Below are 58660 nucleotides of genomic sequence, written 5' to 3'. Positions count from 1 at the left end.
TCCCTGGCCTGTCCTGGCCCTGATCAGCCACCTGTTTCCAGCATCAGGGGCAGGGCATGGGGAGCTGGGGAGAGATGGTGGGCAAGGTTCGGGAAGTGAGGGCCTGCTCAGAATGTCAGCCTAGACTGGACCCAGCCTCACCTGGAGGAGTGGTTCTAAGAGCAGGTCTCTCCAGCCAGGCATTGCTGACACATTGTCACTTTGTTACTTTTGGCTAAATACAATGTAATTCTTTCTGATTGTGGAAGTAGCGTGTTCTTGTCCAACATGGTAGAGCAGGGGGTGCCTGGGTGCTGAGGTTGCCGCCCGGTCCCACCAGCTCCTGTGAGGCTTTAGACGCTCCGTGCTTCAGTGTGTCTCCCTAGCTGTGTGCAGCTGTGGATAGGGCCGCAGGGGGAGGGGGCTGCCCTTCTACTCTTCTGCACTCCGACTTCCAAGATCCCAGGGTTCAGAGTTGGGGAATTCAATGTGGTTTTTTGTTTTGGTGGTTTTAGGTGGGGGGCTGCTAAGGACTGAATGTTTGTGTCTCCTCAAATATATACGTTGAAGGCCTAACCCCCAACATAGAGGGGTTAGGAGGTGGGGGATCACTCTGGGAACGGGATCAGAGAGAAAGAAACAGGCTCCCTGCTGAGCAAGGAGCCCGATTCAGGACTTGATCCCAGGACCCCGGGATCCTGACCTGATCTGAAGGCAGCTGGTTAACCGACTGAGCCACCCAGGTGTCCTGGGATAAAGTGTTCTTATAGGAAGAGATGGAGTGAGGTGGTGTCTCTGGGCCACCTGAGGACAGAGCAAGAAGGTGGCTGTCTGCACACCTGGGGGACTGAGGACCCAATTTGCTAGCCACTTGCTCTCCGCCTTCCAGCTCCCAGAACCATGAGGGATGGATGTCCACTGGTGAAGCCCTCATTCCTGGTGTCCCGTTGCAAGACTCCGAGTGGGCCAGAAGCCTGCCCCCTCTGTCCCACCCCGACCCTCAGTTGGCAGACCATCTACTCCCTGCAGGTTTCTGAGCAGACTCTGATGGGTCCCAGGGCACAGAGTGACACAGGTGTCTCGGGGGTCAGCAAGTGCAGGGGTGTGTCTTGGGCGTCACAGGTACAGCCTGATGCCCAGCGCCCAGGGACTGTCTCAGCATCTGTGAGCTCCAGGGGCTGCAGGGCCCAGCGAGGGCACAGACCCCTGGCCTAGGCTACCAGGCATCCTCTGGTCTGATTCCTCGGCCGGGCCTCCAGTCTGCCATGGGTGTGCGTGGACCTCCCTTGCTAGGGAGCATGCCCAGCTGTGAGTGCCTGGACTTGGGGCGGCTTCTAGGATTTCCCCCTCACCCAGCTGCCATGTGGTTGTTGGGACCACTGTTCCACACCCCCTCCTGCCAAGTCCTAGTGCATTCCCTCTTCCCAGGTTGGTCTCAGTGCAGGGGCTCCCGAGGGAGCATAGGCATCCCCAGTCCATCTCTGGGTCCCAGGCCTGGGAGAGACACTTCCTGGGATGCAACCTCCTCTCTTGGAACTGTCACTGTTCTGTCCCAGAAGGCTGGGACACTCTGTCCTCCTTCTCCTCTAAGAGCCTGGCTTCGGAACTGTCATAGCACCTGTAGTAGATCACCTTCCCGTGTTCCCCAAGAGGCCCCTGGTCCCCGCACAAGGATCAGGTGCTAGCGACCTGTCCCATCCCCTGGAGAGCGTCACCCCATTGTGACAGGCTCTGAACTGGGGCTGGCACTGATTGTGTATCATGATCCCTAGACTTGACCTTAACTCAGGCGGGGTGCAATGAGGACAGGGCTCACTTCTAGGGGAGCATGGAGAGGAGTAGGGGGTGATGATGAAATGAGTCTAGAAAGGCTGGATGCAGCTGGGTTCTGTTGCTGGCCTAGGGGACAGGCAGAGCCAGTCAATACAGCTGCAGGGCAGGACAGACGGGAGCAAAGTCTCCAACCTGGGCACTGTGGACCTTCGGGGCAGGAGGATGTGCAGGATGGGGGAGGGAGGTGCCCTGCCCGGGGGGAGGCTGAGCAGCTTCCCTGGCCTCGGCCCTCCTAGTGCCAGCAGCACCCTGTCAGTGTGGCCATTCAGAAGCCCGCACACACTGCCCGTGTCCCCGGCTGAGAGCCCTTGGGTGAAGCCAGGGATGGATGGTCACCCCCGGCATTCCTGGGGTACCGGTATTGTTCCCCTTGTGGTGTGTTCACGCTGCAAAGATGTACCATGCGGTCCACGGTCGTCAGAGCCCTGCTCTGCAGCTAAAGTTCCTGAAGAAAAGGTTCCTGGGAAATTAGGATGGAGGACATGCCATAGGGTTTCAGGGTCTTTGTCAAGAGCAAGCTCTGAGGGTGTCAACGTGGGGTAGAGTCTGAAAGAGCTCCGAGGCTGCTTTGCATGCGTAGATGTACACCAAGGTCAGCCCCGGCACTCAGGCTGGACTGGGACCGCTGGCAGGGTTCCTGTCCTGACCCTACACTGCTAGGAGATCCCCGAGCTCAGAAACCCCAGGGCCCAGCACACAGTAGGTCTCAGCGATGCCTGCAAGTGGCCGCAGCTGGCACTGGGACATGGATAGGCGATGGAAGGTGCATGAGCAGTCTCCCAGGCTCTTGGCCAAACTGTTCCCAGGCTTTTGTGAGCCAAAGATAAGCCTGTTGGAGTGAAGAGTGAGCCTGGAGGAACAGCCCTGGGGCGGCTGGCAGCTGGGGGACAGGGGTGCCCTGGGAACCTGTGCGTGGAGAGGGGCCTTGCTTCTGTGCGGCAGGGTGGGAAAGCAGACCCACGGGCCCCACGGGGCGCAGCCTCAGGGCGGCGAGCCTCGGGCAGAGGGAGGCTGGCCACTGAAGGGGTAATCAGTGGAGGAAACTCGTCCATGTCAGTGGACAGGGAGTCTCAGTATTGCTCCCCGGCTGGCTCTGCGGGTTCAGAGCAAGCCCATCCCCACACCAGCAGGCCCCTTGGTGGATGTCGAAGGAGACCACAGACCGGAAAGCTGCATAAACCATTTCCACAGACTGACTTTAGGAGTGTTTTCAGTTTTTTCTTTGTGCTTTTTGGATTTTTCTGCTATGAACTGTGCTACTTTTACCATGAGGAAAGGGCAGTCAGCTTATTATTTTATTGAAGGAAGAAATGCAGAGAGAAGGACCAGCAGACTGGGGCCGGGGCAGATGCGTTTAGCAGCAGAGCCTTCTGGAGGGGGCTGGCCGGGGCCCAGCAGAGCCACTGGGCCCCCCTGTCACACATCTCCGGCTGGCGTCTGGCGGCCCCGGGCCGTGGGCTCTGATGGGAGATGGGCCCGCCATGAAATCTGACTCGGGCTGGCCTGGGGTGTGGGCCCCTCTGCCTCTTACAGCTGTAGTGGGGGGATGCCTGGGAAGCAGCCCATATTCTACAGTCTGGATGGGCTGAGAGGGGATGATTTCTCCAGCTGTGGTCCTTTCTTTGAAAAGCCTTTTAAAATAGATGACGGGACAGGTCCTCACGGTCAAGTCCGTCCTCAGAGCCTGCCCTGGAAAGGGCCTGAGGAAGCCCAAGGGCAGTTACAGACTTGCCCCTCACACTCTGCTCAGCGTCAAGGGGTTAATTCTGGGTCTTCTTCCTTCAGGAAGCCCACCACCCTCCCCCTGCCGCAATTTCCTTGCCCACGGTGCTTGCTCTCTCCCCTGCCATCCTAATGTGCTTCACCTGCCCTGTGCTGGGTCCCCAAGCAGGACAACCCCAGCCAGGCCCTGCAGAGGAGCCGGGAAGGGAGGACACACACCCAGAACTGCATGAAGAAGGCACGAAGAAGCTGGTGTCATCTATGCAGCTGTCCCTGTCTGGCTGGGGGCTGCTCCTGGGCATGGCTTCTCCAGCACGGGGCTGGAACCCACCCAGGCTGTCCCTTTGGCCCAAGATCAGCAGAGGCAGACAGAGGCAGCCCTCGGCGGGAGTAATGGGATGGTCTGCAGATGAGCTGGTCAAAGTGCGGGGATGGGCACCACTGTACCTACTCCTGCATCCCCACGGCCACCAGGACCTCTGAGGCTGCACCCTCAAGACCCGCCCAGAGCCAGTATCTGATGAGCTAGAGCACGTGCCCAGGACCCAGGGGTGCCTCTTCCCTGAGCCCCTCTTGCCTTGAGCCTCAAGCAAGTACTTGAGGAGGTTTGATGAAGGAAACAGAGAGCAAAGAGGGCCCGTGCCAGCTCTGACTCAGTCCTGGAGAGGGAACAAAGCATTCATTCCACGAATATTTTTCGTCAGCCCTGTATCTGCTTGGCCCAGAACCTGAGCCTGTCAGAGAGGCTGGTAGTGGCTCAGAGACTCGGACTCAAAAGCAGGACCCTCGGTCCCTATGAAACAGGCGAATGCTGGGGTCAGACTGGTTTTGCGAGCAGTGTGCACGAAGCTCACAGCTTAGCTTTGGAATCTGTGTGGACGCCTTTGCTCTGTGTGGCCTGGGCACACTCCTTGCTCTCTCTGAGCATGTCTGCTTGTCTGCATAAAGTGAGAAACGACTCGTTTCTAAAGTCGTGAGATGACACCCTGTACGACAGGTGCTCTGATGCCTTCCTCGTGGGGTGTGGCCAACACAGCGTAGTTGCTGTAACGGGCAGCTGAATGGGGCTCTCCCCACCCACGATGAGCATCTTAGAGCAAAAGGGCCGCACTCCCACCTCTTCTAAAGAGCCCTCTCTGAAGGAGTGCCTGGGGGTGCTGGACACACCAACAGTAGTCGTCCCTTGCTTTTGGCAAATGGGAGGAGAGTGGAGGGTAGTTGCCCAGGAGAGGGCTGGCTGGGCCTGTGGTCTCCCGCACCTGTGGGGAGGGGTGTGCGCAGCCACCAGGCCAAGTGAGAAGCTGGACAGACCCGCTCGGCGGAGCGCACAGCTCAGCCTGGCCTTGGCACAGGGAACCAGGTTGGGAGCACTGGCCGTTGGAGAATGTGGGGTGAAGACCCCAGGTTCCAGAGCAGATGCCATGTGGGCTCCAGGAGCCTTCCTGCCAGGCAGGGGTCCCCAGGAAGAGCATCTGCATCTGTATCCCCCTGCCCTGCCTGCAGTAGACCTATAGTCATCTCCTCTGCCCCTTGATAGCAGGATGGCATCTCATTGTTGCTGTCACTCAACTTCCCCCAGTGCCCAGCAAATCCAGGCTGGGACCACTTGCCTCAGAAGAGCTTTGTAGACACAGTCTCCAGCTTGCCTGTTATACTTCCTTCCAAAACATCGGGGACAGAGATCCTCATTTCATGGGTATGTAGAAACAGGCTCAGAGGAGGTCCCTTGCCCAAGGCCACACAGCACATTCCTACCCTGGTTCCACTAAGCGAGCAGAACTGACAACGTAAGAGCTGACCATTCACAGTGGGTGCACGCCCGGCACACATCTCCCTCTGGGAACCATCACCTTTGGCCTGTGCACTGGAGTGAGCTCTTGAACATCTCCAAGCTAAGTTTTTTTTTTTTTTTTCTGGAAACATCTGATGAGGTGCTAGCACAGGGCTGGATCGGTATTCTATGTAACAACACAGAACAAATATATGGAAAACATTGACCGTCCTGGGATGCTTTGTGGGGAAGAAACCTCACCACACTTGATTCAAGAAACACCTTCATGGCCAGGGTGTCTGCCGGGCCCAGTGCCACTGGTAGAGACTCTAGAAAACAAGGCAAAGGACTTGCTGCTCCCTGGGGATCCTGGGAGGGGAAAGGAGTAGCATGCATAGAGCAGGTGGAGTGGGGTCAGAGGGGAAGGCGGCCTCCAGTGAGGGCTGAGGTTCCAGGAGGAACCCGCCCTCCTGTGGGACTATAAGGCTGTGATGTACTTTCCCTCCCCTGCTTCCAAACAAATCTTCAGCAATTTAACATTTTCCTTTTATACCATTAGCTTCTTGAGAAACACTGATGAAGGTAATGATGATGATGGTGAGCATGGTGGTGGTGATAGTGATGGTGATAATGATGCTGATGCTGATGGTGATGGTGGTGTGATGATGGTGATGATGATGGTGATGGTGATGATGACGATGGTGGTGATGATAGTGATGATGATATTGATGTTGATGGTGGTGATGATGATGGTGATGGCTGCTAATATATTGGGGACACTTACTAAGCGCCAGATAGAAGTTTAATTTTATTTGACCTAAATTATCCCATTAATCCTAATGAGTCTTCTCTGAAGTGTACCTTTCTTAATCCCAGTGTGAGTCCCACACCCAGGGTGCTCCAAGTGAAAGATCTGCTCTTTTAGGTACAGGAGTCTAAGGGCAGCAAGATAGGGGGCATCTGGATATTCTGAGCCTCACAATCGCCCTTGTGAGGAGGGATTGCTGTTCTGCTTCCCAGGTCCAAAAACTGATTCCCAGAGAGGCTAAGTGATTTGCCTAAGGTTACAGAGTTGGGGATGGCAGAGACAAGGTAAGTTCAAACTCAAAGCTTTCACTAAGCACCTAGGTTAGTGCTAGGAAAGCAAAGATGAATCACATGGACCCTGTCCTCAAGGAGCTAAGTTTCCTGGGAAAGACAGGCCAGTAAATGGACAATAGGGAAGGAGCAAGGAGGCTGCCCCCAGCCAGGTAGTCTAGAGGGCTTTCCAGAAGAGGCAGCATTTGGAGACAGGGAAGCATGCTCAGATGGCAGAGCCATGGAGGCAGGAGGAAAGGTTGTACATGCTCTCCCCACATTCTCAGCCAAGGATCCATCCTGAGCCCTAAACCTGTCACTGGCCATGCAGAATACTATCTTCAGCGGCTACCTTTCCGAAGCATATTTTTAGATCCAATTCTGCTCTAAATGCAAACACATTGTCAAGACAGTGGCCAATTTGGGTCCCATCCATGAACAGGCCCTCTCTGAGATACCAAAATAGAAAATGGCTCTATTTGTGGATGACATGGACTGTTGGCAGAGGTGTTAACTCCCAGTGGACAGAGGCCAGATTACAGCCCAGCCCTTGGATGACCTGACACATCAATGCTTCCTACCCAAATACAGTATAAAAATGCATGCAGAAGCATGTTAACCTCGTAAGAAGGCAGCTTTCTACTCAGGCAGACGGTGGTGCCAGCAAACTTCAGGGAGAGAGTACAAATCCTACTTGCTTGAAGTGAGTGTGCTTGAGAGAGTTAGTTGTTACTTTTCTAAGTTAGGAAGCCACTGGATGGGAGGAGGGAGGACCTTCTGGGCCATCTTAGCAATACAGAGACTGTATTAGCCCCAGCTTGCTTACTGCATGGCCACTATTGGCAGGAGCTACACTAGGTATTTCACCCGTGTCTGATCTCAATGAACATTATCAACCCACAATGAATGCACTGGTTTCCCATTTCAAAGATGAGAAAATTGAGGTTCAGGGAGGGGAAGTTATTTGCTTTTCCATCTAGTAAATGGGAGGCTTTGGATTTGAATTTAGGTCTGTTGAACCACAAAGATCTCAGATTTAATTTCTCCATGACATTGTTTCTCTGTTTTGCAGAACTTCCTTCTCCTAGTCATCTCCAAAAGTTAGCTCAAATGTCGCCTCCTCCAGGAGGCATGCCTTGTTTGCCACACCAGGCTGGGTGCTGGCTCTGGGGGGTTGTACTGAGACACCATTCCTGCCAGACTGGGAGTCCCTTGAGGGCATGGACTCTGTGATCATCAGTGTTATCTCTTGAGCCCAGCCCAGACCACTCACTCAAGAGAGATTGGAGAATGCAGTCATTGATTACAGCTTGTCTTTTCTGCAGGGTGGGAAGCTGAGGCCCAGAGGGCAGGACACTTAGTCAGAGGGAGCCGGATTTAATGTACGGGCTACCACATTTTACACATTTGATGTGGAGCGTTGGTCTCCCGCGTGTGTTTGGGGTGATGGTGGTGCTTCTACTGGGGGTTGGTGTGCTCATCCATCTGAGAATAAGGCATCTCATGCCTGACACACAGCCAGCACGTGGTCAAGCTCCATGGATGACTGTGTTCACAGATGTGAAAAAGCAGACCCCAATTTCACACCAGCCAGGGGAAGCCGACTGTCTTATTTTATCTACGTAGAGTACCTATGTGCAGGGGTGGGGCAGAGGGGAGAGATTCTTTTTTTACTTTCAAAAATTGGGGTAAAATATATATAACACAAGATCCAACATTTTAACCATTGAAAGTATTTTATTGTGGTAAAACACACATAACACAAGACGGCCCATCTGAACCGTATTTTTAAGTGCTTGGGTCCATGGCGTTGAGTGCACTCACTGTGTTGTACGACCAACCCACCCTCATTCCCAGAGCGCCTTCCATCTTCCCTAGCTGGAACTCTGGCCCCAAGAAATTCCCCATTCTTCTCCCAACCAGACCCTGAAAGTCCCCTCCCTCACCTACTTTCTACTTCTGGGGATTTGACACTGCTGGGGGCTTCCTCTAAGTGGAATGACCCAGGATTTGTCCTCCAGAGACTGATTCATCTCACTGAGCATCGTGTCCTCCAGGGTCATCCGTGGGGTAGCTGGTGTTAGAGCGTCTTTCCTTTTTAAGACTGAAAAGCATCCCCTGCATGGGTAGACCATATTGGCTTGCCATTCATCCATCGATGGATATTTGGGTGGTTTCCAGGATCTGGGTCTGGGGTTCTGTCCTCCGACATGGAAAACAATCCATGAAAAGGTCATGATACGTGACTCAGCAAACTTCCTGAGCACCTGGCCTGTGAGCTCATGCACCCTCAGAGCGGCACGCACTGAGCATGGAGAGTCCCGGCGTCAGCAACTGTATGCACACAGACTCACGCACCTGCACACACGTGTATGCCGTGGGGACAGGTGTCTATGGGAGGGGACGCACAGACCTGGACAGAGGGTGGATGAGCTGCTGGGGACACCAAGCACGAGAAGAGTTCAAGCCCCACTGGAAAGGAAACAATGGCAAGAAAACAGTACTTGCTAGAGCTCTTCACGGGAAGACAGCTGTGTGTGGAAGCGGCTGCCATCGAGGTGTTTGGGGAGCCCGAGGGCGAGGAGACGTCTGAATACTTTTCCATAGACGGCCAGCCCGCAAGCCTTCCACACTCCGCCCACTGTCTACAACCACTGTCAGTGCTTGTCCTCCCCCCAAGCACCAAAGACAGAGATAGGATCTCAAGCCTCTAGAGGGAAAAGAGCCCTTACCCATGGAGCAGTGGACACTGTACTGACCTCCGTGTCCATCACAGCCACAGCAGAACCCGCTGGCCAACTGATGACTCATGTGCTGCTAGGAAATCAGGGCAGCGGCTGCCTCTGGTGGATGGGAGGCTAGATGGGAGGCTACGTGTATTCAAAGGAGAGTACAGGAAACACATGTATCAGGATGCTACAGTATATCAGCGCTAGGCAAAAGGTCACAGTTTAATTATATTTTCTATTCTTTGCTGTGCACTTGAGATATCTCATAATTAAACCCTTTTTTATATTAAAAATATCAACAGGGACACCTGGGTGGCTCAGTCGGTTATGAATCTGCCTTCGGCTCTGATCATGGTCCTGGAGTCCTGGGACCGAGTTCCGCATCTGGATTCTTGCTCAGTGGGGAGCCTATTTCTCCCTCTGCCTTCTGCTCCCCCTGCTTGTGTGCTCTCTCTCTGACAAGTCAATAAATAAAAATCTTTAAAAAAATAAAAATATCGACAAAGCAAAAAGAATTTAAAATGTGTTTTAAGGGGTGCCAAATTTCTAACCTCCTGCAGCATCTCAGGTGTCTGCCTGCCCCGGGGACATGTCCATATGCCGCAGATGCTCTGGGTAGCTGTTTGCGTGCCCTCCCCATGACCACCTAGGGGCACGTGGACAGCATCTTACTGCCACTTTGCATAAGTGAGCTTGACATGCCTGCAGAGCAGCCCTTAGCAAGTGACAGTGGGGGCTGGGCCACAGTCAGCTCCCTGTCCCCTCGGGTGGACCGGGCTGTGTGGCTCACACTATCTCCCAGAGGTGCCACAGCAATGACCTGCTCACCACCCCTTAGCTTCCTTTCTTTCCCTGGCTAAACTGTCTGCTTTGTCATAGTGCTTCTGGGGGTCACCTCTCAAACAGAGCCCTCACGCCCACGTCCTTGTCTCTGGCCTTGCCTCTGGGGACCCAGCCTCAGCCCTGTGTGTGTGAGTGCTGGTATGTGGGTGTCCCCCCAACCCTCACCTCCTGCCAGCTCCTCTTGTCATCATTCCATGATACGCATTTATTTCTGCACACCTGTTCCTCAGTGACAATCGTGTTAGTGCTGGTATCTGACAAGTCTGTCATTACTATTGACAGTGAGTAGATAAAGGGGGTCCTGGCTGGGACAGAACTTAGAGGTAAACCAAAGGCAGGGCAGCAGTAGAAAGGGTTTGCAGGGAAGCTATGGGAGAGCTCGAGGAGGCTGAGAACGTGAGGGTGAGCTGGGTCCTGGAGCTGCAGGGTCCTCCAGGTGCATGGAGGGGAACTGGGAAGATGCCTCGGCAGGAGGAGAGCCCAGGCCCCATGGGGGATGCCCATCTATGGGATGAATTTGCCCAGAGTTCCCCAAGCACTGGAGTCACACATTGCCTCAAGGATCCGGGTGGGGCTGAAGCATGGGTGAAGCAGTCTGTATCAGATGGCTGCAGAGGTGTAACACAGAGGAAGGCCTGGTCTCTGTGTGGCCAGCTGCAGAACAGGTGAGTTGGGAGAAGGCAGACACAAAGGGCAGGGCTTGTAAAGATTGTGTGTTTCTCAGTAACACTGTGATTTGGGTCATGGATATTCCATTTACCTAAAAGATAGCCTTTACTGTTTTATTTCAGTGTATGCAAAAATACACAAAGGGTTCTGTTTGCCCCCTTTGCCTGGAGAGGCCTATAGGTTACTAGGCTCCTGTTTTATCAAGAGGTTTGCATGGAGCCTAGCCCTCGGAGGTGGGGAAGAAGCCATGTGAGGGCCATTCTCCACGTGGGCCAGTCGTGGTGGGGAAACCACCACATCTATTCTGCCTGTGAGATTCAGGCATCCCCGTGCCACTTGAAGGAATGCTGTCCCCATGCATATATGAGGGCCAGGAGATCCTGGGAGCCCTGTCGCCTGAAGGAGGAGAGGGGGCAGGGCTGGGGCTGTTTGGAAAGTTTGTTTGCAGAACCAGAAGTGGGGCTGGTGGCACAGGGGGTCCACTGTGGGCTGCACTTTAGGGTCTGTCTATGTGCTACATCACCCCCTGGTTAGCCCACCTCTAGACTGTGCCACTGAAATCCAAGGTCAGAGCAGACTTGTCTCCCTACTGCTGTATTTCCTGGGAAGCAGTAGTAAAGTTTCTGGAGGATCAGGAAGTTTTTCCTAATTCTACCAGGACACACTCAGGTGGGAGGGAATGTTCAGGGGGCTTCGTGGCAACTCTGTGATGTGCATATTAACAACCTTCATGTGGTGAGGCTCAGGGAGTCTACCCATGCAGGCCAGAACCAGGATTTGCAGCCAGGTCTGAGCGGGAGTCTGCTCCTTCCCTGCACAGTGCTGACTCCCACAGTCTCATGTCTGGTGGTAGGGAGGAGACCTCAGTAAAGAAAGCTAGAAATAAAACTAAAGACGTTTTTATCCAAGGTGTTGGACTCAGGTGTGCATTTACTCTCCTTCTGTCTCCCAGTCCCAGGGAAATGACAGGAGGGAGGTACAGAGTGAAGAAGTTTAAAAAGCTGTTTGGGCCTGAGCAGTGGCCACAAACTGATGGAAGATCCTAACAAGATTCTGGGAGACCAGTCTCTGCTGGGAGCAGAAGGGTCACAGCTGAGGGAATGGGCCAAGGGAGCCCCGAGGTGCCAGGAGAGCCACCTGGGTTCACAGAGAAGAGGGGGAGGAAGGAAGAGGATGGAGGCCTGCTTACTGGTGAGCTGAGCTGGTTGCAGAGGAAACCGTCCAGCTCCTCTGCAGATGTGAAGTCTCCAAGGCAGGGTGGCATTGCAGAGGAAGTTCTCTTCATTTTGTCAGTGGGGTGAGGATCCTGGCTGCCTCATCCTGCAACCCTCAGTGAAGACTTCCAAGAGACACAGAGCCCAGGACCCACTGATCATGGCCCGCTTCTCTCTCAGCAGAGAAAACTGCCAGCTATGATGCACTTCCATTTATTAGCCAAGTCCCTAAGTCACATGTTCCAGCAGACAAACAAAGACCAGCTGATACTAGAGGAGAAACAGCAACAGCTAGGAGAAGGATTGAGGTAGAGAAGCAGAGTTGACTCCAAAGAAAATGGAGTTCACTCTGTTTTCAGAGAAGTGACCTAAAAACATAGTAATTACTCTCCTGGAAGGATTTGGCATCCATAAAACAAGAACTGGTTACTATAGGGAAAAAAAGGAGTCAATTTGAGAACAAGAAAGATTTTTGGAAGAGTTACAGAGGATAAATTAAAAGAAAAGTCAAAGAGATCTTCCTGAGTTTAGATAGCCAAAGACAAAGAAACGGAGAGAAGGAGGTAGTAGAGGGGTGACAGCTAGTGACATATTTTGAATGTGTACCCTGTTCCAGGCACTATGTAAAGTGTTTTAACTATTTAATCCCAGGTGGGAATTATGATTATCTCCATTTTATAGATGAGAAAACTGAGGAATGAGAAGTCACCTGGCCAGAAAGAAAGTCGTAAAGTGGAAATGCAGGTTGCAGATGCAGATTGTCTGGTCCCAACTCCAAACCCAGTGTGCAGCATCACCTAAAAGGATTTCCAGAAAAAACAACCTGAGTGGGCAGCTGAAATGGCATCAGGGGGAAGTCCGACTTTCTAGCACATATACTGAAAAATGGGGGAGGTCAATGAAACCCAAAAAACAGAGTAGAAATTATAAGGGTAAGAGCAGAAATGAAATAGGAATTATAAGGGTAAGAGCAGAAATGAAATAGGAAACAAAACAAATACACAATGGAAAGGATCAACAAAACCAAATCTTGTCCTGTGTGTGTGTGTGTGTGTGTTTTAAGTAATAAAATTTATAACCTCCTGGCAAGACTAAGCAAGAAAAAAAGAGAGAAGGCACAAATAGTGATGTCAAGAATAAAAATGGGGACATAACTATAGAAACTGAAGATAGTCAAGAAATAAAAAGAGGAGGGGCACCTATCTGGCTCAGTTGGTGGAGCATGTGACCCTTGATCTTAGGGTCACAAGTTCGAGCCTCATGCTGGATTTAGAAACTACTAAAAAAATTTTAAAAATATAAAAAAATAAAAAAGAGGAAATTATGAATAATTTTATGCCAATACTTTGAAAATTTAGACGAAATGAACACACTTTCAGAGAAATACAACTTATCTTAGCTGACACAAGAAGAAATAGAAAATCAAAACAGTCCTGTAGCTATTAAAGAAAATGAAACCATTATTTAAGTTTTCTCACAAATGTAACTCCAGGAATAGATTTTATCACCATTTAGGAGAGAAATGCCAATCTTACACAAAACTTTTCCAAAGAAGAGAAAGGGAGTAGGAACTGCCCAAGTCATAGAAGGCTGTTTTACGAGCAAAGTCCTTTGTGGACTTTAGGAAAAAGGGATTGCAGACCTAGTACATTTATGAACACAAAACCTCAAGCAAAATATTAGCAAAAATATAAAAAAGGATAAGATATCACAATAAAATTCTGTTTTGTCCAGTCATTCAAGGCTGGTAAAGTATTTCTAAATCAATGCATTTCCCCACATTAACAGAACAAGGGAGGAAATCATTTAATCATGTTAGTAGGAGCAGAAAAGTCTTGGTTAACATCAGCATTCATGCATAATAAATCCCTTAGCAAACTAGGAATAGAAGGGAACTTTATTAAGCTGACAAAGCATAACTACAACACACCTACAGCAAACATTATTTTTAATGGTGAAATGTTGAAAGATTTCCCATTGAGATCAGGAACAAGATTAAAATGTCCATTCTCATTATTTCTGCATGACATTGAACTAGAGGTTTAGCCAGTGCAGTGAGGCAAGAAGAAGTAAAAGGATTGAAAAGGATTAAATTTTGAAAAGGGTTGAAAAGGATTAGGATTGAAAAGGAGTAAATAAAATTTTTTTATTTCATTATTTGTATGTGATATGACTGAGTATGTAGAAAATCCAAAATAATCTACTGTGAGAATTAACAGGTGATTTTGGCTAGATCATTGTCTATAAGGCCAGCATAAAACATGATAAAAAATAAGAAATCTTAACAACAAGCTGATACACCAGCAAAGTGGAAAATTAAAACAAAAATTAAAGGATACCATTCTTAATATCAAATGGAAGCTATTTACACAGAAAACTATACATCATCTGGAGAAATCAGTGAAAATGTAAATAAATGTGGGGGACCCACGTTCATGTATTAGAAGCCTGACGCTCATGTCACCTTTCTCAGAACTGATGTATAGATTCAATGTCTTTCTAGCCAAGTTCACAAGGGGTGGGACTTGGTAAATTTATTCTAAAACGTATGCAGAAAAGCTAAGAATCAAGGATAGTGATGCACTCTTGAAGTACAGCATGGAGGCTTTATGGCACTGGATAAGAAATTCCATCATAAAGCTGAAATAACTAGGATGGGGTGGCATTGGGGCAAGGACACAGAAAAAGATCAGTCCAGACACACATCTACATGCATATGGGAGCTTGGTTATGGCAAAGGAGGAAGGACGTGCCTTTCAAGTAAATGGCTTATGGGATAGTTAGATATCCATAGATCCACATGGAACAAGTGAAACTTACCTCTCCTATGCTCGACACCCTAGTGTCATCTTGTGTAAAACATGAAATAGTCAAGCGTCAGGAAGCTAACAGGAAGGTAGGGAGCTGGGCCAGGAAGACAATTTCTAGGTCAGACATGAAGACATGAACCATAAAGGAAAAGATTGGTCAGTCGGGCTATCGAAACCAACCTCTCTGTTCATCAAGGGACACCATTTGGAGAGAGCAATGCAAGCAGCAGAGAGGAGGAAGGCATTTTCAGGGCATAAAACAGAAAAAAGCTCATTTCCATGATGTGTAAGAGAGCTAGCCAGCAATGAGGAAGAGGCAGGTATAGGGAACAACCTTGACTTGAAGGGTATGCCCAAGGACGGGTGCCTAGAGGTTGATGAGCACTTGGAAACTCGCCCGAGCTCTGAGGGGCCATGGAATTGCACACTGAAATCACCCTGCTCTGTACCCACAGACTCTCAACCTCCAGGCTGATCACACACCTTGTGGCCGCTTAGTAAAACCACTCTGAAAACCTTGTGTTTCCACCAAAGCTGGGTACCCACACACCCAATGACCGACAGCTTCGCTCCCAGGCACACGCCCAACAAACCCTCACACAAGACACTGGACCTGTACACAGAGTTGGGCATGTCTTCACAGCGTGGCCATGGTCCCCTGCTGGGGCAGCCCGGATGGCTGTCAACCAGAGGCTGGGGGGACGTGGGCCGGATGTCACCCAATGATGAAAAGCAACACTCCACCGTGACACACAGCAGTGTGGACAAATCTCAGGCTGAGAAGCCGGACCTCCGTGAGGACATGCTACTGACTCCATTCACAGCTGTAAGAAACAGGCAAACCCCCCGCTCATGAGGAGTGTTGGGCACACCGGCCATGGAACACGAAGGGGCCTGAGGGGTGATTACCAATGAGCGGGGCTGCTGGGAGCCTCGGAGGGGGGGGATGTGGCAGTGGGGGGGGGGGTGCTGTCAGCACCACACCTCTCGACTTGGGGGTCGTGATGTGCACGTTGGCTTTCTGATGACCCTTAACAACATGGGTCCGACTGCAAGGGTCTGCCTAGACACGGAGTTTCTTTGAAAGACACGGAGCAGCACTGTAAATATATTTTCTCCTCCCTGAGACTGTCTCAGTAATATTTTTTTCCCTCTAGCTTATTTTATTATCCGGTATAAGACATGTGTAACGTACAAAATATGTGTTCATCTCTGTGTTCTGTTATTGTCAGGCTTCCGATCAACAGTAGACTATCAGTAGTTACGTTTTGGGGAATCGGCGCCTCTCACACCCACTATGTCCGAGGGTCAACTGTACATTCACAGGTTCGGTTTGGGCGCTTTTCTGTGCGTGGGTCACACTTCACAGTAAAAATGATTTTGAAGAAAACAAAAACGTTGTGCGCATGTCAGCCCTTCCCTCATCATCCCGCCCCCACGCTCCTTTGTGAAAACATTTCCTGGAGGAGACATTTCAACCCAAATGAGAAAGACATGTATAAAAGAGGAGGAAATTGAATCCAGGAAACGTAGGTATCATCCTGATGTGCGGAGTGAAAAGAAATGTCCCCAGGTAGGTGTCACACCAAAAATGGGTACAGCTGAGAGCCGGACAGTTTTGTGGATATGTGTCATGTACGCGCAAATGTGCCACGTGCTGACGTCAGTGTTGGAAGGTTTGGCTCCTGCTGGAGGCTCCAGGGCAGAACCCTTTCCTCCAGCTTCTAGAGGCTCCCTATGTTCCCCAGCCCCTTCCTCACATCCCGCCAGCTTCTGCTTCTGTCCCTACGTCTTCTGCTCTGACCATCCTGTCTCCCTCCAGTCGGGACCCTGTGACCCCGGGTCCTGCTTGGATCATCCAGGATAAGCTCCCGTGTCAGGAGCCTTCACTTGACCATGGTTGTGAGGTCTCCCTGGCTGTGGATTGTTATACAGACAGATGGTCAGTGAGAACAGAGCCTGGGAAGCATTCAGGTAACGGCTGGAGAAAGCAGGTGGAGTGGAAGGAGAGAGTACAGAGCTGGATTCCAGAAGACCTGAAGACTGTGGACCAAGAGCAGGGCAGCTGGGGGACAGGCGTGCCCACATAGACATGGGGCCAGAGCAGGTGTCCCCAGGCACTGTTCAAGCCAGGGTAACAGTGGCAGGTGTCCTGCTGTTTCCCTGGTTCTGACCCATTCCAGAGCTTCCATCTCTGTCATCCGTGTTCTGGATCCAGTAATCCCCTTGGGGGTGGGGAGGGGCCCTGGAAGGAGGAGGAGGCCGTGACCCTCAAGACCAGCCCCTCCTGGAGATCCTGGCCCAGCCCCACGCACTCAGGCAGCAGATGTTGTCCTGTGTAGCTGTGGCCACAGCTGTCTGCTCCAGCCCAGCCCTGGTCCCCCAGAGGCCAGCCGGGAGCTCACATGTGATCCCATGTCCTACTCTCTGGGGCTCAGTTCCCACCCCTGTCCAATGGGGCATTTGGAGCCAGGGACGTGTGATACTCCTTCTGGTCCTGTCCTTCCTGGGTTCTAGGTGTTTACAGGGGCCCCCGAAGCTGGAACGGTTGCTTCTCCCTGAGGGCCCTGCCCTTGTCAGCACCCCGTTTACAGCTCCCAGGACAGAGAGTGGAGGGGTGGCCTGTAAATCCAGCCACTGGGGCTTGCGTCAGGAGCCTGCAGGTTGCACAACATCTCTTGGCAGCTGGCAGGGTCTGGAAAAGTTGTTTTTAGCTGGGTGCAGCTGGAGGACCATCAGGGAAGTCGGCTTCTCCCAGCTGGGGAGTGGGGGCAGGGCTGGGTGGCTGGCGGAGGACAGAGGGCTTGAACACCACAGAGCCCAATTCCACTGCTGCAGGCCCCGCATCAGGGGAGGGCGCCTTCCTCCCCAGGGAGCGGCAGGCATAGGCCTCCCTGAGTGCAGCAGCCCAGAGCTGGAGTCCCCAACACGGGTTGGCCAGAAAGGGCAAAGCCAAGACCACAGCCCAGGCCTGGCTGACTCCTGAGCTCAGAGACCCCCACATCCCACTTCCCACTTCCCAGATGGATAATCTGAGACTAGGGGGGATGGCCCTGGTCATCCATGGGGCTGATGGCAGGGAGTGAGAGGGTGGGAAGTGACATTTTGGGACACCTTGAGTGTCCCTGACACTCAGACCCTGAGTCGGGAGCCTTGATGTGACTTTTAATTCAGTGTTAATTGCAGCAAAGCAAGTGCCTTCTGGCCGAGCCCCGTTCTTCTCTGGGCAGTGGCCACCCCCTTTCTGGGTCCTGCTCCTGCCCCCTTTCTTTCCTTCCCCTCCAGACTCAAGGGTTTCAGGGTGGCAGCAGCTGGGGAGGGGTGAGGCTGACAGTTTAATTGCCACTGAGGCCATTTTCAGGGAGCCCAGTCCATCCCAGGTGCAGACCTTGGGGCCAAGGGCCTGAAAAGCCCGAGATCCCCAACAGCCAGGGATGTTGGTGCCCTGCCTGCAACCCACCCCTCTGCCACCTCTGAGGTCTCCTACAGCTGCAAGGGACAGTTGTGGGCTCACTATCCGCGGTAGCTCATGTGCCCGGGGCCCTCTGCCCCCCAGCCTGAGGGTTTTCCTCAGCACGGCACAAGGTGGCTAAGTCTTGCACAGGCCAGCCGGGTGCCAGGGACCTCACTCCCCCCACAGTAGACCCGCGGCCTCATGGTAGCCTGGGTGTGGAGAGAAGTGCTCAGTGCACATGGTAATTGGAGCCCAAGGATTGCGAAACTGGCGTGTTGAACCACAGCACAGTGTCCTCATTAAAAGCTGCTTGCGACAGTTCCTGGTCCTTTTCTGGGTGTGGATGCCACGTGCCCTTTGGTCTGATTCTCCCCATCTCACTGGCCCACCGCGGGGCACACACGCGCAGCCTCACAGATGCCTGGTATGCCCATCTCCAGGAATGTCCCGTGAGCCCCTCTAGGTACCACACGGAATTCCCACTGCTGCCACGCTAGCTTAGGCCACCTTCCAAAACTTCCCTGTGGCGGGCCCATTTAAATCTGGACCTGTCAAGCCTCAGGCTCTCAAAGTGTGGAAGGGCATGAAGACTGGCAATTGTCCACCCCTCCCTAAGGGGAAGGTGGTCAGTGGTCACACGGCTCACTGGGGACAGACCCTGTCACCCTGTGAGGCTTAGATCAGGGAGTTCTCTATCTTCCTGGACTTGAGGGTCCAGAACCCAGGCCTGGGCCTCTCCCTCTCAGATCAGCTAGGTGCCCCTCACCCTCACCCTGGCACTCCCACTTGCTTCCCCGGGGGTGGGGGCAAGCGCTTGCCCTGGGCAAGTCAGAACTCTCAATGCCCCCTGCCCCCGGCTGGGTCCTGGGCAATCCACTTTGTCTCTTCCTGCCTTGTTTCCCCATCGCTGGGTGAGGTGACCTGTAGCAGACGCAGAGAAGCTTTGGGGGACATGGAGCGCGGCTTAGCTGGGGCTCGCTGCAAGCCGGGCACCTTTTCAAGCACCCCCCACCTCCCGCCTTGGGGGCGGTGCTATCTGTGTCCTGTCTACACCTGCAAGAGGATAAGGCCAGGGCAGGAAAGCATCTTGCCTGAAACCACAGACCAGGAGAAAGTTGGGGAGCTGGCCCGATGCCCCTGTGCTCAGCGTGGTTTCCCCTGGCCCTCAGCGGGCTGATGTGTCAGTTCTCCATTCAAGAGAAGCTGTGGCTGGTGGGGGTGGGCTTCCCGGAGCGCCCCTGCTGGCTAAGGACCATGTGCTTGTAAACTTTAATTTCCATACAGTAGAGAAACATACAGTACAAGCAACACAGGGAATCCATTGTACAGCAAAGCTCACATGTACACCTCAACACACACATGCCCCCCTGCCGCTCTAGGGGTGATTCCGTGAGTCCATGCCCCTGCACAGAGCGGCACAGGGAAGGCGAAGCCGGCTCAGTCCTTGCAACCCCACCCCTGTCAGGAGGCATCCTCTGCCCAGCACCCTCTGGTCACCTCTGGTGGGGGACGAGCAGCCTTCCAGATGGTGTCAGACACTCTGCTCCTGGCCAGTCTCTGTTCCACCCCAGAAGGTGACATCATCACCAGCCCCAGGGCTTGGCTTGGGAAGCCAGGGGACATGCCCTCGGGGCCTGCTCTGAGCCAGGTGCCCACATTTGATTCCCCAAGGTGGTCAGACATGGCCGCCCTCCAGGGCCTCCAGCTGGTGGATGCCACAGCCCTGGTCATTCAGTGTGATGGGCACCATGGGGTCTGGGGCAGGAGCTGGGAGGCCTTCCAAGGGGAGGATGGGTTGGGGCACTGACCTGAGCAGGAGACTCGGAGGGGAGGGTGGGGTAGGAGCAGGTTGGGCATTTAGACAGAGGTTGGACAGGTGTAAAGGTAGGGCCATAGAAGGGAGGCTAGGACTTGCGGGGAGCTCCAAAGGAATGTTCGAAATATCCCGGGCACTTGGAAGGTGGCCCTCAGGAGCATATGTATGAAGGGGATATCCTGCTGCCCCGTGGTACTGTGATCTGGAAGTCAACTTTCCCGAAGGCTGAGGTGGGTCCCTGGCCAAACCCTGCCTGTGACTCTGCCCCTGGACAGCCAGGAGGAGGCCACCGGCTCTGTTGAGGACCATCCATGGTCCTTCGTCCTGACCCTGTGGGAGGCAGCAGCTCTGGATGGGACCTCTGGGTTAGCACCTGTCCTGGAATGCAGGCTCTGGCACTCAGCAACGTGGGGTCCCACACTCACAGGACCACCTCTGGCGCGATGCTGAACAGGAGGTCATCATTGCCCCTCCGCACCTCCAGCAGCAGAGGGGACTCAGTCAGGACGGCCTCCTGCAGCTCGCTCGAGTCTGACAGAGGGCGCCCGTTGACCTTGACAATGATGTCGCCATCTTGGATTCCCCCTCTGCCAATGGAGAGACACCCAGTCACCGCACATCCCTGCGAGGCCCAGACCCCGCTCAGGGGACAATCTGATCGAACAGGAGTGGTTTAAGAAAAATCACTTCAACGGGTAAGAATAACATCCTGACTGCAAGGTGTTTATACCAGCCAGAAACCCATGTCCTACCATAGGCTAGTGCTTTGTAAGCCTGCTTCTTCTCTACATTATGAGGGTTGGGTTCAAGTTCTGGCTGCAGTCTTTTTGGCTGGGCTGCCGCAGGGCAGGCCTTGGCCCCTTTGAGCCTTAGTTTCCACCTCTACAGTCCCACGTGGGAACACGCTGCAGATTCCAAGGTCCAGGCTGCAGTGAGGGCTGACTCATTAGGCAGCCTTGGTTGGCAGCGGCCACCCTTGCCACTGAGCCCACCGCTCTGGCTCTTAAGGAAGCCTGCCCATGGTCCCTCCCCATAACTGCTGAAACCCTGAATAAGGGGACTGAGTTTGGTGGCTATTCATTGGTTCACAGACCTATGTTTCAACAACTCTACTACAGGCCAGCTGCGGACCGAGCACCTGTGCTCCAGGGTCCACCTCTCCCCATACAACCTCTGAAGCGGCACCACAGAAAACAGGAAGAGGGGTCCTGCTTGGTGGAGGGGGCCCTGTGAGGCTGGAGGCCGGCCTGCCTGGCTCCTCTCTACCCCACTCCCTGCCCTCGCCCTTCACGGACCCCCGAGCACGACCTCCAGCTCCGGGGATCTCTATGAAGACTGCTAACTGCAGCCCACCCACCGTTCAGACACAGAGCTGGGGCCTGGATCAGCTGTACAAGCATGAAGTATCTGCACTCCATGGGCTGCCTCAGCTCATGGTGCTGCAGACAGTCAGCTGTTCTCTGGCAGTTTCAAAGAAGATGGTACTTTGTCTCATTTGATCTTGACAAAGCCTCCTCAGGGGAGGAAGAGTAGGCCAACTGCCCATTTTGCAGATGGGGAAACAGGCATAGGAAGACCCAGGTGGGCCCACTGCGCTGGTGGAAGTTGGGCTGGATTGGGGTTTGAGCTCTAGGAGGGGGTGCTCTCCAGTACTCTGTCTCTCAAGACCCAAAGGAAAGGACATGCTGGGCTAAGGAAGGGCACTGCCAATTCTCTAAGGGGGTACATCATCTCTCCAGCCTGACTCTGGCTTAGGTAATAGACCAGAATCCCACCTGCCATTTCTGTGCCATGTCATGTGCTGGGACGGGGCTCAAGGTCATGCAAGGTCACCAAAGTGGGCCCACCCTAGGCCTCATGCCCACAAAACCCCACCCTCCTCCTGTCCAGCGTCCATGCTTCCCATAGGGCGGCCTACCTTTGGGAAGGTGAGTTTGGAACAACCTCTTGCACGTAAATCCCACTGCTGACTGATGGGAAGTCTGGATTGCTGGCCTTTAGCTCTTCCACCAAACTGAAAAAGAAGTTTCACAATGAATGCACTTTTTCTGAGCCTCTAAACTAACTCTGTGGCACAAAACTCTGCCGTTCTCCCCCCCAACCACCCAGGCCAGAAGAGGCATCTCCTTTGGACCCTGACACTACTCTGTTTTACCACTGACCACTCTGGGTTGTCACTTGTTCTTCTCAGTGTTGCCCACTTGACATGGGCTCCTCAAGAGAAAGTCTACTGAAGGTGGTTGATTAGAAATGTGGATAGGGGAGGGTGTTGGATAGATGGGAGGGTGGGTGGAAGGAGGGATGAGAAAGAAGGAAAGGTAGAAGAATGGATGAACTAATGGATGGATGGATGGAGAGATGGGTGGATGGATGGATGGACGGACGGTGTGATGCATGCATAGACAGATGGTGTGATGGGTGAATGGATGAAAAGACAGAAAGAAAGAACACATTTAATAGAAAGTTTGGTATATTGGTCTGGATTACAAATGGCTGTCAAATTTAATTTCTAGATTAAGAGTTGATTAAATGGGAAGAATGATCATTTTAGGGACTGTATAGTTTTGAGGGTATAATCAATTGAGCATGCTTTAGTTCTCCCCACAGTGCACAATGCTCCTCCTCCTTCTCCAAATCCTTGGACTTGACTTGGCAAATTTTTCTCGCCTTGCTTCCCTTCCTTCTCCCTCTCTCTCCTTTCCCTCACACACTCCACCCTTTATTTTACTATCAGTGTTTCCAGCCACCCACTCTGCTACAGAGGTGATACCAATGAGTAGGACACAGTTCTCACTCCCAAGGAGTTCAGATTCAAAGTTGAGGGGAGCAGGGCACAACAGGTAATTCCATCCCCTGGGACCAGTGCAACGCTTCCAAGGGAAGCACAGTTATACAGGGGGGAAAGGTGGTACTCCTCCCACTTGAGTTTCAAGGGGAGTAGAACAGTGTTCCCCCAAAATTCGTGTCCACTGAGAACCTCAGAATGTGACTTTGTGTAGAAATACGGTCTTTAAAGTTCTATTGGTTATGGATATCTAAGTAGTGTCATCCTGACTTAGGGTGAGACCTAAATCCAAGAACTGGTGTTTTTATAAGAGAAAGAGGCCACGTGTGGATGATTGGGGTGGTGTGACTACAAGCCAAGAAACACCTGGAACCCCCAGAAGCAGTGAGAGGCAAGGAAGGACTCTCCCCACAGAGCCTCCAGTGGGAGCACTGACCTGCTGATGCCCTGATTTTGGACGACTAGCTTCCAGAATGTCAAAAGAATGGATTCCTATTGTCTAAAGCCACCAAGTCCATGGTAATTTGTTATGGTAGCCACAAAGGCTTGCTTCCTGGAGGAAGGGGCACCTGAATGGATTCCTGAGGGAACTGAAGGAACCTATTAGACAAAGTGGGGAAAGGTATTGCAGGCAGAGGGCTGGCCTGAGCAGAGGCTTGGGAATCTGAGTGTTCTGGCCCACAGAAACACCTGTAGGCAGCTGGACATAGCTGGGCGGGGTCTGGGAGGAGAGGGGAGGGATGAGGGTGGATGGGCAGCAAGGCTGCATCCTCAGACACTCACTTCGATGTGATGGTCCGCATCCGTATGCCGATGAATCGCTTCTTCCAATCTGGGAACAAAACATGACAGGACCCTGTTAGAGGTACTATTAAAGCCTCTGCCCTCCCTGAGGGGCCAGGTGGGATGGGAACACCCCCCCCCCCAGAAGCAAAAAGCAGCAGGATCCATCCCATGTGGTCACAGGCATAGAACTGTCTCTGTCCTCCAGGCTGCTGTTGATGGGCTCAGAGATGTCCTGCCTAGTCTGGTGACTTCCTGCTCACCCTTTCCCACAAGCCCCATGCAACCACAGCAGCTCCCACAGCTGCTCTGCCACTGAACCCCACACCCAAACCCCAGCAGCCATTGGAGGTCTCCTCTCCAGCCTCCATCTCGCAGGCTCCCCAAACTTGCCTGTTCAGATATGAACTTGTTACCTTCTCCTGCCTTCCCTATAAATGATAACATTAGCCAGTAATGCCCAGTGAGCACTGGCCATGTGCCAAGCCCTCCAGTTGGGAGACTTAAACACACAACTTCCCAAGCTGGCAGCTCTATCCCCTTGGCTCTGCCAGTCTGTGACTTAGGAGGTGTCTCAGCCCCAGAAATAACATTTTCATATTTGGAACCACAAAACAAGTCTCAACACAATTAAAGTGGCTTATCATGAAAATCAGTAATAGAAGGGTATCTAGAAAATTTCCAATAACTTAGAAATGAAATAACACACTTCTGAATACCTCATCTTCAAAGAAGAAATCAAAAAGGAAATTAGAAAGTATTTAAAACTATATAAAAATGAGAAAACAACATATCAACATTTGTGAGGTGCAGGTAAAGCAGCACATGGGGGAAATTAATAGTACCAGAGCGCCAATATCAGAGAAGAAGAAAGGTCTCACATCAGTGATTTCAGCTTTCACCATAAGAACTAGAAAGAGAAGACTGAATGAACCCAGTGTAAGCAGAAGAAAGGGAATAATAAAGACTAGAAATCAATGAGATAGAAAACAAATTCAAAACAGAAAATAAATGAAAGGCAGAAGCTTATTCTTGGAGATCAATAAAATCAATAAGGATTCAACCAGACTGATTAGCCAAAAGAAGAAAAAATAAGAGTCTCATGCTCTACCGACTGAGCTAGCCGGGCCAAAAGAAGAAAAAATAAAAAGACAAGACAATTATCCATTTCAGGATCAGGCATGGGAGAAGAGACATCACCACAGAGCCTACAGTATTGCAAGGGTAAAAAGATGTAATTATGAAAAACTGGATGCCAACACATTTGACAACTCAGATAAAATGCACACATTTCTTGAATTTTCCAAACTGCCAAACCTCACTCAAGAAGAAGCAGATAACCGCAGAAGCCCCATCTCTATTTTGTAGTTAAAAATCTTCCCACAAAGAAAACGTCAGGGCCAGGTTGTCCCACGGGAGAACTCTACCTAATGTTTAGGAAAGAAATAGTATCAGCTCTGCAGAAACTCTTCTGGAAAACTGAAAATGAGTGAATACTTCTGTGATGCTGTGATTTATAATAAGAAATATATGTTTTGGTTTTCATTTATGGTTCCCAGCACATGGCCCCTAAAACTTCTGTAATTCCCTGTGACAAGCACTCTGGGGACATATTTTTGCTGCCAGCTCCTGAAATAGCCTCACAGTGATAAATGTGCAAAGGGTGTCTTCTGTTACTCATAACACAAGCCCCTTTCAACCACTCCCAAGTGTATGTTACTGAGGTGATTTTAAGAAGACCTTAAGGTTGGGGCTGGTTGCCAGGAAGCCTACAATGTGATTAGGGGGTTGAACTTTTAGCCCCAACCTCCATGCCACCTCTGGGGAGAGGTGAGGGACTGGAGGTGAACATAATCACAAATGGCAGTGATTGAACCAATCATGCCTACACAGTGAAGCCTCCATACAACCCCAAGAGGGAGAGTCAGAGAGCTTTCAGGTTGGTGGACATGGAGGTGCTCTTTGTCCTTTCCCAGACCTACCCTGTACACCTCTCCTATTGTTCTTGAATTCTACCTCTTTACACACAAACTGACAATGTAGCAAGTAAACTGTTTTCCTGAGCTGTGTGAGCTACTCCAGCAAATGATCAAAACCAAGGAAGAGGCTGTGGGAACCCCACATCTCCAGCTGGTGGGCCAGAAGCACAGACGAAAGGCTGGACTTGTAATTGGCACCTGAAGTGGGGGTGGTTTTGTGCAACCTTAGCCACAGGTTCTGACACCCTCTCCACGTAGACAGTGCCAGACTTGGGTGAAATGGTAGGGCAGACTGCTGGTGCAGGGGATCCCTTTGCATTTGGTCACCAGAATGTCAGAAGTGAAGCTGTGTTATAGCAGAGAACTGAGGACAGACTAGAGGCACAGGAGGGGTGTTCTTCCTAAAAACCACCCAACCATCATCCTGTACCCAAAACTGCGAAAGAATACTAGACCAACACCCCTCATGAAGATGGCTGCAAAAAACACTTAAACATTTTCAGCAAATCAAATCCAGCAATATATACTAATGACAATACATCACTATGGGGGAGCTTTATCGCAGAAATGCAAGGATGGTTTAACATTCAAAAATCAGCCAACGCAATTCACATTAACAGACTACAAAGGAAAGCCATCATCTCAAATGGTGCAGAAAAGTGTCTGACAAAATCTTCTAACCCCATCTGTTCCTAGGAAAAACTATGAATTCAAGGGGACTTTTTCCATCTGATGAAGGACACCTTCAAGAGACATTGAGTGAGCATCCTACTTGTGGGTAAGAGTCTCGAGACTTCTCCCCCAAGGGCAAGAAGGACGCCAGACATCTACTCTCACCACCTTCCTATTCAATATCTTAGGAAGACTCCAGCCAGTCTAGAAAAGGCATCTAGACTGGAAAGAAAGATGCAAAACTCTTTCTGTGTGCAGACTGCAGAACCATCTGTGTGCAAAATCTGACGGAACCCACAGGAATTCCTACCAGCATAATCTGTCAACGTCATGGGATCTCTTATGATTAACTGATATATGAAAATCAACTTTACTTGTATATCCTGGTAACGAACAATCAGAAATTGAACTTTAACATTGAACAACTAAAACAATTGAAATCAAAATCAGGAATTGATAAGCTGATTCTAAAATCCATTTGGAAATGCAAAACCAAAACAATGTTGGAGGCAGGACAAAGCGGGAGGACTGTTGTCACCTGACCTGAAAACACAGCAGAGGTGATATTCAGGACAGACAGACAATTGGGACAGAAAGGGCTCATTCTACTTTCTACAAAGGAGCAAAAGCAATTCAGTGGACAAAAACACATGGTGTTGGAATTGACTCTCCAAGGCAGGAAAAAAAAAAAAAAAAAAGAAGGAGAACTTTGATTCATACTTCGCACTCTTAAAAAATTATTTAAAAATGCATCATTGTCCTAATGTGAAGACCTCAGAAAGTAAACTGCTGAAAGAAAACATAGAAGATAGTCCTGACCTTTGGCTAGCAAAGATTTCTTAGATAGAATTCCACACACATTAAAAAAAATTGGCAATGGAGAACTTCATAGAAATTGACAAAACACCCCTCTTTGAAGGCTCCATCAGGAGAATGAAAAGTTAAGCAGCAGGAGGAGACATTTCAGCTCATCTCTCTGACAAAGGCTCCCATCCAGAATGCATCCAGACCCTTCTCAAAACCTGGGAAAAACACAAACAACTCAACTTTTTAAAGTGGGCAAAATCTCAACTGACATTTTCGCACAGAAAATCGATGGTCGATGGTTGGGATCAATGGCCCCGAGTGAGAGGAGGCTAGGAGGTTTGGGGGTGGGGAGGGAGGGGAAGCTGCCAGCTGGCGGCTCTGCTGGATTGGTGGCTCTGGTGTTTACCCCCAGCAGGTACAGCCCCAGGACACTTCCCAGCAGAGATGGGCCCATGGTCTGCCCTATATTTTGAAAGGACCCCTTGGCTGGGAAGGGTCTTTGAAGCAAAGGCAGCTGCATAACCTGGTGTAGCACTCCGCCAGGCTGGAGATTGGAATCTGGGAGTCACTCCCTAGATGGCATTTTCATCCACAGGTAGGGTGAGGTCCTCAGAGGTAGGAAAAAGACCCGGGCAGAAGCCTTGGTGCTGGCCCCTGGTCAGCATTGCCCAGAGCCCCAAGGTCACGCTTCAGAACAGGAAGGAGCCTGAGCTTCCAGTGCTTGTGCGTGAGCAGCACCCTGGCCAGGCCAAGGTGCAGTCCTGCCCCCTGTGAGGCAGAAGCCATCCCGTTAGGGCCTTTGTTTGGAAGCCCACTGCACACCCCAGAACCAGCAGGTTTGGCCAGATGTGGCTTCTCCAGAAACCCTGGGCAGTAGGGCTGGGGCATGGTGGCCTGATGGAGTTTCTGGGTCAGCAGACAACCTTGCATCTCCTCCTTCACAGGGAGATCACCCAAATGTGGAGGGTCCCGCATGCTGGGCTGGGAGCCTGGAGGTGGTGGGCTGGGGGGCCTGACTTTGTTTCCTGTTCCACAAGCTAGGGACTGGTGTGTGGTTCACAAAGCCAGGGAACGCTTGCCACTGGTCCCGACCGCTGGGCTGGGGCAAGCCAAGCTCAGGAGAGCCTCCGGCACCTTGGAGAAGAGACAGTGGGCTTCCAAGCATGGGTGCTGTCCCCTCACACCCGTGCCTCTGGCTGCTGCCTCCTGGTCCAGGGGAAACAATCTCACCCACAGGTGTCCCCAGTCTGCCCGATCCTGGAGGCCAGGGAATGTGCTTTCCAGTGCCTCCCCGCAGCTCTCCCTGGGCACACAGGCCACAGAGACCCCCAGGGCAGGAGACAAGTCATGTTTCCACTCCCCAGGTTGGATGGGACCCCACTGTTCACAGAGGGCCTGACATCCATAACTACCCAGCCCCACTGACCCAAACGCCCCCGGGGGTGAACCCCCAAACCCTCCTGGAGCCTGAAGCTGAGGTTCCCTTGGACCATCATGGTGTTCCCTCTCCCCTCCAGAGACCCCGGGAGCCCTCTGTGCTCCATAGCCCTACACAGGAACAAGAAACCCCCCTTAATGTCTCCTTGGTTTAACTTAAGCATGCCTTGTTTTAAAGAACTTTAGATTAACCTGGTTTAAGTATTTTGATGATTTTATTAAGACAAAACAGCAGAAGCGAACACCAACTTCAGAAGGGCTTTAAATTATAGATTCAGTCGTCCAGCTAAGATTTGTTGGGCTCTCTGACCAGTCCACATGTCCTGGGGGAGGAGACAGCTCTGGGGACAGGGGCTGAGTCTCCCAGGGTGTCTGGGGTGAGGTCAGCACTGACAGGGAGAGTCTCTGCCCAACAATGGAATGGGCCCTGCTGGCCCCTGGTGGGTTCTAAGAGGGGAGAGGAAGTGAGGCAAGAAGCCAGGGGATGCTATCATCTGATTTCTAACAAATAGTCACCCAACAGCTCAGTCTGTACAAAAGGCAGAGCCACCAATTTCCTGGAAGGGAGGCAAAGTCAAGGACACCCTTATGGGGGAGGATAATTACACTAGAAAAGCTCAGTTATTAGAGAAAGCACCAAGGCTATGACAGGTAGGAAGATGCAACCCTGGGTTAAGTTCTGAGCTTCCTAGCAGCCAAGGAGAAAAGATGTGGGGTTAGATGCCCCTCCCCCACCCATCCAAGAGAAGAAACGTTCAGCTTCTGCAGGGAAGACTGGCTCTCCAGGCCATCTTCACATGAGGGACACCGATGAGCCCAATGGAGTTCTCAACAGGGGTTCTTCACGTGACCAGTCCTCACGGCACTGGTCTTGGCTGCACTGGGCTCCATGCGCTTGGCTGGTGGGATCCTGGAGGATCAGGCAAGCATGGGGAAGCCCCCTGCTCTCAGTGAACTGCTGGTGAAGGGGCTGGGAGAAGACATGGAAGCAATCTGAAGGTGGCACTAGTGGAGTGGCCCAGGTCTGGACGCTGGCCAGGTGGGCACGGGATACAAAATGGTGGGAGGGAGATATTCACTTGGGCTAGAATGAAAGGCAGGAAAGTGGAGGGCAACAGGAAAGCTCCTGAGATCAGGAGACATAGGACCCTCCTCTGGAAGGCAGCTGTGACCACCAACCTTAAGAAGGTGATGGGCAGGCCCTCACTGGGGAGAGTCAGCCATGCCTGGCCTAAGCCTCCCCTCAGGTGGGTGCTCACGGCCATCCAGGCCTGGCTAGGGAGAGCCGGACATCCCTACGTGGACAGGGAGATGGAGCTGAGTGGAAGATGCTTTCCAAGGACTGGGGGCTTGGGTTCCACTCCCCTGGAGGAGAGACTGCTGTCCTCCTGGACAGGCTGTATGACCAGCAGACGGAAAGGGGGAGTCCTTGGGGATGAGCAGAGTGTCGGGTGGTAGGAAGGAAGGAGGGAAGGGTGACGGGTGAGGGGCTGGTAGAAGGGTGGGTAAAAGGGCAGATGGGTAGATAGGTGGGTGGGTGCATGCGTGGATAGAAGGAAGGGTGGGTTGATAGGTGGATGGATGGAAGGAAGGAAGGGAGGAGGGAGAGAGGGAGGAAGGACACACCAATTCTGTCTGCAGCAGCCCAGAGAAGTGGAGCCTGGTGGCCCAAGCCACTGGAGGTGGGAGGTGGGAGGTGGGTGGGAGGTGGGTGGGAGACCCCTCCCTTCCCCGCTAGAAAGGGAGCATCGGGAGGGACAGGGGTGCCCGGGGCCAAGAGGTAAGGGGAGGAAGACAGAGGCCACAGCTGAGAGGTACGGGCTTCTGGGGACTTCAGGATGGGCATGGGGTGGGCAGGGAAGGAAGGGGTTCCCAGCCTCAGCAGCCCCCAGAGCACCACTCTACCTTTGACGTGCTTATCCTGGAACTCTGCGAGGAAGCGCGTGATGCGGTCGGAGGGGATGGCGAAGGAGATGCCGGCGGCCACCTTGAGCGTGTTGATGCCAATGACCTCGCCGTCCTGGGCGGGGAGGTCAGAGGAGCTGTCACCCCGGAGCCCGAGTACCGAGTACTGTGTCCACCCCCGGCTCCCAGGGCCGAGCCGGTCATCACTGCCCCTGGAGGAGGGGCTCCCAGGGCAGTGCTGAATCTGACCTGGAAAGGCCCTCTGGGGTTCACCTCACTTCTCCCTCCCAACCCGGCCTGTCCTCTCCCTGGCTCAGGGAGCTCATGGTCTGCCCCTCTGAGCTCAGTGCCCACTGAGGAGGACACCCCCAACCCAGGGAGGGGGTGATGAGGCCTCTGGGACCGGAGCTTCTCTCATCCATCCTTCTAGAAGTGGGGCTAGGAGTGTGTGGCCAGGACAGCTCCCCAGTCCCCCACCCTCTCTGTCCCCCAGGAATTGGCCTCCCACTCCACACTTACCTTGCACCCCCTCAAGGCCACAGCCTGGGTCACCAGACATAGCCTGGTGTGCACCCGTTTTCCGTCCTCCAGCATGAAGCCCAGGCACAGAGAACACCCATGCTGGGGCTGTGGTTCCCACTCAGCGCCTGCAGGCCGCTCGGGGACAGGGTGAAGCACCCTCTGAACCCTCCCACTCCGGCTGTGCCTTCTCCCCAGACTCGCTTTCTCCTGCATGTCCCTCTCCATGGCCCAAATGAGGTGTTCCCGCCTCCAGGAAGCCTTCCCTGCCTGGGTTCCTCCAGAGTCCCCTCATTGTTCTGCACGTCATGTGGGCATGCTCACATCTGACACGCTGCAGCATGGACAGGAGCTCCCGGGGTGGGGATGGCACACGAGATTTTGGGGCCCCAGGAGCTGAATGGATTTCTGACCTGAACTCCTGGTATATTCTAGAAATCTCACCTGGGATGAGAATGAGCCTGACCTGGCACCCAGGGTAGGCATGGGATCATTGGGTGGGGGGACCCAAGGGGACTGGGAAAGGACAAGGATACCACTCAGCACACACGTAAATGCAAGAATGGGGGACCCAGAACAGTGAGCAAGCTTGACCTGTGTGTCCCCTGCCCCAGGTCCTTACTGAGCCCGTGGCCCTGCCTGGCCACAGTTCTGGGTCATCCTCCTTCCTTGGGCAGCCCAGCTGCTCTGGGGGCCTCAGGGGGCCAGGGCAGCATGTGCATGGGGACACATCCTCCTCCCGGGCCTCCAGCCCAGCCATTGGGTGTACAGATCCAAGGCCCCTCTTTAGGGTTCCATCCCTGCCTTGAGGCTGTGCTGTCATGTGAGCAGAGCCCCAGAAAAATAGAGGCTTCTGCCCTTGGGGACACTTACCAGGTTCACCAGTGGTCCCCCGGAGTTCCCGTACTGCAAGGGGAGGAAACTTGATGTGAGCTGAGCCCTGAGCCCACCCGAGGGTGCCTGAAGTTCTATCTTCTGACCCTCGTTCCAACCGGCACAGAGATGGGTCATCGAATTTCACCCCCAATGGCAGGGAAAGGCCTCACTTCACCCCCATTTCACAGATAAGGGAGCTGAGGCCCTAGAGGCCACATGGATGGCTGTGGGGTGACCTGTGCGCCCCACACAGACTAACAGGCTCACTCCAGGCTCAGCCACGAGGGGCCTCTGCAAAGGCTCCCATTTCCAGAAGGGCCCAGAGCTCGGCAAACTCACAAGGCTGGGCACTCTGTGAGCTACAGTGACGATACTAACAGCAACAAAAGGAATGCTGGGGTTTTGGGGGTGACTTGGGCAGAGAATCTGCATCTCTGAATGTCTCAGCTCAGGGCAACAGCTTCTAATGCCTCTGGCAGATCTGGCACCCCAGTGCAGAAGTCACAGGGAGCCCGAGATCTGCTGAACTTAAAGAAGGAGCGTGGTAGCAAGCGGAAGTGCCGAGTGATGGGTCAGTCTCTGGGGACAGGGACTCACGTTGATGATGGCGTCCGTCTGGATGTAGTCCATGTCTGAGTCCCGGAGGCCCAGCTCCTTGCCGTCCCGCTGGGCCGTGCTGACGATGCCTGTGGTCACGGTGTTCTGCAGGGCAAAGGGGCTGCCGATGGCCACCACAAACTCGCCGGGCCGCAGGTCTGCCGAGCGGCCCAGCAGCAGTGCCGGCAGCTTTTTCTGGAGGGGAGACACGGGGAGGGAGGCTCAGCTGTCAGCCTTCACTGGGGCCAGAGCCAGATCGACGCCAGGCCCCCAGCGGGGTGGTCCCAGGATGGCGGGAGCAGCTGGACAGAGCTGTCAGGGGCCAAGGCCAAGGCAAGTCGCCAACTCAGAGAGAGGCCGGGCTGGCCTCCAGCTGACCCACAGTAGGAGAGACCCAGGCCAGGGTCCTTGCAATGGAGGCTCAGCTGCTCTGTGACTGACCATGGGTTCCCCAGGCAGCTGTAGGGGTCACACACAGGGAGGGTGCCCGGAGGGTCCAACTGGGCATGGCCTCTGAGGTGATGGAGCCTAGTGGTTCGGTGGTCACAGGTCCCTCTGAAATCTGATGAGCTCTGTGAATACCATCCAAAACGTATCACACACAGATTGAAGCGTAAGACTGAGAGTCCGGCAGGAAGTCTGGAGCCCAGGTGAGGACATGGAACCCTACTGCTGGAATCCTTGATTCAACTCAACCTGATCTCTCAGTATAGACACAGGGAAACGGAGGCCCACGCAGGGCTCAGGGGCCGAGAGGCAGATCCTGCTTCAAGGAGAAATGTTAGCTGCTGATGGTGCCTGCGGGCACCAGGGTGCATGGGCCTTACTGATTCCACTGGAATCTGTGGCCCCTGAGGAAGGCCGGGGTGCACCCCGCCCTAGGATTCGGCCACAGCCCTGGGAACGGGAGAGACCTAGCAGCAGCCAGACCCAGGGTCCTCGGTGGGGGAAGGAGGGGGTGTGCTGTATTCTGTGGCCCTTGGGGTGTTTTGTAAATAAAGTTTTACTGGCACACAACCCTGTGTTTGTATCACCTGTGGTTGCCACAGAGCTGGAAGGTGTCCACATAGCGCTCAGGCCCCACAAAGCCCAAGAGCATTTCCTACCTGGAGCCTCACTGCAAATACTGCCACGGCCTGTCCTTGAGCATACTGTCCCCCCCGCCCCCCCAAAGCCTGACTACCCTTATCCCTAGAACAGGCATGGCGTCCCCCGGCTCAGGAACTACTGTTAAAGTGTCAAATGTGGGGAAGGGTCCATGCTGGGGTAAATCTCTTCTTCCTCCATCAGGTAAGAAGGAAACTTCTCATAAACGATTCATTATCACCAAAACTCTCCGGTTTCATTCAGAAAGAGCAGAAGCCAGATTCAAGGTCATGCCAAAGTCACCAGCACAGACGGCCTCACGGGTTGCCGACCTCGTGGCGGGTGCGACCTGTAGCGGCCCTGTCCAATGGTCCTAAGTACGACACTGGACAAGCTCTGTCTTAGGTCAGCATGATCTTGGGCAGTGGCCTAACCTCTCCGAGCCTTTCCCTTCTGAAATTGAAGGACACTGACATCCCTTCTGCCAAGGGCTGTGGGGCCTTCTGGAACAGCCGGTGGCATGGATGGGGGATGATGGTGGCCCCGCTGGGGGCTGCCTAGCCAGCTGGGGGGACTGGATATAGGGGGACCGGGGGCCTATGTCCCAGTGCTCTCCACAGCCTCTGGTGGCCATGCAGGGACAGTGGCATCTCCCGCAGTAGGCCCAGGAGGGACACTGGGAGTGTCCCTGGGCTTTGGAGGATGCCCATCCTTGTGAAAATGGTAGGAGCACGGCAGCCCAGCTCTGCCTGCACCTGGCAGCTCCGGGAAGCAGGGTGGGGGGCCTACACCCTGTTTCTGATCTGACTTGGGCCCCTTCTTCCCAGTGCCCCCCAGGAAGGCTGGGCTGACACAGCTCTGGGCCCTGGGGTCTGGGGAGGTGCCCCCCACACACTCACTTTTGGGTGGATCTTGATGGTGGCGATGTCCGACTTCTTGTCGATATCCTTGATGGTGGCCTCGTAGCTGTCACCGTTCTGGAGCTGCACCTTGAGCTGCTGCCGGCCAGAGACAGTGTTGGTGCTTGACACCACATGGGCGTTGGTGACGATCAAGCCAGCCTCTGACATGATGAAGCCCGAGCCACTGGACAGGGGCACGTTTCGGCCAAACAGAGGGTGTCTGTGGGGAGGTAAGCACACGCGGGCGGTCAGGGTGGGCGGGGGCCTGGACACAGGAATCTGCACACGGGGCCTGGACGCGGGGACCTGGACGCAGGAACCTAGGGGACCTAGACACAGGGCCAGCTGCAGCCATGCACCAGCTGCTGGGGAGCAGAGCCCAGCGTTGGGTGAAAGATCATGGCTTTGGAGTCTCCGGGCCTGGGGCCAACCCCAGCTCTGCCACCTCCAGCTGTGGCCTTGGCCAGCTCACTGACTCCTGGACTCATTTCACAGCCAGCCAGAGGGGACGACCATCTGTGACTTGCAATTTTCTGGGCGGAGATGGAGGCCCATGCGCATTAGGCCTGTTGGGACAGGCAGGCGTGCTCAGCCCTGACTGCTCAGCCCCGGAGCCAGACAGGCCAGGACTCTAATCTTGGACCCATCCCACTTACTATCTGCTTGGCTGGGGGCAGGCCTCAGTTTCCCAGCTAGGAAATGGGGACTGTACCCTGCTGAGTGTGATGCCTGGAGGCAGGAAGTCACTCAGCAAACAGGATGGCTATTGGCACTAATGGGCACATAGCTTTTGCGGGGGCTGTCCTGCGGCAGGACCCCATGGGGGTGACTTCCCGGGCGGGAGGACGATCAGCCTACACAGGAAGAAGATGGCACAGGGCAGCGTGTGCCATCCCAGTGTGCTCCCCCAGTGCCTGTGGCAGGCTCCACTCAGTGAATTCTGCACCGGCACCGTCCTCCAGGGGACTCAGGGCAGGGAACACTGGACCGTGGCAGGCATGGTGCACGCTCAGACAGGCGTCTGCTTCCGTTCATGCGATCTAAAGGTCTGAGGTCAGAATTCATGGATGCAGGACAATGCCCGAGCCTCCCCAGAGCCGAGAGAACCCCGGGCCAAGGCCAGGATGCCAGGAAGGAGGGACACCAGGCACAGCTCGGGACCCTCTCCACCATTCCAGAGGGGCCTGGATGGAGCGGGTCCTCAGTGCCTGAGGCCGCTTAGCAGAGGTGAGGGAGAAAGGGTAGCCCAAAGGGCCCGGGACTGTGCAGGGGAGAAAGAACAAGAGATGGGGGGATGTCTCAGAGAAGTGAGGGAGTGCAGAAAGGCTGCCTCGTGGGCAGGACCAGTGACAGGCTCACATCACCAACTGCTCCGGGCCAGACACAAGTGATCTAGTGCTCACAATCCCCCTATGTGGGAGCAGGCTGTGTGTTTACGTGTGCAGATGCCCTGGCCTGGGACACGAAGGACTGGGCTGGGTCAGGCAGCCGGGCCACTGGGCCCAGGGGGGACCATAGCCTCTGTGCATGCTCGAGCTCAGTTTCCACCCTTGCCCAGCTCTGGGTGTGGCCCTGGGCGGGGCTGCACCTGACCTCCTCCTGCGCCCACGGTCGGGAGCTGTCACTGTCTGCAGGAGGGGCCCGAGGCAGCCAGCGGCCTCCTCCCCTCAGGTCAGGGGTCACAGTGGAGGCTCCCAGGCTCCGTGAGCATCTCATCTGTGTCTAGGATCTGGCCCACTTGGTCTTGCCCACCCGCCCCCTGGGACATGGGCCTCCAAGTCTGATGTGGCAAAGGTATCACCATCTGACCAGGCTGGGCTGTAGTCAGCAATTAGCTGGCTCGGAGCCCGGTGCCCAGAGCCTTCTAGAAAGACACTGGCCCCATCTCAGCCACTGGCAAGGCCAGAGACGTGCCACTTAGTGTGTCCAGTTGTAATTTCCTCAATGACATGTCTCGGGGTCCGGAGCCTGCAGAAAGGGCAGAAAGGGGTCAGCTCTGGGGCCTGAGAGACCTGGGGTCAAATTCTAACTGGGCCCTCAGCAGCTCTGGGAGCCTGGAGAGGATCCCCGGCCCTGGGTCCCCACCCAGGAAATGGGAACCTCAAAGCCTAGCATGAGAACCTAGCCATGCGTGAGAGTGGAAAGGGCCTTGGAGTGTAGGGTGTCAGTCAGTAAGGAGGGCTGGACCACCCCGGTCCTGACTTGGGGTGAGTCCTGCCTGTGCCTGGCTCTTTCCTCTAAGAGGTGGACACTCACTGAGGCTGTTGGGACACAGTTTGGCACAGCAGCCACCAGGGCTCGGAGCGCACAGTAGGTTCAAGGGCATTGCTGTTCTGACAGGGGACTTGGCTGATGGCCCCATGGAGCACCAGCGGGGGTGAAGACAGTTCCTGCCCTCCAGAGATGGGGGGCGGTGACGCCCCGTGACAAGGGCTCCCACTGCACAAATGCCATGCCCAGTGAGCAGGGAGCCCTGTGCTGGGGCCAGCGATCAGGGCGTGAGTGATTCTGCCCCATTGCCCTGCACCGCCCCCCCAGGGACGCCCTTGGGCCTCAGTGTCAGCCTTTCAACACGAGCCCACCTCCACCACCCAGGGAAAGAGCTGTGCAAACACACAAGGCCCCAGCACCCTGTCCTGAGGCCGCTGGGTGACCGTCTACTCTGGGGCACGTGGGCCTGGCTCCCTCTGCTCCCCATCAGCGTGGAGGGGTTCAGACCCTGCACGCCTCATCAGGGTGGTTTGGCGGCTCCCTCCTCGCACATAGGGGCCAACACGTGAGATCAGCCAGAAGGAAGCAGCACTCTTAACTTGAGATGTCTTGCTGCCCGTGTCTTCTCTTTGGGGAGTAGATGTCGCACTGGGAGGGAACTCCAGGATTCCACGGCCGATCGGGCTCCAGGGCAGTGGTGCTTCCCAGCTCAGACACGCACCCCCTCCCCTCCCCCATGGGACACCCTTGTTTAGCAAACCTGCAGCCCGGGGGGGCTCCCCTTGGTGAGCAGACCAGAGGCAGAGAGGGGCGTCCCTCCCCAGGGGGGGAGGGATATCCACAAGGCCCACCCGCACCACGTGCACCTGGCTTCGCCCACCCTAGGGCTAGAATGGGGGGCCGCTGGGAGGGGCTCATGCACCTCAGGAAGAGCTCTATGTGGACCACGGCCGGCGCGATCTTCTCCACCACGTCCGCGATGAAGTTGAACTTGTACCGCGGGCTGGTCAGCTGGTGGAGACCTGCACTAGCAGAAAGAACCAGGCACCTCACTGAGACACGGACACCGCCAACAGCACCCTGAACCCCCACCCTGGGGGGGCACTCCACCAGGGAATGACCCCACTGGACTCAGAACCCCTCAGGGACACCCCACACTCAGCAGCACAGTGACACCCGGACATTCAGGAGAGGCCTTCCTGCTGAGCTCCCTCTTGTTACCTCCCTGATGCCACCGGGAGGGCTGGGACACTCGCCCTCAGCTGCCAGCTGCGACCTGACATTCTGACATTGGAGCTAGATCTCGGCCAGCCCCTGGGGCCCTGCCCCTCCTTTCTCAGATAGACAGCAGTGCCGTGGCATGAGGCAACCATCCTCTCCCTCGTCCCCTGCGGCTCTGGCCGGTCCCTCCAGCCCTTGGGCTAGAGCAGTGATCGGGCAAGGGTCCAGCAGAGGCCCCTGGCTCGTCCCCCGGTCTGGCCACAGCGTGACCCCCTCCTGGGCCCTGCGGGACTCCGGATGTCTGAGTCGCCAGGGCCCCTCATCCAACTTGGCCATGCCCCAGTGCGACTTGCCGGGCGGTTCATGAACTCCCCTGGAACCCTCACGGGCTCAGATTTCTGCTGCTGTCAGCAGCAGGGGCAGCGCCTGCCAGGACCGCAGGCCTGAGAGATGTGGGTGGCACGGGGCCTACACCCCTTTGGTCTCCCTTGCTCGGGAATGTGCCGAGGACTCTTGGGTCCCCAGCGGAGACTGGTGCCCCCTGGAATCCACGCTGCCCGGCGCTGCTTGTGATTGGTCCCCGAGTGAGTGGACGGCTGGAGGTGGACTGGGCTTGGCCGGGCACCCTGCCTCCAACTGTGTGGCTTTAGGCAAGCCACTCACCCTCTCTGAGCCTTGACTGCTGGTCTACAAACAAGATGGAGGATGCCCCCCTCCCCAACCGCCCCCACTGACCCATGGGAACTGGGTATGAGTGTGACTTGCAGGGGTGAGGCTTCTGCCTGGGGGTCCCACCATGCCCCCAGCACCCGTGTGGGGGAGCCAGCAGGGCTCAGCCTGCGAAGTCTATTTCTGCAGCTGAGGCTGTTCTCAGTCTCTGGGAGGCATGAGGAATCTAGTGAGACTCTAGTTGTTGGTTTTGTCCAGAGGCTTTGTAGCATGCCCACCCCGTGTGTCCCATAAACATGTGTGGGTGCATGCAGGCCCCCCACATCCCGACCATTCTCCCCACATTGAGGGGGGCAACCAGGGCGGGGGTCCATGCCTCCCCCTCACAGGTGGGGTGACCGTGTGGCTCGCTGAGATGCAACCTCCCGCTCGAGGATGCAGGTCGAGTTGGAGAAGCATGTTGTAAACTCTGGCCAGGGGCTCTTCCCTTTAGAGGCCCCTCACCCATCCCCAGTGCCCACCCCCATGCCTGACTCCCCATTATGCCCAGACTGGGACTCTGGGTGGGTCAGGAGAGGGTTCCCCTTGGGCTCCAAGGTCAGGGGTGGAAAGGAGACCCCATCCACCTATTCTGTGACATCTGCCTCTCAGCTAGGGACTCACACACAGGGGCCCAGGCCACCGCGGTCAGCCTAAACCAAAGGCGGCCTGTGCGGGAGTGGCAGAATCCTGTCTGGGAGATGGGACCTGTTGTCAGCCAGCCCCTCGCCCACCCAACTGCAGGCGGCCAGGGGCTACTCTGCCTGGGAGCCTTCCCCCACAGTTGGCAAAACCCTTGGAGGGGCAGGATCTGCGCTTCAGGGCTCACAGTAACAAGGGCCCCAGGGGCTGTCCCACGCATTGATTTCCACGCAGGACTGCCAATCGTCCCCGAAACTCTGCAGGCAAAGCCACCCATCAGCTGTGGGGGCTAAGGCCAGCTCTGTCCCCCTACCCCGAGGCCCCTGGAAGCCCAAGTCCTGGTCTTGCTTCCAGGCAGAGGGAAGGAAACCAGCCGCAGAAACTGCTGGCTTGTCCGGGTTCTGGTCTCTGACGGGACCGGGACACTCCTCACCAGGTCATTCCTATGGCCTCAGGCACAGAGGATCCTTGTCCCGGGCCTTTCTCCCTTCCATGGGTGGGCGCTTGGCAGGGTCTGCATCTCTCCCGTGTGTGCTGGGCTCACCCTGGTGGAGGCGCGTGCCCACCATGCTGTGTTGGGGCGGGCAGTCCCCGAGGGCCACGTCAGATGTCACCCATCCCCTGCCCCTTCTGTGTAACCCGTTGAGCCATTTACTCTAAGTCTCTGCTCCATCACCTGCCTCCCTGTGCCTCACCCACACAGACCGTTCCCCATTGCTCCCTAGCAAGATGCTCCAGCTTGTCTGGGGGGAACAACTCAAATCCCACCTCCTCCAGGCAGGCCCCCAGCACAATGAGTTTCTCCCTCCCAGAGGGTTTCCCAGCACAATGCCCTGCCCATGGCACGCCCTCTCATGTGGGGCACTCAAGTGACCAGCCAGGCACAGCCCAAGGGTGACCGAATGGGGCAGAGGGAAGTCCAGTGATGCCTTGAGCCAAGTTCCAGGGACTTCAGAGCCTGAGCCTGACCTGAGCCAGGGCCTGGGGCACCCCGGTGGGGCTCCAGGGTCAGCCAGCTGGGGACCTGGGCCCAGCCAGGTTCTGTCCCTTTAAGCAGACCTACCGTGGTGGGCGGTGGGGAGGGGGGTGGTGGGGCGGGGCAGGGCCTATTTCCTGGTCCTCCTCCCCACACACAGATGAATCACCCCATGAATCAGTGGGCAGGGAGGACTCGGTTCCCACCGCTTCTTTCCACATGAAAACCTTGGGCCCCACGGCTGGAAAGCAGACTCTGTTTATTTGGGGTTTTGACAATCCCTCCCCCACCCCATCCTCCAGCCAAAGTTTTGAAGTCAACAGTCAGTCCCGACCAGATTCAGCTGTTAGCATTTTGTTTTGTTTTGTTTTCAAAAATAAATTGTAATTCACAGGCTTTGGAAGTTCTAGTCGGGAGGAATTTGACACAGGGTGAAGCAATCAAGGCCAGGTGTCCTGTGGCGCCTCTGGGGGAGAGGAAGGGGCACAGCCAGGATGGGAGAGAGCCTGGGACCAGGGGCGGCAGGGAGAGAAGCTGGGCTTCTGGGCTCCGCCCCAACATTCTTGCACCCGCAGAGCTCAGGGATAGGCTGTGCACTGCGCAAAACCATTCTTAACAAAGATCACAGTGTGACTGGCTTCCCTTGGAGTTGTGCAGTGCACAGCCTGCCCAACTGTATGCACTAGCCCTCCAGCTCATAATGCACAGCATGGACTGAGACCCAATTCTGTTACTCTAATTCTGAGGTCACTGCCCTTATTCTATCAGAAAAAGCCCCCACCTGTCTAACCAAGTGGTTAGCTATGAACTGGGATGGGAGGGCCGTCTGCAGATGACCACAAAGCCCCACCTGTGCCCATCTGTCCATAATGCTAAACAGCCTGCACACCAGATGACAACATCTTATCAGTGTGTTGAGGGACCCAGGCATCTGGCTTCCATCTGCATCTGCAGCCTCCCCTGCTGCCCCTCTCCCCCAGACCCCCAACTCCGGTTCCCTCTGTCAGGAATGTCCCTTCCCTCATCCTTCAAGCCAGGGCCAGCACACCTTGTCTGGGGAGACTGCCCCGACTTGGCAGGCTCAGTGACCGCTCTCACCCCTCTGGGTCTCACAGCCCCTCATGACCCCTCCCAAGGTGTGTCCCTCTGACGGTCCCCATGGCCTGGACACCCCCATTCCAAAGCACTGAGCAGGGAGCAGCAAGAGAACACATGAATAAGCAAGGAGTGCATGAAGGCTCTGTGGGAACAAATGTACCATCTCGAGGCCCCTCCATGGCCCCCAGCGCCCCCCGCAAAGGCCCTTCTCGCCCACCAGGGGCAGGCTTTGAAGCCCCAGGAGCCACCTCCCAGGTTTAACTAGTTCCCAGAACAGTTCCCTGTGTTTTTCTTGCTCTTGAAAACTTGCCTGGCCCAGGTGACAGTCTCCCCACCCAGCCAGGAACAGGGGTCTCAGATCCCACTGTGGCTCCCAGGGGGCAAGGTGCTGCTGTCTGTGGCCCTCGGCCCCAGGCTCTGGCCCTTGGATGCAGGGCTCCACCAGCATGAGTCCCACCCAGCAGCCACATACAGGGAGCTCCGGGCATTTATGAGACCAGTGAAGTCTCAAAGCACTTATGCGAGGCAGGATCTTTGCCCATTTCACAGACCAGGAGACCCACACCCTAAGGCCCAGAGCCAGGTCCTTTGACGCTGACCCCAGGTGCCTCCTCTGCTCCGGGCTGGTCCTCTTTAGTCAGTGATGGGTTGTCCTGCCCAGGGGTGCCCAGCTTGGCCAGACTTCGACTTGGGGTCGGTCTGGATCTTCTAATGTGCCAGCCGCATGGAGGAGGGGCTCTGCCACCAGCTTATCTGACCTTTATCGAAAGGGTACCCAGGACTCTGGGTAACCTGGAAGCCAAGGTGGGGTCAGCCTGTGGCTCTCCTCTAACAAGAAACCCTCCCTGCCCTAACTGGTCCAGTGGCTGACTCTACTGGGCCCAGGCTCCCCGGCTGGGTCGTGCACTGAACAAGGTCCGTGGAATTCCCTTGGACACAGGGCAGCCCTTCCACGAACACTGCCTTCCAGCACATTCCTTCCTCTGCTATTTCTCCTCTCCCACAAATTCCATTTATGTCAGAAACACCCACTCATCAGTATTGAGGTCTATTCGTACTCAAGTCTGTTAGCTTTAATGCCTCACCTCACTGATTGTCCAGTGACCCAGCCAGAAAGGTCCCATTTCACAGATGAATCCGAGGTGCAGAGAGCTTAGGAGACTTGCAGATGGGGTAGCTGGGACTCACTGCTGAGCACTTGGACATGAGAACAGAACTGAGTCTCAGTTCTGGCTCTGCCTACCATGCACTACAGGGGCTGAAGCATACAGTTGGGCACGCTGGGCACTACATAACTCCAAGGGTTCTCTGGCTCCTTCTCACACTAGACATGGTGTTCGGTTTAAGGCACATTCATGTATGTCCCAGCCACATCTTCACTGCGCTGAGGACAAGGTGTCTGTGACTTTATTCTCTTTCTTTCCATTTATCTAACACGGTTATCAAAATCAAACAGGAAAGCCACTTCCTCAAGGTGCTGGAGGTCGGCCCTGTGTACAGAGCCGCAGATGGAGACTCAGGGGGCCTGGGCTCCAGCAAAGCTGTCCCTCCCCACCTGGGGTAGAAATGGCCCCAGCTGAGCTTTTTCTTATAGAGGGCCATGACAACAAGACCTAAATAATGCACGTGTAAGGCTTTGACGGCCCGAAGACAAGCCTGGTGTCTCCCCCTTGACCTTGGTAAACCTGATGGCTTTTCTTCTTCAAAGCAAGGCCCGGGAGGAGGTGATCCTCAGACCCTAGGGCAGGACATGCCACCCACTTAACTAGGTGCCTGCCACGGACACGTGGACGTGGTCGCTCACCAGCCAGTCTGTTGCCACGGACCCCAGGGTGCCCCCCGTATCTGATCAGCCCCCCGACCAGCCCCTGTCAGACATCCTCAGGTCTCATCAGCTCTCCCCCCCAGGGCACTGGCCTCCCTCCCACTGGCTGGGCCCATCTGTATTCTGCACACCTATTACCCATAAACCTTCAGTGGCTCTTCGCCCCCTGAGAATGGGTCACCCTCACAGCGTTTCCTGCCATCCTTCTCTGCACAGGTGCTCTTTGTACCCACCTCTAAATGGCTGTCTATATGCCACCTCCTCCAGGAAGCCCTTTTCCCTTCTGGAGGTGGTGTCTCCCTCAGTGAGGTTCTGCACATAGTCATCTGTCCCTCACAAGACAGGAGTGGGGATTTCATAGGGACCTGCTAACAGGGATGAAGCCAGGCAGGAAGGGGAGGCCAGGTGGCATCAGAAGTCTGTGCCTGGTTGGTCTTGAAAGCAGTGGGAGCCATGGCTGGGCTTTGAGCAGGGAGATCTAAGTCTTACGACACTCCCCTTGGACTGCTGTGTGGAGGTGCAGGGCCCGGGAAGAAGTCTGAGCAGGCAGACCCCAGGGGTCATTGTGGGACCCTGGCCACCCCTCCAGGCTGATATCAGGAGCACAGAAGGTTGGGGTGCTCCCTGGGCCCCACCCCGGTCAGAGAATCCAGCTGCTCAGCACTGCGGTCTCCGCTCCCCTCTCTGATGGGGCTCCTGTCTCTGCCCTCCAGCATGTGGGCAGGCGGAGAAGGATGGGAAGCATCACACTGCCTGGTCCCCGTGGCTGAAATTCAAGACAAGTGTAGGAAGCTACGAAGGGGATTATAACACAAAAACTGTGCAAAGCTCTTAAATAAATAAAACAGGGAGAGACGCTGTCGGAACCTGCATTGGGCTTGCACAATCCAGGCAGATTATCGAACACCAGTTGTGAACTGCCCTCAGGCTCTAAGTTTTGAATTAATTGTGTGTGCGGAGACCTATGTGTCTGCAGTTGGGGGCAGGGAGGTTTTGTGGGTCACGGGGCTCTGCTTAGGGGAACAAGGAAGCCTCCTCTCCCTACAAACCCGTGGAGCACATTCGTCTCCATGTTTACCCAGCCAGTCGCCAGGCCGCCTGTGGAAATGGGGCTCCACAGAGCTCCTGGAAGGGTAGTGAGCCCTCTTCCCTAGGGGGTAGGCAAGGAGGGCTGGAGGGTCGGAGGGTCATAGGGGATTCACCTGTCGCACAATGATCCATTCACTCCACAATCCCTACTGTGTGCCAGGTGCTGGAACAGGCCTGGTAAAGAATCAAGGCCAGACCCCCACCCTGTGAGGGTCAGAGCTGGTGAGACAGTGATACGACAGAGATGCCTGGTCCCACTGGTGAAGAGAGGGTCTGCAGGGACCCTGGGGTGGGCTCATGGGGCTGAGGATGTGGTTGCCTGGGCATAGTGGTCAGGGAAGGTAGCTAGGGGGTAGTAGGACATCTAGGCCCAGAGAGATGAAGATGTGGTTCCATGAAGGTGAGGGAACAGGCATCTGAGGCTGCATGCACAGCATGTGCAAGGGCCCTGTGGCAGGGAGCAGCTGGGTGGGCAGGAGCACGGAGGGTGAGGTGGCCCTATGGGGTGGGAGGGGCCAGACAGCACAGGGCCTCGTGGGTCATTCAGCACTGGGGAGCTGCTGAGGGTGGTCCTGCTGGGGAATGGCAGAGTGGATTGATCTAGGTTATTGGGGCCACTGTGTGGGAGGATGAGGGAGGTGGGGCAAGAACGGCTCGGCGTCAGGTTCCAGGGGCAGCTGAGGGCTCGCCTGTGGGTGGAAGTAAGGAGCCAGGGAAAGGTGACATGACAAATATGTCTGGCCTAAACTTGCCGGCTGAGGACCACGGCCAGCAGAGACACAGGATTCCTGCCCAGAGACAAGCCAGGCACTGGGGACTGGACCCCCATCATCAGCGCCTGGACACCCAAAGGTAGGCCAAGGTGAAGGATGGTGAGCCGGTGGGAGTTCTATGCGGGAAACCCCTGCTGGACACTACCTGTGATATGACCCACCGACCTCCGGCCAGACCCTCGGGAGGGCAGGGGCAGAGTGGACGATGCTGCCAGTGATACTTGATGGAGGTTAAACCCCATGGAGCCAGCGACCCCGGCCTAACCAGGACTCTGGAGCTTGGGGATCCTGCTGCCCCCATCTGCAGAAGAAAGCCTGGGCCCCGTGATAGTGCAGCTTTCAGAGCCAGCCAGATCAGGGTCCTGGCCTAACTCGGTTGCTTCCTGGCCCGGTGACCTCACACCGATCACCTGACTGCTCTTTTCCTCCCTGAGTGCATCTGTGCTGTGCAAAGGGCCAGACTGGCAAAGGTAGGTAAACAGCGCAAGCCAGAGACCCCGGTGCAGCAACCATTCCCTACAGACTGGGTTTAGTGCAGGGAACTGGCAGAAACCTGGTATCTGTGGTCCTCGAGCATGGGTGATGCTGACAGCACAGGCCCCAGGAGTGAGGGTGGGCCCACAGAGACCAGAACGTGCCCCACCAGCCTCTCGCAGGCCCCAGATCCCTCCCAGGGCCCTTGCCCCTGGGGCTCTGGCCAGGTCAGGGCTGCGGCCTCCTATGCCTGTGAGGCTGGTCTTTCTGTCTCTGCTTTGCTCCGGTCCCTCCTATCCGCCCCATCCTCTGCCGGGAGAGCTCCAGCTCACCTTCTGCAGCTCAGCACAGAAGCCAACCTGGCTGGGTAGACCAGACACGGTGGGGGTCACAGATAAGTCATCTGCCGAGGGTGCTAATGTACCCACAGGGCTCATGGTCCCTGCCACGGTTCTCCCCGGCACCTGTCACTGCAGGAGAGGAAACCGGGGTGCACAGCGTGTCTAAGGCCCCACGTGAGAGCCCCAGCCCGTGACCTTGTGCTGTCAGCCCCCTCCTGCTTGCCGAATGACCTCTGCACTTGTCTGGGGTCAGGCTCCTCCCGGCTTCTTACCGCCCCCACGTTGAGGTTGTCCCAGGCACGGATGGGGCCCTGTGTTGCCAGCTGGACACACAGACAAGGTGCTTTACAAATGGGGCCTCTATCTTTAAGAAATGTGGGTTCTGAAATGCTTGGGACCTTCCCTTCCCCAGCCCTGGAGCCTTATTCTAGTAGTGTCCCTCACATGAAGGAGTCAGGGTTGGGGGCCCCATGGACACAAGCAAGCTGTCTCTCGGAGCCATTTGCCTGAAGTGGGGCAGCCGGTGCCAAGCCCCTGGGCAGATGGGCCACAGCGGGCGCTCATTCAATGCCAACGCCCATCTCAGACACTCCGCAGGGCACCCCGCCTCCACCCCTCGCTCTCCAGGGCACAGTCTAAACACAGATCTGACCCTATCACCCTCAACTTCCTCAAAGCCCTCACTGGCTCCCCCAAATAATCACACTTAATCCTACACAGTCTTCCCATACCGGGCTCCCCAGAACCCCAGGGTCCCCAGAGGAGGGCATACACGTTCTGCCAGCAAAACCCTGGGTTTTATGATTCTCTGTGTGTGTCTGTGTGTTTTCCTCACTGCAGGTTCTCTCAGAACTTCTGACAGACTCAAAGCTAGTGTGAATCAGCACCGCATGGATGGTGTTTATGCTCCCAAAACTTTTCGGGCTGTGAGACACTCATTTTCAGAATACCAGACCCAACCCGGGGAATTCTGGCCTACTGGATGGAGTCTAAGCCAATGACAGGACACTCGTGGCCGCTCGTCCCCCCATCCCCGCCAGCTTGCCCAGCCGCGGCTGTTGCCCCCCAACCCCCACCCCCACTCCACGCCAGCTGTTCCTGGCTCCATGCTCTCCACATGGGGCCTCACGCTCTCCCCCCTTCCTAGAGAACCGTTCCCTACCACTACCTGGAGGACCTGTCCCCCCTCATCTGTGGGATTCAGTTCAGATGCTCTTTACCCCCGAAGTCTTCTCAGCACCCCAGGCAGCTAGGCTCCCCACGGTGCTCCCGGGGCCCAGCAGAGCCAGGCCTCATAGTCAGCGTCTCCCCCCAGCGGCTGTAAACTGAGGGCACACACAGGGCTCTACTCATCTTCATCAACTTGGGGCTCAGCACCCAGCACATGGTGACCGTGAATGGGTCCCTATTGAACTGACTTCCTAAGAGGTACCCTCAACCAATAAAGGGGCAGCAGTGTTTTCTAGCATTTTCTTCCAGGCTCAGGGTCCAGCAGTGCGGCAAGCAGCAGTCCTGGGTGAGCTGTGGGTGGGGGGGAGGCTGTCCCAGGGTCTGAAGGGAAAAAGGAAGTCCCCCCTCAGCAGCCTGTCCCAGGAGGCACGAAGCCACCCAGAGACCCCACAGCCTTGCTCACCATTCCCAGGCAGCCCCCTGGAGACTTGAACTCTAAGTGCGCTAAAAAGAAAGGAAACACTGGATGCTGCTCAAGAGAACATCCGCTCTGGGTTAGATTCAAGCCCAGGAAAGATTTTTTCCCAGCCAGCACCCGGACAGAGCAGGAATATGGGACCAGCCAAAACCAGACACAAGACAGGTATGTTTTGACCAGGCCAGAGAGACACAGGGAAGGAAGGAGCTAGACCAGACCCCTTGGGTGATCAGGAGGGCACCGGGTTTCACCCTTTATGACTTCTGTGACTTTGGGCCTCAGTTTCCCCACTCGCAAGGCCAGGGATCTGGTTAGATAATTTCTGCCCATCCTGAGCAGCCAGCGCGGACCTCGAGGTTCCTCCCCAGCTCTGCGCCTCAGTTTCCTCGGGGGGCACGTTTAGTCCCCCCTGCCCCGCCCCCCGTTTCCCCCCCCCGCAGAGCGCTTACCCGATGGGCAGGCGCCCTTCTGCAGCTGGCGCACGGGGGTCCCCGAGAGCTCCAGCGCGCGCCGGCTGGCCGCCTGCAGCGCGCATACGTTGGCGTAGGTGTGTCCGTCGGTGCCACACACAGCGTGTGCCCAGCGGCAGCGGCACACGCCCCGCGTGCACTCCAGGCTCTCCCCGCAGGGCGAGTCGAGAGGGCGGCCACAGGGCTCGCCCTCGCTGGCCGCACACACCAGGCAGCAGTTGCACAGATCGGGGACGTAGCCGCCGGGGCAGCGGGGACTCGGGCACCGCGACACGTCGCAGCGCGCAGGACACGGCGCCGCTGGGGGCTCCCGGGCCAGCGCCAGCGCAGCCAGCGCGGTCAGGAGCAGCGCGCGCGCCGGCATAGCGGCGGCACCGGGGGCGGGCGGCAGCACTGGGGACCGGTCGGGGCCGGGCAACAGCCGCTTGCGGAGGGGACAGGGCCGGGCGCGCGGCCACATGCGCGGGCGGCTCAGGCGGGCGGGCCGCGGGGCCACAGGGACATACCGGGCGCGCGGACCTCTGAGGCGCCCGCTCCTTCTCGGCAGCTCTCGGGGGCCCCAGCGCATTTAAAGGCGCGCGCGGCCCGCCCTCGCTGAGAGGGGCGGCTTGGCCCCTCCGCCAGCCACGCCCCGGGCCTTCCCGGCCTGGACCCACCCGCCCAGAGGCAGTGGCGGGACTGGCCTGCCTGGTCTGGGAAAGGCGGGATATAGGTCAGCTGGCAGGCCCTAGGGGCGCGGCGGCGGGGCTGAGGGGACCCCAAGGCACAGGCCTCGGCCCCTCCCAGAGTCCTTATGCCAGCCCTTTCCTTGTCCAGGGTTCCAAGGACTGGAGCTACTCCACTCCCCAGGGACCTGGGCAAGTCAGTTCTCCCTGCTCCTCCTCCCCAGTGCGCTCTCCTCCCCCAGCTCCAGCGCTGGAGGGCAGATGTCACCCCTCCTGGCTTCCCACCTCCACTGGGGACAAAGTTTCCAGAAGGAACGACCTTGTGCCTGACTTTTGTCCTCACTCTTTACAGCTTGGAGGATGTGGCCGTCTGTCTGCCATGTCTCACAGTTCTGTCTGCCTGGGGATTCTAGTTCCAGCTCTCTCTGCTCTCTGACCCTGGAAGTGGGTTGCAGCTCTGTGCCTCGGTTTCCCCCTGCACAGAAGGGCAATGAAGAGGGCTTAGCTCCTTCCCAGGATTGCTGGGAGGACCCCAGGGAAGGGGTGGGCGATGCAGGCAGCAACGGAGCTGGGGACTGGCAGAGGGCACCCCAGGAACTGGCCACCGCCTGGTTAGAAGCTCCGAAAGCAGAGGCAAATCAGAGTGGTGACTCATTGCACAAGAGAAAACGTATATGTGCAGACCCTGGACCTGGGGGTCCTCACCCTGTAATGCCTGGGAAGACTGGCTCGCAGCATGCTTTTTATTTTTTAAATGCTTAAAACAAACTGCACAGCATTAGAAGGGATACAGTACTACCAGAACACGGGAATTAAGTACACAGAACAACAAATCAGTTCGTGATATATACACGGGCTTCTCGGTGAGTGTGTTCAGTGACAACATCTGGCCAGTAACGGGTCACCAGCCAAGATTTCCAGGCAGTGCTGAGCAGAAGGGATTCTTGGGGGGAGGGGGTGCTGCAGCAGCCAGCATGGCCTGGACATAAGCATTCTCTCGGTGACAGTCCCGGGTGGCTCTGTGGCTCGAGCCTCCTTTGCCAGTGAAGGAAATGAGATTCAGGGGGAGGCGTTGGTGAAAATAAGGACATGTGTTCTCATCCAGGTTATGGACACCCAGGTTAGGAACCTCCTCCCGAAGGAGGGACAGGCAGCAGGGGGACAGGGATGGGGCTGGGGGTGGGTCCCATCCCTAAGGACTGGGCACCGCGGACAGGTCAGGAGGGATGAGGCCCTGCCAGACAGGTGTGTTGGAGGGAGTGGCTCCGACTGTGAAGATCGTGGGGGCAAGAGCTGGGGGACCCAGGACATGAGCACCCATGGGGTCTGGAAGAGGCAGTGGCCTTAACCATGGAGGTGAAGGACAACAGGGCAGCGGGTGCGAAGGGAGGTGGGGCTTCTCCTAGTATAAGAGCAATACGACACATATATTCTGCTTCAAAAAACCTGGAAATGCATTTTGCCTTAAAGACGTGGAGCACCTCGGGCCCTTCCCTGGAATAAGCTAGAATGCCAGGGGTTGGGGACCCCAGGCTGGACTGGGCCCAGCTGCCCCCACCCCTGGCCAGGGCTCCTGGTTTGCATCTCCTGCAGGGTGGGCTCAGGTCTCAGAGGTAGAAGGAGAGGCCCACACAAGGGGGGCATCATGACCCAGAGTGCGCCCTTTGGGGAGTTGGGGGACATATCACACTGTAGACGTCCACCCCTCAGGGCAGGGCTCTTGGGTGCCTGGATACCACGGTGCCCAGAAGAGCAGAGACCTTCAGGTGGGGCCAAGAACTCATTTGTCCTCTCTCTTTTGTGTATAGATGGAGAAACCGAGTCTCCAGAGGGGCTCCAGGGCTGGCTACTGCTGCAGACTGGAGTTGTACGACCCCCCTGTGGCTTACAAGTGACAGCCACTGGTTCTTCTGGGCCCTGGAGGACCGTGCCTGCCTCCATTCATTCAATATTCACACACCTAGGAGACTGGTATTAAGGTCCTTTGGGAAGGCTGCAGAAGGTAAAGGTCACAGCAGGCTGGGACTCAGCTCTGGGCCTTTCTGCCAGTCGGGTCCAAGCTCTTCCCTCAAGACCACACTGCCCCCAATGGCCACCTATGTCCTTTACAACCACCTGGCCCATGGGCTATCTATTACTTGTCCAGATGGGGAAACTGAAGGCCTGAGCTGAAGGACACATACAAACTTCCCTCCCGCACTTGGAAGCAGGATGTGGTCCCCGGGGTTGTCTTTATTCTCCCCTGATGTGGCTGGGCTCCCGGAGGCCACAGTGAGCAGGCGCTGGCGGGGGGCCCAGAGTGCTCTGCAGGCTTACAGCGGGAAGTCCATTTCCAGATGTCAGGGGCAGCTGCCAGGGAGACGGTGCGAGCAGCGCCCCCTGCTGCTCCCACTGCTTCCCGCCTCCTGCTCCACAGACCAGGACTGTGGAGTGTCTGCGCTGTCTTGGGAACCCCCTCCCCAGAATTTGAGTCTCTCCCAGAGCCCTGTTCTCCTATGGGTGCATGTTTCTTGAAAGGGGACGCTCTGAGGGTTGGCGGAGGCTCTGCTGCCATCAGGACATACGTGGGACGGGAGGCTCCTTTCCTTAGCCCAGGTTTCTGGACTGTCGGGCCCGGGCACCCAGCCAGGCCCTCTGCTTCGCTCCGGCCGGCCCCTCCAACATCTCCTGCAAGGGCTGGGAGGCCATTTTTTCTGCCTAAATTTATCATCTGTTCATGTCTATTTACTCCTCCTTACCCATGCTTAAGGCTCTTTACAAACAGGGACAAATAAAAAGGAGAAGAGAGACACAAAGCAAAGCAAAGCAAACAAAAACAAAAACAAAAACAAAGGGTGGAAAAATAATGGAGAGCCAGAAGTGAGATTGTACAATTGATACAAATTCTTACCATGAAATGATATTTTTTGGTGCGGGCGCATAAACGTGGCTCTGAGCTTCCTAGTAGCCAGGGCAAAGAGGGAAATATGGTGTCCATGTGATTGAAAACAAGCCCATTGCTTCAAAGCAGCCCATCATTTCTCACCATTGGGAGGAGAGAAGGGTTTCCAGGGAGCCTCGGAAAGAAGATGTGCAGCCAGTGTCCTGACAGCAAGTCCTTTGTGGCTCCCCATAAAATACTCCTTGGAGGGTACCCAGGGTAAGATGGCCTGGGGCTTCCACAAGAAGCTCTGCTAGTCAGCAGGTGTGCGTTCGCTCTTCTGTCAGGTACGGGGCAGGGGAGCAACTGCTTCGGCACTAGTGCCTGAGCTTGGCAGAAAGTCCTGGAGTCTAATTCGGGAGCAGGGGCCGAGATACTGAAGTAGGTGGAGAGCTGCCTGACCCGCTCACTCGTGAGCGAGCCTGCCACACACCAGGCCTCCCCGGAGAGCATGACCACAGGCAGAGAGCTCAATGAACCTTTGAATCCAGTGACTGGACTGGGGTCAGCCCATGTGACATGGGACACACAACACAGCAGGGCCAGAGGGTTATAGAAGGGGGGGGGATAGGATCTGTGGGGACTGGAGGCCCTCAGAACCATGTAACGAGGACCCCAGACCCTGCCATGGGCGCCTCTAACAAAACATAGCCCAGGAACAGAGGCATGTCAGCTTCTCGAGGGAGGGGGCCCGGCATCATGGCAGGCCAGGACAGCAAGAGCCAGCAGAGCGCATTCTGGTGCTGCACCCTGCCTTATCCATGCATTCGGCACCAGCACCTGCTGGGGGACACCCCAATATTCTGAAGCAAAGGGGATACTTTCCGTGGAGCTCCAGGTCCTGCGCCTATGCGTGGGGCTCTGGCTGTGAATGGTGTCCTTGCTCTGGGTTATACTCTGACTGCCATCTAGGTCATGCCTGACCCGGCTCCAGATGGTAGCCCCTTGCCAAGAGGGGACAGTCTCATCTCCCCAGGGCTGGTGCACACTGGGTGTCAGACAATGTCATCTACAGGGATCTGAATGGAATTGAGTGCATCCAGGCCGGATCTGGGCTGGGCCGGGGTCGGCCTCCCCTGGGGTACCCCCAACCCACATCTTCACCTCTGCGGGGAGCCGAACGGTGACGCTGGGCCCTGGGCCTCAGGTCAAGCTGTTCAGACTCTGGGCAGGCTCTACCTTGTCACCTGACCCTTTTTCAGGCCCAGGCTTCCCATCGGATGAGGTCAGAACTGATGTCACCCGGGGACCTCAAAGACCATCCCTGGCCACGCCTAGGCCTGCGATAAGGCTCATCGGCCCGCATCAGTGGGTGACTCAGAGGATGGGGTGCGAGGGGGCAGTGACGTGGGCCACATCTCTCTTCAGCCCCTTCCCCTGGGCATTCATCGCCCTTGGAGGCTGTGAGTCCCTCCAAGGGGGAGACTTCCCTCCTCACCCCGCCCGCTTCCTTCTTCCTCCTGTGACATGTGGGGCCTCCTGGCCTCCATGGGGAGAAAGGGGATGGGCAGTGGTGGCCAGCACTCAATACTGCCCTTGGGGACCCTGTGACATCGGTGCCATTAGGATCCCATTTGGCAGGTGCAGCAGCCAAGTCACAGGGAGGTGGAGTAACATGTTCAAGGCCACACAGCCTGACTGAGGCAGAGGCAAGATCTGGCAGGCTGTCTGGCTAGAGAGCACAGGCCCATGGCAAGCGTGCTGGGCCATGAGAACAGCTACACCAGGGACGCCTGGGCAATGTGGGAACAGAGGGGAGCCTGGGTCCTAGCAGGGGGCCGCTCCAGGGCCCACGGGAATGCAGGGCCTTCCCCTGTGGGGGCGTCCGAGAGCTGCTCTGACAGCTAGAAAAGGGTTTGCGGGACAGAACAGAAGACAGAGAGCCCAAGGAGATGGTGCAGGGGTGCAGAGGGGCCTCTTCAGGCAAAGGAGGGCAGAACTTTTCTCCAACGGATGGGGTCAGCTGTGCTAAGACAGCTTGTGCTGACACACGAAGGCTGGGGCTAAGTGGAAGGGGTGCACAGAAGGTGGGGGACCCTGAGGGACGGCTGCTGGCATTCAGGAGCAAGACAGTGTCTCAGCTCCAGGTGCTTTGGCACAAGTGACAGAAAGCCCAGCTTAAAATGGCCTCAGCAGCAGGGGGTTTCCCTCCCTGACTGGCACAGAGTCCTGGCATCAGGTATGGCCTGATCCAGGGACCCCGATGTCCTCTGGCCCCACAAACCATATGGACTGTACTCCCATAGTGCTGGTTGTGGGATGGCCGCCAGCAGTACCAGGTGGCCCCCTTAGAGCGGATTCCTCCAGCAACCCAGCAAAGTCTAAGTGCATCTTACAGGCCCTGGTGGTTCTCACATCCATCCCAGACCCAGTCACAGAGGCCACGGAGTCAGGAGCTGCGTCTGGGCCAGCTCTGATCCCCTGCTGGGCTCCGCATTTTCCAGCAGGATGATATGACGGAAGGGCGTGTCTGAGAGACTGAGCTAAAAGAAGACTCATGGGGACTGGCACCAGCAGACCTGGGCTCCCCTTCACAGGCTTCCCGATGGGCCAGCCAGCCTCCACTCATACACCTCTGATGATGGGGCGCTCACTACTCATCAGTGCAATCCCTTCAGTTGCTAGAATGTTCTTCCTTTGAGTTAAATTCTGCCTCTGTGACTCTCCACTGTGGACTCTGGTAGACCCCAGAAGGCTATAGAGAATACAGCAGTCCCCTCATCTACAAAAGAAGGCTGTGCACATCTGAGGCTGGCCCCCAGTTGTTTCTTCTCTAGGCATTTGCTGTGTGACCTGGAGCCCCAGTTTCCTATCTACTGGAGGGTGAGAAAGAGACTTCCTCCTGGGGCTCCCAAGGGCCCCAGGAGGCAGGATGCTAGGATGTCCCCCAAGATTCCTGACCCCCTGGTATGCACACTCCACATAATCCCTTCCTGAGTGTGGGTGGGCCTGGCCTAATCAAGTGAGCCCTTAAGAGAGACTAGTCCCTTCCTGAAGTCAGATGCTTGAAGTGTAGAGAGCATGGAAGTGTGAAGGGCCCATGAAGTGGGGCCATGGGGCAAGAACTTGGGGCGATGTCTTGGAGTTGAGGGGCCCCCGCCTGACAGCCAGCAAGGAAATGGGAACCTTAGTCCTACAGCCATAAGAAGAGAATTCTTTTGACACCACAAGTGAATTCAGTGACACCCCTGTCACTGAACCTCCAGTCCGGGGTGCCGCCAGCCAACCCCCTGAGACTGTGCGTGAGGACCAGCCAAGTGTGCCACCCCTTGATCTGTGAGACAGTGAAACACTAATTGGGTGTTGTTTTAAGCCACGGGGTTTGTGACCATTTGTGACATGGCACAGAAGACCAACATGGGGTGAGGGCTGAGTGAGCATATGGTAACCCTAAAGGCACAGGGGGAGTGAGTTGGGGGAGGTATGGGGGGCAATGGCCCAGCAAGGGTGGGGACAAGGCCTGGAGGAGGGGAGGGGCCCCAATGCCATCAGGATGGGTCGATCCACTCATCCAGATCTGCCCTCTCTTGGGGCATATCCTTAAATTCTGGGAACAACATCATAAGGGGTGCTGGTTATACCCATTTAGTGGATGCAGGAAACTGAGCTAGGAGAGTTTGAGCAGCTTTCCCAAGGCCCCTAAGCCCCTGGGTGATGGAGTCAGGACTAGAAAGCAGTTGAGTCTGACCCCAAAGTCCATGCTCTCTTCCCAGCGCTTTACCCCTGCTCATACCCATTCTATAGAAGGGGAATCGAAGCTCAGGAAGGAGAGATGGGTTGCTAAGACAACCAGGTTTGTGGACAGGTCACCTTGACCGAGCCTCTGCCACATAGCAGCACAAACCATTACCAGGTCCTCTGAAGAGTCTGCTATTACTGACATGCTCATTTCACACATTTAGAAAACAGGGCACAGAGAGGTGCAGTGACTCACCCAGGGTCACACAGCAAGTGAGCCACAGAATCAGGATTAGAACTCAGGCAGCGGGACTTGTGCCTCCTATGCAAAAGCTGGTTTGGGACTCAGCTGGCTGGGAGGCTCGGTCGGGAGAGCTGAGACAAGATGGGTGGGGAAGGGGTCTGGCTGATTGAAATGATGAGATCAGGACTGCAGGGACAGCAGGGCTTGGTTTCTGTTAAGACAACAACCTTCAGCTTTGACTGTCTGCAGCCTAGGATCTTCTTGGAAATCACTGCACCCCACCCCATCTCCGATGGGGGAAGTTGGACGTGACTTCTCTCTTGGGAGGGGACATCCTGTCTGCTCAGTCTCAGGATGGCCAGCCCCACCCACTCAGCTGGCTGCACCACAGCTCGGAGAAGCAGCCAGTCCTTCAGTCCCCGAGGCCCTGTCCCATCTTCACAGGACCTGGGGGCCAGTTGATGTCCCCAAATGGTTGCTCTGGCCATCCAAGCTGTGAAGCATAAGCCAGCTTGTCAGGAACAATGGGCAGGGGTCCGGAGCCCCTTTCTTCTTGCCGTGGGCCGAGCTGTCCTTCGGGTCCCCTAAGCAGTGTCCTCAGGGTCCCAGGTGCCTGCTGTGCCTCAGATATGAGGGTGAGGAGGGCACTAATGGCCATCTGGGGCTCCCCTCCAAGCCTTCATGCTGTGAGGGGACACAGGTGTCCTCAGGCCTGGCCCCCCACAACGGTCCCAGAGCCAGGACATGTCTGGGCACCTGCCATATCTCCTGTAGTTTGAGTCCTCATGTACCCCCTTGGAGGATTTCTCACCAGCCCCATGGCACAGGGAAGAACATGGAGGTTCAGAGAGGTGAAGTGACTTGCCCCAGGTCACACAGCGGGCCCTGGTTTGGGGGGTGGTGTGGGCTGGGAATGTGGAAGATGTCCAGTTGGAGGTTTTGGCCACACGGTCACGAGGAGCCAGAGCTAGAAGCCCACCAGGCGTCATCCCAGTGGGCTTGCATAGCTTCCGGGAGGGGCACCCCTCTCACACACCCACCGGGGCAGCCTTCCCACTCTGTCCCTCCAACCTCCTCTGTCGGCAGCATCCCACACTCCATGTGGCCCCTGCCAGGCTGTGACCCCACAGTGACCTGAGCTTCTCAGGCTGCACCCAGAGCAGACCTCCCAGCCAGCGTCTACCCTGCATTGGTGTCTGGCTCCGGACACAGATCCTGCTATCTTCCTGGAATTGCTCACCATTTTCCCAGTCAAGAGGCACCAAGTTTCACGGCCTTCTTGAAGCTCCAGGGAACTGACCCCAGCACCACTGGAGGGTGAGCTCTGAGTGACCCAGCCCATCAACAGGTCCCACCCCCTTCCAAGGTGATCAGTTCAGGGGTGGGTCCTCTAACCCATGAGAGCCAATTCCACATAAGGACCTGTTTGCTGGCATTGTGGGAAGACATATTTTTTCCTCCAGTCCAGCCTTTTTCTTTCCTTGGCTTTGAGAGTCAGGAAAAGCTGTGACCAGCAGCGTCTGATGATCTTGAAGGGACTGTCTATCTTGGAATGAAGTCATGTGAAAAGTGGAACTGAGAGAAGGAGAGAAAACAAGCAGGTCTGGAACCTGGATCATGCCATGCCTGAAGCTGTACTCTGTTCTCAGTAGATTAAGCCAGCAAACTCTTCTGCCACTGAAATGTGCAGGGTTGGGTTTCCTGTGGTTACCTGCAGCTTACACTGTTGTGCAAAGGCTGTCCTCAGCCAGACCCCTACAGTAAACTTCGATGAGAAGCTTTCAGCCCAGGAGTGGGAATTATGCACCTATTATTTAAAGAGTTCCCATAATGTGCCTTGTACAGGTCCTTCATGCCCACACAAAGTCCCCACCTCACAGGTGGGACATGCAGGTAAGAGCAGTGGAGTGGCTCTCCCAAGGCCCATGGCTGGGATTGGAACTCTGGTGTGTCTCTCCCAGGGCCAGTGATGTTCCCTCTCTGCAGGCAGCCCCTCCCCAGCGCTGCACGTGCCTGGAGCCCAGAGCCTGGCCTCCCTGGACATCTGGACTCGGGGAGCCTCTGGCTGCAGGTGAGGGGCCTGGGTATGACTGCTGCCTGGTGCTCTGAGGGAGTACACAATAGAACCATGAGTGAGCTTTGTGACCCCAAGGGCTTAGGCTCTGCCTTGTCTTGCCATGAGATTGTTGCAGCCCTGTTGTTCCTCCTTCACGTGGACACTCTTGGCTCCTTCCCTCTGGTGTTCTGCTCCTTTCCAGCCCAGTGGCTGACAGGGGATCAGCTGACCAAGATCTGGGACCCTCCCCCCCACCCACAGTCTGAACCCCTCCCTCCTTAGGGCAGATGTACCCCATGCTGCCCACCCTCCTGGATGACGGTCTCTGCCCTCCACCCACCTGCTCTCCCTTTGGCTCTCACCCATTCCCCTGCCAACACCTCCTGCCCCGACAAGTCCTAGGCAGCTCATCCAGTGTCCCTGCTCCCAGGACCCTCCCCACAGGGACTTCCTCCTCCATCCCTGCTCGGTTCTGGATCCACACCCCAGTGCTGGCATCTCCAGAAATGACTGCACTTCCAAAACTCAGCCTCCAACAATTGACCCCCATTCCGTTTTGAAAATGATCACAGCTTCACTGACATACAATTCACGGGTCATACAATCCTCATGACAAAGCATATGATCCCATGATTTTTTGTAAATTCACAGAGATGGGCGACTGTCACCAGAATTGGTTTTAGAATGTTTGTATCTCCCCCAAACAAACCCTGTACCTGTTAGCAGTCATGGTCCTTTTTCCCTTCTCCCAGCCCCGGCAACCAGTAATGTGCTTTCTGTCTCCCTAGGTCTGCCCATTGTGGACATTTCATGCAAACAGAATCCTACGAGAGTGGCCTTATGTGACTGGTTTCTTTCACTCAGGGTGATGTTTTTGAGGCTCACCCACATGGATGGACCTGTCCGTGCTTTGTTCCTTTCTAGAGCTGAGTCACATCCTGTGGTGTGGACACACCACACTGTTTACCCAGCTGTCCCTTGGTGAACGTTTGGGTGGTTTACAAGTTTCATTTTTCCAATGTTCATTTATTATGAACGTTTCTGTACAAGCTGTACATGGTCATAAGCTCATAGTTCTCTGGAGCACAGACCTAGGAGCGGAATTGCTGGGCCATGTGGTGCCTCTGAGTTCAACCATTGGAGGAACCGCCATGCCGTCTGCCCAGGTGATGACAGAGCCTTGCCTTCCCACCAGCAGCAGATGTATATGGCTCCTGTTTCTCTGCATTCTTGCCCACTCTCATTATTTCCACTCTTTAAAAAATTATTAAATAGTCGTCCTAACACATATGCGGGGGCATCTCTTTGTAGCTTCAATTTGCATTTCCTGGTGATGTACGATGTGGAGCTCATTTC

The 58660-nt window shown here is 55.4% G+C and overlaps 1 protein-coding gene across 4 annotated transcripts; it reads right to left on the bottom strand.

Moving 5' to 3' along the window:
- Nucleotides 1-19356: 19356 nt before the first annotated feature.
- On the bottom strand, nt 19357-48402 carry HTRA3 (HtrA serine peptidase 3). Of its 4 annotated transcripts, XM_082727526.1 has the most exons (10): nt 47721-48401; nt 37399-37498; nt 34263-34485; nt 32278-32472; nt 31678-31710; nt 30805-30942; nt 30286-30400; nt 23486-23534; nt 21836-21931; nt 19357-20504 (listed from the first exon to the last, which is right to left on the bottom strand). In XM_082727526.1, the coding sequence occupies exons 1-10, from the start codon at nt 48307-48309 to the stop codon at nt 20339-20341; spliced, it is 1704 nt and encodes a 567-aa protein (XP_082583652.1). In that variant the 5' UTR covers nt 48310-48401; the 3' UTR covers nt 19357-20338. The 4 variants fall into 4 exon arrangements, with proteins under 4 accessions (XP_082583652.1, XP_082583653.1, XP_082583654.1 ...); XM_082727527.1 differs by lacking the exon at nt 30805-30942 and having other exon boundaries at nt 47721-48395; XM_082727528.1 differs by lacking the exons at nt 19357-20504; nt 21836-21931; nt 23486-23534 and adding an exon at nt 28577-29350 and having other exon boundaries at nt 47721-48402.
- Nucleotides 48403-58660: the final 10258 nt, after the last annotated feature.

This window comes from Mustela nivalis, assembly GCF_964662115.1.
Source record: "Mustela nivalis genome assembly, chromosome: 4".
Taxonomy (NCBI): Eukaryota; Metazoa; Chordata; class Mammalia; order Carnivora; family Mustelidae; genus Mustela; species Mustela nivalis.
This window is presented reverse-complemented; position numbering and strand designations above follow the sequence as displayed.

Coding starts and splice junctions, on each gene's coding strand:
- HTRA3 (XM_082727526.1), bottom strand. CDS start 48,309: ATGCGCTGGGGCCCCCGAGAGCTGCCGAGAAGGAGCGGGCGCCTCAGA. Junction 37,499..47,720: donor GAAGGGCGCCTGCCCATCGG/GTAAGCGCTCTG, acceptor CTGCTAGTGCAG/GTCTCCACCAGCTGACCAGC. Junction 30,401..30,804: donor TGGCCTTGAGGGGGTGCAAG/GTAAGTGTGGAG, acceptor CTCCCCGCCCAG/GACGGCGAGGTCATTGGCAT.